Source organism: Oncorhynchus clarkii, unplaced genomic scaffold, assembly GCF_045791955.1.
Source record: "Oncorhynchus clarkii lewisi isolate Uvic-CL-2024 unplaced genomic scaffold, UVic_Ocla_1.0 unplaced_contig_3191_pilon_pilon, whole genome shotgun sequence".
In the NCBI taxonomy this organism is placed as follows: domain Eukaryota; kingdom Metazoa; phylum Chordata; class Actinopteri; order Salmoniformes; family Salmonidae; genus Oncorhynchus; species Oncorhynchus clarkii.
The window spans coordinates 72,498-144,586 of record NW_027260982.1 but is presented as its reverse complement, the minus strand read 5'-3'; the positions used below and the strand labels follow the sequence as shown (position 1 = coordinate 144,586).

At 42.9% G+C, this 72,089-nt stretch overlaps 1 protein-coding gene across 2 annotated transcripts; it reads left to right on the top strand.

Moving 5' to 3' along the window:
* Positions 1 to 38,872: 38,872 nt before the first annotated feature.
* On the top strand, positions 38,873 to 69,578 carry LOC139402789 (CXXC-type zinc finger protein 4). 2 transcript variants are annotated; one of them, XM_071146704.1, is made up of 4 exons: positions 38,873 to 39,393; positions 41,341 to 42,336; positions 44,980 to 45,057; positions 69,474 to 69,572. In XM_071146704.1, the coding sequence occupies exons 2-4, from the start codon at positions 41,473 to 41,475 to the stop codon at positions 69,516 to 69,518; spliced, it is 987 nt and encodes a 328-aa protein (XP_071002805.1). In that variant the 5' UTR covers positions 38,873 to 39,393; positions 41,341 to 41,472; the 3' UTR covers positions 69,519 to 69,572. The 2 variants fall into 2 exon arrangements, with proteins under 2 accessions (XP_071002805.1, XP_071002806.1); XM_071146705.1 differs by lacking the exon at positions 44,980 to 45,057 and having other exon boundaries at positions 69,474 to 69,578.
* Positions 69,579 to 72,089: the final 2,511 nt, after the last annotated feature.

Below are 72,089 nucleotides of genomic sequence, written 5' to 3'. Positions count from 1 at the left end.
TAATGTATTGTATTTTAGATATGTTATGGTAGAGTAGTATGTAATAATGTCTTGTATTGTAGATATGTTATGTTAGAGTAGTATGTAATAATGTCTTGTGTTATGTATTGTAGATATGTTATGGTAGAGTAGTATGTAATAATGTATTGTATTGTAGATATGTTATGGTAGAGTAGTATGTAATAATGTCTTGTATTGTAGATATGTTATGGTAGAGTAGTATGTAATAATGTCTTGTGTTATGTATTGTAGATATGTTATGGTAGAGTAGTATGTAATAATGTGTTGTATTGTAGATATGTTATGGTAGAGTAGTGTGTAATAATGTCTTGTATTATGTATTGTAGATATGTTATGGTAGAGTAGTATGTAATAATGTATTGTATTGTAGATATGTTATGGTAGAGTAGTATGTAATAATGTCTTGTGTTATGTATTGTAGATATGTTATGGTAGAGTAGTATGTAATAATGTCTTGTGTTATGTATTGTAGATATGTTATGGTAGAGTAGTATGTAATAATGTCTTGTGTTATGTATTGTAGATATGTTATGGTAGAGTAGTATGTAATAATGTCTTGTGTTATGTATTGTAGATATGTTATGGTAGAGTAGTATGTAATAATGTCTTGTATTGTAGATATGTTATGGTAGAGTAGTGTGTAATAATGTGTTGTATTGTAGATATGTTATGGTAGAGTAGTATGTAATAATGTCTTGTGTTATGTATTGTAGATATGTTATGGTAGAGTAGTGTGTAATAATGTATTGTATTATGTATTGTAGATATGTTATGGTAGAGTAGTGTGTAATAATGTATTGTATTGTAGATATGTTATGGTAGAGTAGTATGTAATAATGTCTTGTATTGTAGATATGTTATGTTAGAGTAGTATGTAATAATGTCTTGTGTTATGTATTGTAGATATGTTATGGTAGAGTAGTATGTAATAATGTCTTGTGTTATGTATTGTAGATATGTTATGGTAGAGTAGTGTGTAATAATGTGTTGTATTGTAGATATGTTATGGTAGAGTAGTATGTAATAATGTCTTGTATTGTAGATATGTTATGTTAGAGTAGTATGTAATAATGTCTTGTATTGTAGATATGTTATGGTAGAGTAGTATGTAATAATGTGTTGTATTGTAGATATGTTATGGTAGAGTAGTATGTAATAATGTGTTGTATTGTAGATATGTTATGGTAGAGTAGTGTGTTATAATGTGTTGTATTGTAGATATGTTATGGTAGAGTAGTGTGTAATAATGTGTTGTATTGTAGATATGTTATGGTAGAGTAGTATGTAATAATGTCTTGTATTGTAGATATGTTATGGTAGAGTAGTGTGTAATAATGTCTTGTGTTATGTATTGTAGATATGTTATGGTAGAGTAGTATGTAATAATGTCTTGTATTGTAGATATGTTATGGTAGAGTAGTATGTAATAATGTCTTGTGTTATGTATTGTAGATATGTTATGGTAGAGTAGTGTGTAATAATGTCTTGTATTGTAGATATGTTATGGTAGAGTAGTATGTAATAATGTGTTGTATTGTAGATATGTTATGGTAGAGTAGTGTGTAATAATGTGTTGTATTGTAGATATGTTATGGTAGAGTAGTATGTAATAATGTGTTGTATTGTAGATATGTTATGGTAGAGTAGTATGTAATAATGTGTTGTATTGTAGATATGTTATGGTAGAGTAGTATGTAATAATGTATTGTATTGTAGATATGTTATGGTAGAGTAGTATGTAATAATGTGTTGTATTGTAGATATGTTATGGTAGAGTAGTATGTAATAATGTCTTGTATTGTAGATATGTTATGGTAGAGTAGTATGTAATAATGTCTTGTGTTATGTATTGTAGATATGTTATGTTAGAGTAGTGTGTAATAATGTATTGTGTTATGTATTGTAGATATGTTATGGTAGAGTAGTATGTAATAATGTGTTGTATTGTAGATATGTTATGGTAGAGTAGTATGTAATAATGTATTGTATTGTAGATATGTTATGTTAGAGTAGTATGTAATAATGTGTTGTATTGTAGATATGTTATGGTAGAGTAGTGTGTAATAATGTATTGTAGATATGTTATGGTAGAGTAGTATGTAATAATGTATTGTATTTTAGATATGTTATGGTAGAGTAGTATGTAATAATGTCTTGTATTGTAGATATGTTATGTTAGAGTAGTATGTAATAATGTATTGTGTTATGTATTGTAGATATGTTATGGTAGAGTAGTATGTAATAATGTGTTGTATTGTAGATATGTTATGGTAGAGTAGTATGTAATAATGTCTTGTATTGTAGATATGTTATGTTAGAGTAGTATGTAATAATGTATTGTGTTATGTATTGTAGATATGTTATGGTAGAGTAGTATGTAATAATGTGTTGTATTGTAGATATGTTATGGTAGAGTAGTATGTAATAATGTCTTGTATTGTAGATATGTTATGGTAGAGTAGTATGTAATAATGTGTTGTGTTATGTATTGTAGATATGTTATGTTAGAGTAGTGTGTAATAATGTATTGTGTTATGTATTGTAGATATGTTATGGTAGAGTAGTATGTAATAATGTCTTGTATTATGTATTGTAGATATGTTATGTTAGAGTAGTATGTAATAATGTGTTGTATTGTAGATATGTTATGGTAGAGTAGTATGTAATAATGTCTTGTGTTATGTATTGTAGATATGTTATGGTAGAGTAGTGTGTAATAATGTCTTGTATTGTAGATATGTTATGGTAGAGTAGTGTGTAATAATGTGTTGTATTGTAGATATGTTATGGTAGAGTAGTATGTAATAATGTGTTGTATTGTAGATATGTTATGGTAGAGTAGTATGTAATAATGTCTTGTATTGTAGATATGTTATGGTAGAGTAGTATGTAATAATGTCTTGTGTTATGTATTGTAGATATGTTATGGTAGAGTAGTGTGTAATAATGTGTTGTGTTATGTATTGTAGATATGTTATGGTAGAGTAGTGTGTAATAATGTTATGTATTTTAGATATGTTATGGTAGAGTAGTATGTAATAATGTGTTGTATTGTAGATATGTTATGGTAGAGTAGTATGTAATAATGTGTTGTATTGTATATATGTTATGGTAGAGTAGTATGTAATAATGTGTTGTATTGTAGATATGTTATGGTAGAGTAGTATGTAATAATGTATTGTATTGTAGATATGTTATGGTAGAGTAGTATGTAATAATGTATTGTGTTATGTATTGTAGATATGTTATGGTAGAGTAGTATGTAATAATGTCTTGTATTGTAGATATGTTATGGTAGAGTAGTATGTAATAATGTCTTGTGTTATGTATTGTAGATATGTTATGGTAGAGTAGTATGTAATAATGTGTTGTATTGTAGATATGTTATGGTAGAGTAGTGTGTAATAATGTGTTGTATTGTAGATATGTTACGGTAGATTAGTATGTAATAATGTCTTGTATTGTAGATATGTTATGGTAGAGTAGTATGTAATAATGTCTTGTGTTATGTATTGTAGATATGTTATGGTAGAGTAGTGTGTAATAATGTGTTGTATTGTAGATATGTTATGGTAGAGTAGTGTGTAATAATGTGTTGTATTGTAGATATGTTATGGTAGAGTAGTGTGTAATAATGTCTTGTGTTATGTATTGTAGATATGTTATGGTAGAGTAGTATGTAATAATGTGTTGTATTGTAGATATGTTATGGTAGAGTAGTGTGTAATAATGTGTTGTATTGTAGATATGCTATGGTAGAGTAGTGTGTAATAATGTCTTGTGTTATGTATTGTAGATATGTTATGGTAGAGTAGTATGTAATAATGTGTTGTATTGTAGATATGCTATGGTAGAGTAGTATGTAATAATGTCTTGTGTTATGTATTGTAGATATGTTATGGTAGAGTAGTATGTAATAATGTCTTGTGTTATGTATTGTAGATATGTTATGGTAGAGTAGTGTGTAATAATGTCTTGTATTGTAGATATGCTATGGTAGAGTAGTATGTAATAATGTCTTGTGTTATGTATTGTAGATATGTTATGGTAGAGTAGTATGTAATAATGTCTTGTGTTATGTATTGTAGATATGTTATGGTAGAGTAGTATGTAATAATGTCTTGTATTGTAGATATGCTATGGTAGAGTAGTATGTAATAATGTCTTGTGTTATGTATTGTAGATATGCTATGGTAGAGTAGTATGTAATAATGTCTTGTGTTATGTATTGTAGATATGTTATGGTAGAGTAGTGTGTAATAATGTCTTGTGTTATGTATTGTAGATATGTTATGGTAGAGTAGTATGTAATAATGTCTTGTATTGTAGATATGCTATGGTAGAGTAGTATGTAATAATGTCTTGTGTTATGTATTGTAGATATGCTATGGTAGAGTAGTATGTAATAATGTCTTGTGTTATGTATTGTAGATATGTTATGGTAGAGTAGTATGTAATAATGTGTTGTATTGTAGATATGTTATGGTAGAGTAGTGTGTAATAATGTGTTGTATTGTAGATATGTTACGGTAGATTAGTATGTAATAATGTCTTGTATTGTAGATATGTTATGGTAGAGTAGTATGTAATAATGTGTTGTATTGTAGATATGTTATGGTAGAGTAATGTGTAATAATGTCTTGTATTGTAGATATGTTATGGTAGAGTAGTGTGTAATAATGTCTTGTATTGTAGATATGTTATGGTAGAGTAGTATGTAATAATGTCTTGTATTATGTATTGTAGATATGTTATGGTAGAGTAGTATGTAATAATGTCTTGTGTTATGTATTGTAGATATGTTATGGTACAGTAGTGTGTAATAATGTTATGTATTGTAGATATGTTATGGTAGAGTAGTGTGTAATAATGTCTTGTGTTATGTATTGTAGATATGTTATGGTAGAGTAGTATGTAATAATGTCTTGTATTGTAGATATGTTATGGTAGAGTAGTGTGTAATAATGTCTTGTATTATGTATTGTAGATATGTTATGGTAGAGTAGTATGTAATAATGTCTTGTATTGTAGATATGTTATGGTAGAGTAGTGTGTAATAATGTTATGTATTGTAGATATGTTATGGTAGAGTAGTATGTAATAATGTCTTGTGTTATGTATTGTAGATATGTTATGGTAGAGTAGTATGTAATAATGTGTTGTATTATGTATTGTAGATATTTTATGGTAGAGTAGTATGTAATAATGTATTGTATTGTAGATATGTTATGTTAGAGTAGTATGTAATAATGTGTTGTATTATGTATTGTAGATATGTTATGGTAGAGTAGTATGTAATAATGTATTGTATTGTAGATATGCTATGGTAGAGTAGTATGTAATAATGTCTTGTGTTATGTATTGTAGATATGTTATGGTAGAGTAGTATGTAATAATGTGTTGTATTGTAGATATGTTATGGTAGAGTAGTATGTAATAATGTCTTGTGTTATGTATTGTAGATATGTTATGGTAGAGTAGTGTGTAATAATGTCTTGTATTGTAGATATGTTATGGTAGAGTAGTATGTAATAATGTCTTGTGTTATGTATTGTAGATATGCTATGGTAGAGTAGTATGTAATAATGTCTTGTGTTATGTATTGTAGATATGTTATGGTAGAGTAGTGTGTAATAATGTGTTGTATTGTAGATATGTTATGGTAGAGTAGTATGTAATAATGTCTTGTATTGTAGATATGTTATGGTAGAGTAGTGTGTAATAATGTGTTGTATTGTAGATATGTTATGGTAGAGTAGTGTGTAATAATGTCTTGTATTGTAGATATGTTATGGTAGAGTAGTATGTAATAATGTCTTGTATTGTAGATATGTTATGGTAGAGTAGTGTGTAATAATGTGTTGTATTGTAGATATGTTATGGTAGAGTAGTGTGTAATAATGTCTTGTATTGTAGATATGCTATGGTAGAGTAGTATGTAATAATGTGTTGTATTGTAGATATGTTGTGGTAGAGTAGTATGTAATAATGTATTGTATTGTAGATATGTTATGGTAGAGTAGTATGTAATAATGTCTTGTATTGTAGATATGTTATGTTAGAGTAGTATGTAATAATGTCTTGTGTTATGTATTGTAGATATGTTATGGTAGAGTAGTATGTAATAATGTCTTGTGTTATGTATTGTAGATATGTTATGGTAGAGTAGTGTGTAATAATGTGTTGTATTGTAGATATGTTATGGTAGAGTAGTATGTAATAATGTATTGTATTGTAGATATGTTATGGTAGAGTAGTATGTAATAATGTGTTGTATTGTAGATATGTTATGGTAGAGTAGTATGTAATAATGTATTGTATTGTAGATATGTTATGGTAGAGTAGTATGTAATAATGTGTTGTATTGTAGATATGTTATGGTAGAGTAGTGTGTAATAATGTATTGTATTGTAGATATGCTATGGTAGAGTAGTATGTAATAATGTCTTGTGTTATGTATTGTAGATATGTTATGGTAGAGTAGTATGTAATAATGTCTTGTGTTATGTATTGTAGATATGTTATGGTAGAGTAGTATGTAATAATGTATTGTATTGTAGATATGTTATGGTAGAGTAGTATGTAATAATGTATTGTATTGTAGATATGTTATGGTAGAGTAGTATGTAATAATGTCTTGTGTTATGTATTGTAGATATGTTATGGTAGAGTAGTATGTAATAATGTTATGTATTGTAGATATGTTATGGTAGAGTAGTATGTAATAATGTTATGTATTGTAGATATGTTATGGTAGAGTAGTGTGTAATAATGTCTTGTGTTATGTATTGTAGATATGTTATGGTAGAGTAGTATGTAATAATGTCTTGTATTGTAGATATGTTATGGTAGAGTAGTATGTAATAATGTCTTGTGTTATGTATTGTAGATATGTTATGGTAGAGTAGTATGTAATAATGTCTTGTGTTATGTATTGTAGATATGTTGTGGTAGAGTAGTGTGTAATAATGTTATGTATTGTAGATATGTTATGGTAGAGTAGTGTGTAATAATGTCTTGTGTTATGTATTGTTTTATTGTATGTAAGAAGAGTAGCTGGTGCAGCTAATGGGGACCCTTAATAAATACAAATACAAAATTCAAAGTACAATAGAAAACTGAATCGGAACCAAATTTGGCGCCTTGATTACATTTCTCCGGAATAGTACACCATGGAAAAAATACTAGAAATCCACACAATTGAATTCCCATATGAGTGCCTTGAAGTCATTCCAAATACCTTCCAGGGGCCACTCTTTAGCCAACCACATGTTAGAGAGCCATCGGTCCCTCCTTCTATAGCTCTCTCTCTGTTAAATTCTTCCCTTTTTTGTCCCTGTGCTGATTTTAACAGGTGGTTATTGTCTGAAAATAATCTGCCTTTGGCTCTAATCCAGGTTTATTAAAGAGAGAGACTCCACCCCTTCTTCCATCGGCCCTGACGGCTTGCCTGCCTGTCTGCCTTGCAGTCTCTAGTTGGCATTTGTTGACTCAATAGTTTCAGGGCTTGGAGCAGGAAAGGAGATTTGTTTTTACACAGCGTGGGGGAGGGGCATGGGGCAGGGGCAAGGGTCGGGGGGGGGGGGGGGTCAGCATAGCTGCGGCTCAGATATGTTAGGGCTAGGAGTGAGACTGGGACTGGGGCTTTGCTTGCAGCCTGAGCTGCCTTGCTGAAGGAGGATTCCACATACCTCAACTGGTTCAGTGTGGAGGTGGTGCTGGAATGTGTATCTAGACAACCTGCTTGTCCTCTGGTGTTGTCATGATAGGATCCAGTTGCTTCACATGATTTCAATTAAGAGGAGGCCTATCCACTATGCACCTTTCCGCTTTTCCCCCCCAGAGAGAGCAACTGTTGATCAAATATTTATGACATTGTAATAAAATAAATTGTAAGTAGTTATTCCTTTTAATCTTACCAGGAATCCAGCATTGACGTGGGCTTTAATTTGGTAGTAAGTGAATATTGAATAGATGGTGTATATTGAGGAGTGTGATGGATTCTGCAGTGGGAGGGAGAGAAGGAGAGGGAATGTTTTGTGCCTGTCTTTGTAGCTTGTCTTTCTTTTCAGAGACTGAGGTCATCTTACTGAGACAATCCTATTATCCTGTGTCAAGCATTAAATGTCTTTGATATTGGTCACAGATTTCCATATTTATGTAGGCTGTTGTATTTAAAAAAAAAAGATTTTGGGTTATAAACTTGATGCTTTTCCAAACCTGCCTAATAGATGGGTGGGTTGACAACGTAACAAAAAATGAAGCTTGCGTGCATCGTAGAGGCAAAAGGCTGTGTGGTGTTACCATTCTGAACGGTCAGATAGCTAGCAACAATGACAAGAAGCTACCATGTGGGGAATTGTGGTGGCTTGTTTCAGCTCGTTGTATCTTCTTCTTGGTACCATGTCTTGTTTTGTGGTGTTTTGACATTACATATACAGTGCAATTGGAAAGTATTCAGATATTTTTTTCACATTTTGCTACAATACAGCCTTATTCTAAAATGGATTCAATTGTTTTCCCCCCTTTTTCCCCCTGACAAAGCAAAAACAGGTTTTCAGAAATGTTTTCAAATGTATTAAAAATAAAAAAACAGAAATACCTTATTTCCGTAAGTATTCAGACCCTTTGCTGTGAGACTCAAAATTGAGCTCAGGTGCATCCTGTTTCCGTTGGTCATCCTTGAGATATTTCGACAACTTGATTAGCGGAAACCTGGCACCATCCCTACGGTTAAGGATGGTGGTGGCAGGATCAAGGGAAATATAAACAGAGCCAAGTACAGAGAGATCCTTGATGAAAACCTGCTCCAGAGTGCTCAGACTGAGGCGAAGGTTCACCTTCCAACAGGACAACGACCTTAAGCACACAGCCAAGCCAACACAGAAGTGGCTTTGGGACAAGTCTCAAAATGTCCTTTAGTGGCCCAGCCAGAGCCCGGACTTGAATCAGATCAAACATCTCTGGAGTGACCTGAAAATAGCTGTGCAGCAACTCTCCCCATCCAACCTGACAGAGCTTGAGAGGATCTGCAGAGAAGAATGGGGGAAACTCCCCAAATCCAGGTGTACCAAGCTTGTAAGGTCATACCCAAGAAGACTTGAGGCTGTATTCGCTGCTTCAACAAAGTACAGAGTAAAGGGTCTGAATACTTATGTAAATGTGATATTACCATTTTTTATTTCTAAAAACTAATTTCTGCTTTGTCATTATGGGATATTGTGTGTAGATTGATGAGATTATACTTGAAAAAAAATCCATTTTAGAATAAGGCTGTAACAAAATGTGGAAAAAGTCAAGGGGTCTGAAACTTTCCGAATGCAATGTGTATATATTGTGTATATGGACACCCCTTCAAATTAGTGAATTTGGCTATTTCAGCCACACCCGTTGCTGACAGGTGTATAAAATCGAGCACACAGTCCCGCGATCCCAATAGACAGACATTGACAGTAGAATGTCCTTAATGAAGAGCTCAGTCACTTTCAACGTGGCACTGTCATATGATGCCACCTTTCCAACATGTCCGTTCGTCAAATTTCTGCCCTTTTGGAGCTGCCCCGGTCAACTGTAAGTGAAGTGGAAACGTCCAGGAGCAACGGCTCAGCCGCAAACTGGTAGGCCACACAAGCTCACAGAACGGGACCACCGAGTGCTGAAGCACGTAACAAGTAAAAAATCACCTGTCCTCGGTTGCAACACTCACTACCGAATTCCAAACTGCCTCTGGAAGCAAAGTCAGCACAATAACTGTTCGTCAGGGAACTTCCTGAAATGGTTCTTGCCGCCATTGGACTCTGGAGCAGTGGAAACGCATTAATAATATGCCCCTGTGAACAAAGCGAGATCCATACAGAAATGGTTTGTCGAGGTCGGTGTGGAAGAACTTAACTGACATGCACAGAGCCCTGACCTCAACCCCATCGGACACCTTTGGGATGAATTGGAACGCCGACTGCGAGCCAGGCCTAATTGCCCAACATCAGTGACCGACCTCACCCATGCTCTTATGGTTGAATGGAAGCAAATCCCAGCAGCAATGTTCCAACATCTAGTGGAAAGCCTTCCCAGAAGAGTGGAGGCTGATATAGCAGCAGAGGACGGACCAGCTCCATATTAATGCCCATGATTTTGGAATGAGGTGTTCGACGAGCAGGCGTCCACATACTTTTTGTCATGTAGTGTACGTCCTACGCAAATATGGCAAATATTCACTAGCCAGCGAACCAACAACTGTAACTGAAGGTATCAACTCTCCATTTGGGCTGATCTGTGATCTGCTAGCACCTCCCCCGGTCAGAGGGGAATGTGGCAATCTCGCAGAGTTTATAAAGTGAAAAATCGGAGTTGCAGCATTATTCTGTCACCGTGGAATTTCCCCATATACACGCACAACAGACAGGGAATAAACGTGGGAAGGATTTGGTTCTGTAATACAGGAGATAAACTGTCATGAATAGGCTGTACACAACTAGCATTACATGAGCAAGCATCCAATGCAGTAGCAATGTAAGAGCAATGATACCATTTGTAAGGACTGTAGAAATATAAATGGCTGCATTAAGACTGTATAGATCAAGGCTAGATAAGATAACAATTATCAGTAACTGCTACCAACAGTAAATTGTAAACGGACACAAGTTACAAAAGCAATATTAACTCACTTATGCACGCACTCCATCTCAGAAGTCCACTCAGAGGAGGCGTGAGGAGACAGAGGCCTGCACAGTCAGAGGGGCTGCCCTGCCCCCTAACAACGTGACTAGCAACCAATGAGGGGCAGGTCACACGGGTCAGAGAAAGTTTGAGTGACCAGTTCATGGTACTTCGTTCGACCCCTCAAATTCTGGACCTCAAAACCAGTTTCACTGCTTTTTTTTGTTAATTCGTGCATTATCACGCTGAAAAAATAGGTGATGGTGTCGGATGAATGGCACGTCAATGTGCCTCAGGGTCTCGTCACAGTATTTCTTTGCATTCAAATTGCCATCACTAAAATGCAACTTTGTTTTTTGTCCGTAGATTATGCCTGCTCATACCATAACCCCACCACTTCCATGGGGCACTCTGTTCACAACGTTGACATCAGCAAAACAACACCATACACGTGGTCTGCAGTTGTGAGGCCGGTTGGACGTACTGCCGAATTCTCTAAAACGACTTTGAGGCGGCTTATGGTAGAGACATAAACATTCAATTATTTGGCAACAGCTCTGGTGGACATTCCTGCAGTCAGCATGCCAATTGCACACTCCCTCAAAACTTGAGACATCTGTGGTGTTGTGTTGTGGGACAAAACTGCACATTCTAGAGTGGCCTTAAATTGTCCCCAGCACAAGGTGCACCTATGTAACGATCATGCTGTTTAATCAGCTTCCTGATATGCCACACCTGTCAGGTGGATGGATTATCTTGTCAAAGGATAAATGCTCACTAACAGGTATGTAAACAAATTTGTGGACAATATTTGAGAGAAATAAGCTTTTGTGCATGTGTAACATTTCTGGGATCTTTTATTTCAGCTCATGAAACATGGGACCAACACTTTACATGTTGTGTTTATATTTTTGTTAAGTGTATGTTTTTAAGAAACATTTGGAGAGGAAATATATTAAACCAAAGCTGTCTGTTTTGCCCCAAGTTGCGCACGCCTTGCATCGGTTTGCTGCAACAACAAAAAACACCCGTCTATATAGCCAATTATCTATTGTCTATGTAGGCCTACTGTTTATGGCTTGTTGTGAGTTGTCATCGCTGAGGCCAGAAAGAGCTAGCTGCATGTTGTGCTCATTCCCTCAACTACTACAGTAAACATTAGAACACCCTACTGCTACAGTAAATGCATCATAAACATCAGATTACCCTACTGCCATTCCCCTTTACCTCCCTCTTTCCTCCTTTTTGGAAGTGGGGAAACCTCTCACCTCATCCGTAAACAGGGAGGAGTGAAGTGAACGACCCCGTGCCGCCGGGGGGCAATCGGGATATGGACACACTTGTCAGAGAGAATTCACACCTCAACTTCACTGTGTGGGTATTAGGTTGGAGATGGGCGAGTGGGATTAGAACTAACATTTTTCTAAAGTGGAAAGGGTGGAGGGGATGGAAGAGATTGGACAGGGTGGAGGGGTGGAAGAGGTTGGACAGGGTGGAGGGGTGGAGGGGATGGAAGAGGTTGGACAGGGTGGAGGGGATGGAAGGGGTTGGACAGGGTGGAGGGGATGGAAGGGGTTGGACAGGGTGGAGTGGGGTGGAGGGGGTGGAGGGGATGGAAGGGGTTGGACAGGGTGGAGGGGATGGAAGGGGTTGGACAGGGTGGAGGGGTGGAAGGGGATGGAAGGGGTTGGACAGGGTGGAGGGGGGTGGAGGGGATGGAAGGGTTTGGACAGGGTGGAGGGGTGGAAGGGGATGGAAGGGGTTGGAAGGGGTTGGACAGGGGGGAAGGGATGAAGGGGTCAGCACTCAGAGCTCAGTGGTCCTGCTGATTTTTATACCGCCGCTTAGCAAAATAAAGGCACACACACACAGACACACACACACATACAGGCCCTCTACAGAGGGGACTGGAGCTACTGGATACTGGGGTTAAAGGGAGTTGACATAACACCCCGAATGGAGTTTTTGTGGCTTTTATGTTGTTGAATTGGGTTAGGGTTTATTATTATGTTGCTAATTTGATTGTTGTGAGTAAAGAAAAGCTCAAGTTTGTTATATACTCACACTTAACCAAACCTCATCCGTTGATGTTGGTTAGTATGAAGTTATTCTCACAGTCTACCTCTACGTTGTGTGTGGATCATGTGAATAGAACCATGTTTGTTGGTGGCTGGAATCGGCCTGTACCACAATGACTTAAATACGTCCTCCACTGATTTTTGAACTTTTCCTGTTGAAAAGCAATACTTAAATATCTCACGTATAAATACATTAAAGATCATGCACCTACGGGTAAGACAACTGCAGTCTCCAAGGAGGCCATTACAAGGAGTTGATCTGTGAGGGACAATTCCTTCAGCCAGCGAGGCAGGGGGTTAGGGTGTCTCTAGAAGTGCTACTTGGCCTCAGAGGTGCTGTCATTGCCTCCGAAGCTGACAGCTCTCAGAGGCCGTCAGTGGAAGTTCACACAATCACCTAGAGTGTTTAGACACACACACACACACACACACACACACACACACACACACTTCCCCAACGTCAGGCTCCCCCTGAGCCAATACACAACTGACCGATTGCTGCATCCCCTCTGACAACATGTCACCTACTGCCCCCTCCTCCCTCCCTCTCTTCCATCCCTCCCTCCAGTTATCTTAAAAGACCAGGGAGAGTCGTTAGTGTGTATCTCGCATGGCCTAATTGCTTAAGTCACAGTAAGGGGTGTAAGGAGCTGGGGGGGGGGGGGGGGGGGGGGGGGTTAGGTTAAGATTAAACTAGGAGGAGGAAAGAGGGCGGGGACTTCCTGAACTGCAGTTCCTTTGGTTATCTAGCATTCTGAGCCAAGTAGAGTTTTAATTGTAATTTCTATTTTTTATTTAACTTTTATTTAACTAGGCAAGTCAGTTAAGAACAAATTCTTATTTACAATGACGGCCTACCCAGAGTTTAATCTTATTGAGCTATTTTGCAGCTATATTTCCGATCTGTCCCTAGCAATGTTGATCAATGTTGATCAAATGAACCTAGGGCCACTTTTCCATTTTGAGTATGTTTTCATCAAGAAATTGGCTAGTGGCCATTCTCGTTTTGTTGTTGTTTTTCCACCTTTTGTCCTCGTCTATCTATACCACCTTGCTGTCATATGTAACTGGCTGTAGATTACTGAAGTTAGTGGTTCTCATACCTGGGTCTTGGGGGGAGGGTTGGGTTGGTTGTAGGCTGGTTGCCTGGCTGTGTGGACCTCTTCTGGGATTCCTTGCAGATGGGCACGGGCGGATCCATTCCTTAGCTTCTAGCCCCGATCCCATCCAAATGCACCTGCAAGCTGGGTAGAGTGAGAGGGGTTTAGTCAGTCAATACTGGGTATAAGTGGGTCCCTAGTGGGCACCTGCAGTCAGTTAGCTCATTAGTCCAGCCGCACTGTTTCTACTCCTTATATGGCTGAAATTACAGCGTGAGGGGCGCTTCCTGGTCCCACCGCCCAGATGCCACACTACTGGTATGCTGATTATAATTTAATGTTATTTGTCTTTGTTTGGCCAGTCACTGTATTAGTTAATCAAAGCGCATTCCACTTTTGTTGGTCAACTCTAGTCTAGATTATCAGGGAAGCTAGCTAGGTATACAAGTAGCCAATCAATTTAGGTCAATTTAGGTTTGGACAGTTCTGCCCTGAAGAGAAACCTGATGCTGTCTTTCTTTTTTCAGAATACTGCAGATAATTCCCAGAATGCTCTTCAGCATAGCTTGTTACCATGGGAATTTCCAAGGGTCCCAGGAGTTAATGAGGACCATATGTTGACATGTCATGTCAAACAGCACTATGGGAACGGTATCCATGCCAATCACTGGGGACAAGATGGTCATGTGAAATGGAGGGATGGACGCCCCCTACTGGCCGAACAAGTTAATGAAAGCCTTCAGTCCATCAAAGTGAAATGCCTGAGCTGTGTTTTATAATCTACGAAATGGTGAAACAATCGTGAAACCGTTTAGATTCCCAGGCTGTGGTTTCTGCATGGTTTCCTAGCGTAATATTCATTATATCAAGCAATCCACTATCCAAGATGTTCCTTCCCACTATGCATGTCAACATAGTGGACTTGTGATTCCATTAAACAGTTATATTCACCAATAATTTCAACTCAGACCTACTGTTTCCAGATGACCATAAATAACAATAACAATGACCTGACAAATGTTTGTGTGTTCGAGGTCGATTGAGGTAATAGAGTCATGTTATGTTTTTGTTTTTGAGAGATTTTCCTGGAAAAAACGTTTCTTTTGAAAAAGTTCATTCCAAAAAGCCATATTTATAGTTATGCATCCAATTTCACACAGGAAATGTAAAAATAGACATTTCCCCACGGCTGTCGGACAAATTTCCCATTTAGATCCTTGAAATTCAAGGATCTGTACCTCAAATACAACATTATTGTTTGATGTGAATGGAAAATATTTCGTTTTATTGTCTGATGGTATTCCCAACCCTCCTGACATGCACATGAGAGAGACTACGGGTTCAACCAAATAGACTGAAAACAGAGACAGATTTAGTCACGGTCAGGGTATTGCTCCAATGTTGGCTATGTTCTGTATATAATAGTCATAATAATATGAATAATAATTAGGGTTGCTTATATAGTCCTGTTTCACTATATGTACAAGTGGGTAACCTGTACAGGTGTGAAGTGTGAAATGGAAATGTGTTTTTGCATATCTCACTCCCCCTGAGATACCTTCGGAGAGTGGGATCACGGCCAGGGGATCAGCCACTAATGACGATGACCCTGGAGAAAGTAGGGTTAAGTGGCTTGCTCAAGAACAAAACGCCAGATCTTTTGAGTCTCTCTACAGCAGGGATCATCAACTACATTCAGCCGCTGGCTGATTTTTTTCTTGAGCGGATGGTCAGGGCGCCGGGAACATAATTACAAGAAATGTGTAGACTGCAAATTGACCTCTAGGCCCAAACAGATATAATATTTGACAAAAAAAAATTCAGACCTACCTCACATTTGCATACGATCACATATATTTGGTATTGTATTAGGATCCCCATTAGCTGTTGCAGCAGCTACTCTTCCTGGGGTCCACACATCATGAATCATGAAATACTACAGAACATTCATTGACAAGAACAGCTCAATGACAGAACTACATACATGTAAAACTTCACACGTACACACAAAATCTCTAGGTCAAATATCTCTTTAATACAGGTGGGAATACTTTGGAACACATTTACAAAATTAAAATCACTTAGAGCTGATTTGCTGGTGTTTTTACAGTTTTTTATGTTCAACAATTAAATAATAAAAAAGATACATTTTAGAGGGCCAAATAAAATCCTCTGCAGGCCAAATTCAGCCCGCGGGCCGGCAGGTGGGGATTCCTGCTCTACAGTATCTGTGAGTGTAAATCTCAACCGACTAGAGAGAGGGAAACAGTGTGTCCCTGTGCTGCAGTAGTCAGACAGCTGGCCCTGGACATCTGTCTGTGCCCCAACACTAATTCAACATCTCCTCACGGCAGCCCTGTGTAGCGTACATGGTCCCCATACCGACCAAGCAACAACCAAACAACAACCTAATTCAACATTACCATCCAGGTTACCACACACACACACACACACACACACGCACACACACACACACACACACACACACACACACACACACACACACACACACACACACACACACACACACACACACACACACACACACACACACACACACACACACACACACACACACACACACACACACACACACACACACACACACGCACACACACACACACACACACACACACTCCAACAACTGTCCCTACAGCAGGCAGTCCTAAACCCACCACTATCACACCCATCACCACAGTTGTTTTTCAATTGCTAACATACATTAGTCAAAACTGAAGTCACATTGTCAAAACTCTTCACACAGTCAGCAAAACAGAAGTGTATGTGGACCAAACTGGGAATAATTTTTCATTGCTTTCACACAAAATGCATCAATGACCACATTCTCCGAAATCCATCAACTCTTTTCTCATTCATACTCCAGTTTCCACAACTGTTAAAAACACATTCTAAACAGAACGATGGCAAATGTCGTGCATTTCTGCAGTAAGCAGATTGAAACATATGGAAAATCTCAGCAGAATATTTAATAATTCTAAACACACCTGATTGCAGTTTCAGCTGAAAGCCGACCCAAATGTCCTGTTTTTATTCTCGTTACCAAACAGACAAAAGAGGACGGCATCGGAATGATTTATTTTGGAAACATGGATCAAGGAAGACAGGTTGGTGGGGAGAGAAGAGTGGCAGGGAGAGGGAGACAGGTTGGTGGGGAGAGAAGAGTGGCAGGGAGAGGGAGACAGGTTGGTGGGGATAGAAGAGTGGCAGGGAGAGGGAGACAGGTTGGTGGGGAGAGAAGAGTGGCAGGGAGAGGGAGACAGGTTGGTGGGGATAGAAGAGTGACAGGGAGAGGGAGAATGCATAGATGACAAAGGAGAGGAAGACCAAGAGCGGTGGTCTCTGATGAGACAAGGGCCACAATTATTGACCATGTTGTAAACCATGGCCTCTCTTTAAGAGTGGCCGGCTTAAGGGTGCTACCAAATCTGCAGCGTTCAACAGTTTCATCAATAGTATGAATTTCCCAGTGAGATGTGCATCCTTCAATGATAAGTGAACTACATATTACAGTACAATACAGTATGTTCACATTTTTACATGTACTGACATTTTGAAATATATTGATTGGTTTGTGTTTTTCAGTATGATCCCAATGTTTCCTCCCACAGGAGGGAGAGGCAGAATATTATCAGATGTGCAGGAAATTGCCATTGTTGACATGGTAATTGGCAACAATGCAATAAAACTGCAGGAAATTCGGGACAGAGTGCTGGCAGACAATATCACTGTTGGGAATGTGAATATGGTCAGCACAACAACAGTTGCCAGAGTCCTAGAGAAACATAAAATAAGGAGGGAGGAGTTGTACACTGTACCCTTTGAGAGAAACGGTGAATGTGTGAAAGAAGTCCGGTATCAATATGTCCAGGTAAGATGTCTGTTCAACAACCCAACAGGGTACATACACAGCTATGCATAATTAAAAGTACTGTAAAACTATGGATTTACTGTATTTTAGAGAGTAATGGAGACGGAAGCCAGGCAAACTGAACATACATTCATCTTTGTGGATGAAGCTGGATTCAACCTGGCAAAAACACGCCGCAGGGGAAGAAATGTGATTGGACAGAGAGTGGATGTCCCAGGCCAGAGAGGAGTTAACATCATAATGTGTGCAGCACTGTCCAAGGATGGTTTGCTGTTACACAAACCACTCATTGGCCTCTACAATACAGAGAGGCTCAGTTACTGCCAGGGTGTGTAGACACTTCTCCTGAAGACTGGCAGGGTGTGGAGACACTTCTCCTGAAGACTGACAGGGTGTGGAGACACTGCTCCCGAAGACTGCCAGGGTGTGGAGACACTTCTCCTGAAGACTGCCAGGGTGTGGAGACACTTCTCCTGAAGACTGCCAGGGTGTGGAGACACCTCTCCTGAAGACTGCCAGGGGGTGGAGACACTTCTCCTGAAGACTGCCAGGTGGTGGAGACACTACTCCTGAAGACTGCCAGGGTGTGGAGACACTTCTCCTGAAGACTGCCAGGGTGTGGAGACACTTCTCCTGAAGACTGCCAGGGTATGGAGACACTTCTCCTGAAGACTGCCAGGGGGTGGAGACACTTCTCCTGAAGACTGCCAGGGGGTGGAGACACTTCTCCTGAAGACTGCCAGGGGGTGGAGACACTTCTCCTGAAGACTGCCAGGGTGTGGATACACTTTAGACATTCCAGAAGATACTTTCCAAGATGCATCACCAGAGAAGAAATAAGATGTGATGTTGATGAGAACTTGTGGTCAAATGCAGGAGAGAGTGACAACTAGAACCCTCAGAGTACTGTACTGTGTTATATTATACATGTTGATGAGAACTAGAACCCTCACAGTACTGTACAGTAGGAGTGTTAAACTATACATGTTGATGAGAACTAGAACCATCACAGTACTGTACAGTAGGAGTGTTATACTATACATGTTGATGAGAACTAGAACCCTCACAGTACTGTACAGTAGGAGTGTTATACTATACATGTTGATGAGAACTAGAACCCTCACAGTACTGTACAGTATGAGTGTTATACTATACATGTTGATGAGAACTAGAACCCTCACAGTACTGTACAGTAGGAGTGTTATATTATACATGTTGATGAGAACTAGAACCCTCACAGTACTGTACAGTAGGAGTGTTATATTATACATGTTGATGAGAACTAGAACCCTCACAGTACTGTACAGTATGAGTGTTATACTATACATGTTGATGAGAACTAGAACCCTCACAGTACTGTACAGTAGGAGTGTTATATTATACATGTTGATGAGAACTAGAACCCTCACAGTACTGTGCAGTATGAGTGTTATATTATACATGTTGATGAGAACTAGAACCCTCACAGTACTGTACAGTATGAGTGTTATATTATACATGTTGATGAGAACTAGAACCCTCACAGTACTGTGCAGTATGAGTGTTATATTATACATGTTGATGAGAACTAGAACCCTCACAGTACTGTACAGTAGGAGTGTTATATTATACATGTTGATGAGAACTAGAACCCTCACAGTACTGTGCAGTATGAGTGTTATATTATACATGTTGATGAGAACTAGAACCCTCACAGTACTGTACAGTATGAGTGTTATATTATACATGTTGATGAGAACTAGAACCCTCACAGTACTGTGCAGTATGAGTGTTATATTATACATGTTGATGAGAACTAGAACCCTCACAGTACTGTACAGTAGGAGTGTTATACTATACATGTTGATGAGAACTAGAACCCTCACAGTACTGTACAGTATGAGTGTTATACTATACATGTTGATGAGAACTAGAACCCTCACAGTACTGTACAGTAGGAGTGATTATACTTTACATGTTGATGAGAACTAGAACCCTCACAGTACTGTACAGTAGGAGTGTTATACTATACATGTTGATGAGAACTAGAACCCTCACAGTACTGTACAGTATGAGTGTTATATTATACATGTTGATGAGAACTAGAACCCTCACAGTACTGTACAGTATGAGTGTTATATTATACATGTTGATGAGAACTAGAACCCTCACAGTACTGTGCAGTATGAGTGTTATATTATACATGTTGATGAGAACTAGAACCCTCACAGTACTGTACAGTAGGAGTGTTATACTATACATGTTGATGAGAACTAGAACCCTCACAGTACTGTGCAGTATGAGTGTTATATTATACATGTTGATGAGAACTAGAACCCTCACAGTACTGTACAGTAGGAGTGTTATATTATACATGTTGATGAGAACTAGAACCCTCACAGTACTGTACAGTATGAGTGTTATACTATACATGTTGATGAGAACTAGAACCCTCACAGTACTGTACAGTAGGAGTGTTATACTATACATGTTGATGAGAACTAGAACCCTCACAGTACTGTACAGTAGGAGTGTTATATTATACATGTTGTTGATGTTTTTCTTGTCATTATTATTGCAGCCTTGGAATTTCAGGAATTTGCTTTTGTTTGAACTTTTAATTTTTCACAAGTAAATTACTATATGCAAAGATATCGAAAAAATAACGACTATTGAAGCAAATTGCTACATTTCTGATTCATTCCTGTTTAGTACAGTCAATAAAGTGAAAGGGTGTTATTCTTATTCTGTAATTGTCACGACTTCTACCGAAGGTAACTCCTCTCCCTGTTCGGGCGGCGCTCGGCGGTTGGCGTCGCCGGTCTACTAGCCGCCACCGATCCCTTTTTCCTTGTCTGTGTGTTTTGTTGTTGGTTCTTTTTCACACCTGGTTTCATTTGGGTTCATTTCTGTGTGTATAATGGTAACCTGTTGCCTGCCTAAGTTTGGGATTAGTCTTTTATTGTGAGGTGCTCGGTTCGGTATTCCTGTTATTTGTTTTCATGGGTTCTGAAGTATGTGAGTGTCGGAACTGTGTTTGTTCCTCCGTGCGTTTGCACGGGTTCTCTGTTGTCGAGGGCGTTGTACCTTTTGATTGTGCCATTCCTGTGTTGGTGGACTTTCTTATTAAAAACACGCTTCCCAGACATCCCTGCTCTCCTGCGCCTGACTCCTACACCTACCACCGAGACGCACATTGGCACAATAATGAAATACTGATCTATGTGAAAAGTCATTCTAACTTCAAAGAGAAAAGTTAATAATTAATGTAAGGCTCCCTGTTGTGTTTTTTAGGTCAGTGTGTTGTGAGTGACAATGTCTGCTTTCTGAGTGAGAATTGTGGCCCGTGTTCTGGTCGAACAAGCTTATTTTGAGACATGTATGAAGTGTTTTGGTGGTTTGAGTGAGTTTTGGAGGTGAGATCATCTGTTCGGCCAGGATGCATGTTGGTAATGCAGACTGTGTGAAGAGTTTTGAAAAAGTGGCTTCAGTATTGACCGATGCTTGTTAGCAATTTAAAAAAACTGTAAGTCCCTTCATAGGTAGGCTAGACCATAGAAATATAAGTCCTAGAAAATACATTCCTATTAATTTAATTGTATTTCTATGGACCTAGAAAAAATAAATTATATTTTATTGCATTTTATTCTGAAAGATTTACTGTTCGATACCTAGTGATGATAACTCCGATAAGGGGACCTCTGCTCTTTTGAGGAACCCTCAAATGTTGAGAAACCTTTCCAATGTTCCCAGCTCAGACAGAGACACAATAGAGACCCTCTCTGTGTGAGCGAGAACAATGACTGGGCTAGTGTTGCTCATCACGTTGGTCCGTCTGGAATGCTTGCCGCAACAGCCTGCAACAGAGCTGTTGGTCGGTTACAGCAGATGTCTTATAGCTGGTGTAGCCTGGTGTGTGTGTATGTGTGTCTGTGTCAATATTGGTGTGTGTGTATGTATGTGTGTGTGTGTGTGTGTGTGTGTGTGTTTGTCCGTGTTGGTGTGTGTGTGTCAGTGTCTGTGTGCGAGCATTAGCGGTGTAACAGACCGTAGTTGATCTGCGATCCCCACGGTTCGGCACGCATGTGAACCGCGGATCAATTGCAAAGTTTAATCATAGTGTGAAATGCAGTTCTACTGCCACATTTACTTTTTAAAGTAACAATTCCCTAAATCTGGATGCAGAGTTGCAGTGAAAAGATAAAGACAAACAAATGTCAGCAGGTGTGTGCACTGTTCACGTGAACGGGGCCTGTTGAATCCCAACGAATCAATCCTGGATGCTCGTGTAGCAAAAAGCAAAGAAGACTAAAGAGCAGTGACAGACATGGAGCTAGCGGAGGAGCTGAACAACTGGAAAAGCCTCCCTCTTCATTTAAGTCTCTCGTATGGGAGCATGTTGGCTTCCCTGTCAAATATGATGATGGGAGAAGGGTGGTGGACAACAGTATTATGGTGTTTAGGTATGATCATGGAAATACATAGAGCATGGCCACACATTTAAAGCGTCATCACCCTGGTGTGTCAGTGACGGGAGCCAACTCAGCCAAGAGACAACTTCTCACCGCGACATTTAAGCAGCCCTTTGCTGCAGAATCAGACCGGGCTAAAGCCATCACCAAATCTATTGGAATGTTTATCTCTGCAGACATGAGGCCATACTCTGTTGTGGAAAACAAAGGGTTAAAAATATGGTGAAAGTGCTTTAGCCACGCTATGAAATCCCCTCGCGCACCCACTTCAGTATGGGGTGAAAACAAGGATTCAAGGATTCTACAATCCATGGCCCCAAGTGAGGAAGACAGCACCATCACTAGAGATGTCAAGGCTGCCGTTAGAGAGGACCTGAACCCCCAGATACCACCCTAATGTACAGGACTACCTTCATAGATCTACTGCACTGGATCCAAGGTTCAAGTCCCTGTCTCACCTAGACCTTTGCGGGCAAGGACACAGGCAAGACGTTTGCCAACACCATCAAAGAGGAGGGGGCATCCTACAAGGCAGCAAGCGGCGTTCCACTGGAGGGTGATCCACTAACATGGTGGAAAAGCAATGAGTGTAAATACCCTCACATTGCCATGATGACAAGACGCTACCTGGCTGTGCCTAACACTTCAGTTCCTAGTGAGAGGGTGTCCTCCACGGCAGGAGACATAGTGACTGCAAAGAGGTCGATCCTCTCCCCAGACAATGTAGACATCGTCATCTTTTTGAAAAATCATTTGAAGTTTCAAGCTCAGGTCTGCTTTCTTTTCTTTACTTTTGTTTGATGACGTTGGACACAGGCTATTTGTTCAGAGGAAGAAGGTATCACACCGCATATTGCACTTTAATTGAACAATTGAGTATTGAATATTTTATTTAAAGATGTTATTTAAACATTGAAAGTTCCTTGCTTTAAGTGTTCTTTAAGTAATAAATGGAAGGCAAAGTTATATTTGTCTCTCTTTTGTCTTGCTGATCCGAAAAAGGATCCCTGACTTGAATCCGTGATCCGAGTTTTGTGATTTGTTGCACCACTAGCGAGTGTGTGTGTGACAGCTGAGGCAGTCTTACCAGATAGCACTGACATGAAATCATCCCGTCACCTGATACAGGCCTGGCCCAGCATGACACACACGACACACGCTCCAAGGCATGTTGTTTTCACCAGTCAACACATCCCCCCCCTCCTCCCCCCTCCGAACGGACTGCTGAACCAACATGGGCCACGGCACTTAACCCTGTCAGGCAGAAGCAAGCAGGGCACAACTGGAAGGTTTCACCCGACCCCCTATTGGAATCATCTTGGAGACTAGAGGATAGATATGAGCTATCAGAGCAGCCTTCTGCTAGCCTTGTTAAACCAGGTGATCTAGTTTAAGGCTAGGATTAATCAGGACAGGAGATAGACGTGTACAGCGTTACAGGTACAATCTGGGATTCTGATCATGTCCCGGATTGAAGCTTTAAGTAATTAAGGTCACAGGCCACTTTAGGAGGTGAAGAAGTCTGTTGGTTGGTGATTCAGTGTGTGTCGCTACAGGATGCTGAATGTTGATGTCAAAAGCCCTCTCCAAATCCCAACGCTGATGGCGGTGTGACCTTGGATGTGACCTTGCTCCTGCTTCCCATGTTGGCTACATGTTGTGAGAAAAGTAGTTGATGATCAAGTTCAGGTGTGTGTGCACTGCAGGGGAGAATGGTACATGGTTAGGCATGATTTAGGCACATACACACACTCACTCATGCAACCTCCCCCTCCCCTCATTTATCCTCAAACACACAACTTATAATTTACATACACTACCGGTCAAACGTTTTAAAACACCTACTCATTCAAGGGTTTTTCTTCATTTTAACTATTTTCTACATTGTAGAATAACAGTGAAGACATCAAAACTATGAAATAACACATATGGAATCCTGTAGTAATGTCTTATTGTGTGGGGGTGCTTTGCTGGTGACACTGTCTGTGATTTATTTAGAATTCAAGGCACACTTAACCAGCATGGCTACTACAGCATTCTGCAGTGATACGCTATTCCATCTGGTTTAGGCTTAGTGGGACTATCATTTGTTTTTCAACAGGACAATGACCCAACACACCTCCAGACTGTGTAAGGGCTATTTTACCAAGGGGCGTGATGGAGTGCTGCATCAGATGACCTGGCCTCCACAATCCCCCGGCCTCAACCAAATTGAGATTGTTTGGGGTGAGTCTGGCCACAGAGTGAAGGAAAAGCAGCCACCAAGAGCTCAGCATATGTGGGAACTCCTTCAAGACTGTTGGTATATCATTTCAGGTGAAGCTGCTTGAGAGAATGCAAAGGGTGGCTATTGGAAGAATCTCAATTATAAAATATATTTTGATTTATTTAACACTTTTTTGGTTACTACATGATTCCATATATGTTATTTCATAGTTTGATGTCTTCACTATTATTCTACAATGTAGAAATTAGTAAAAATTTATAAAAACCCTTGAATGAGTAGGTGTTCTAAAACTTTTGACTGGTAGTGTAAATTATGATGATTTGTGTTCGCAGACATTCACGATATGGCAATGCCTAATACACTGACTTTAACCACACAACATGAATATGTGACATGAGAAGTCTCAAAATGAACATACATGTTGATTGTTTACTTCCTGACTCAGTGAATGCATCTGAGAGCTCAAAACACAGAACGAGATTGTGGGCAAAGAGGGAACGTTTTAGCCTAATGTCTTTATGCCGAGGGAGGCAAGGGCATGTGATGTGAACGCTGTCACTGCCTGGCTTAACGAACAAATCACCCATCTAATGTTGGGCTTTTTTATGAGAGAGAGAGAGAGAGAGAGAGAGAGAGAGAGAGAGAGAGAGAGAGAGAGAGAGACAGGGGGAGACAGGGGGAGAAAGAGAGACAGGGGGAGAAAGAGAGATCGACCGGGAAGAGAGAGCGAGACCAGCCGAGAGAGAGACAGATCTCCAACATAAGGATATTTTATTCAGTGAGACATGGCCTAAGTGATTTCATGTGCAAATGTGATGGGCCTGGACCTGCCACCCTCCCCTGGGGTCTAGCAGCACCCGTCTCATTAGAAGCTCTAATTGGCAGAGTCCTGAGAAAGGCAAAGCACTGAATGGGGCCATTAAACCCACCATCAAAGAGGTGTGGCTCTCATCCATCACTGTTTTCTCTCCTTCTTTTGTTTTCTTTTGTGGTTTGTTTAATGCTCAACAAAATGCACCTGGGCTTCGTATTAACAAGGGGGAAATTCTAGGAAATACGGTGTAACGCTCAAATATGACATGTGTTGTAAAGTGTTGACAGTTATTATTTTAGGAATTACATTTCAGTAGCCATATGTCTGAGTTCGGTCTTTGCTGAGTCATGTGTTACTGGGTTTGTGGTAACAGAGAGGTCCCAATTAAAATTTTAATTGCATTTGTTGCTAATAACAGCAGGTGCGTTGGATTGACTTGGAACAAACTTTCCATTTCTAATGGCAACATTTCTACTTTTGCCAAATGTCCACCTGAAGTGAGTTTGTGTTTATACTGTGTGAAACAATATGTCCTCTGTATGAAATGAATTACTGTGGGAAGTTCATTACAATGAATTTGAATGCTTCAGCTCAGTGTTTGAGATCAACATTCTGTATGTAGTAACACTGGTAGTACACTAGTAACAACATGCTGTATGTAGTAACACTGGTATTACACTAGTAACAACATGCTGTATGTATTAACACTGGTAGTACACTAGTAACAACATGCTATATGTAGTAACACTGGTATTACACTAGTAACAACATGCTGTATATAGTAACACTGGTAGTACACTAGTAACAACATGCTGTATGTAGTAACACTGGTATTACACTAGTAACAACATGCTGTATGTAGTAACACTGGTAGTACACTAGTAACAACATGCTGTATGTATTAACACTGGTAGTACACTAGTAACAACATGCTATATGTAGTAACACTGGTATTACACTAGTAACAACATGCTGTATGTAGTAACACTGGTATTACACTCGTAACAACATGCTGTATATAGTAACACTGGTAGTACACTAGTAACAACATGCTGTATGTAGTAACACTGGTATTACACTAGTAACAACATGCTGTATGTAGTAACACTGGTATTACACTCGTAACAACATGCTGTATATAGTAACACTGGTAGTACACTAGTAACAACATGCTGTATATAGTAACACTGGTATTACACTAGTAACAACATGCTGTATATAGTAACACTGGTATTACACTCGTAACAACATGCTGTATGTAGTAACACTGGTATTACACTAGTAACAACATGCTGTATGTAGTAACACTGGTATTACACTCGTAACAACATGCTGTATATAGTAACACTGGTAGTACACTAGTAACAACATGCTGTATGTAGTAACACTGGTATTACACTCGTAACAACATGCTGTATGTAGTAACACTGGTATTACACTAGTAACAACATGCTGTATGTAGTAACACTGGTATTACACTAGTAACAACATGCTGTATGTAGTAACACTGGTATTACACTAGTAACAACATGCTGTATATAGTAACACTGGTATTACACTAGTAACAACATGCTGTATGTAGTAACACTGGTATTACACTAGTAACAACATGCTGTATGTAGTCTGTATGTAGTAACACTGGTATTACACTAGTAACAACATGCTGTATGTAGTAACACTGGTAGTACACTAGTAACAACATGCTGTATATAGTAACACTGGTATTACACTAGTAACAGCATGCTGTATGTAGTAACACTGGTATTACACTCGTAACAACATGCTGTATATAGTAACACTGGTAGTACACTAGTAACAACATGCTGTATGTAGTAACACTGGTATTACACTAGTAACAACATGCTGTATGTAGTAACACTGGTATTACACTAGTAACAACATGCTGTATGTAGTAACACTGGTATTACACTAGTAACAACATGCTGTATATAGTAACACTGGTATTACACTAGTAACAACATGCTGTATGTAGTAACACTGGTATTACACTAGTAACAACATGCTGTATGTACTAACACTGGTATTACACTAGTAACAACATGCTGCATTGTATGAGTCAATTGCATTTCCATTGCTTGGGAATAGAGTTGAGTGCTTTTTGCAGTTACACAAGGAATAGGAACTGCTCCCGAATCCTGTTGTGTAGGAATTAGTAATGTGTCAACACGCCACCAGAGGGCAATGTGTCCAATGTATTCAACCTGATGTCACGTACCGAGAGGTTTTTTAAGGGTCGTCCATGAAACTCAACCACGCAGGAAAAATGTGTGCGTGTGTGTTCCTTAATAGCGTATTACATCTCCATTACAGTTTTCAAATCCAATATCCAGCCTCATATCCACCGTCATCTAATAGTCTGTTCCTGTAGTTTCATAAGCAGCCCAGAACCACTAATACACAACCACCAGGACCTTCTCTCCGTGTCCAAAGGAGAGTATAATGACAGGGTGTCCTAATGTCTTACTGTATCTCTAGGACCTTCTCTCCGTGTCCAAAGGAGAGTATAATGACAGGGTGTCCTAATGTCTTACTGTATCTCTAGGACCTTCTCTCCGTGTCCAAAGGAGAGTATAATGACAGGGTGTCCTAATGTCTTATACTGTATCTCTAGGACCTTCTCTCCGTGTCCAAAGGAGAGTATAATGACAGGGTGTCCTAATGTCTTATACTGTATCTCTAGGACCTTCTCTCCGTGTCCATAGGAGAGTATAATGACAGGGTGTCCTAATGTCTTATACTGTATCTCTAGGACCTTCTCTCCATGTCCAAAGGAGAGTATAATGACAGGGTGTCCTAATGTCTTATACTGTATCTCTAGGACCTTCTCTCCGTGTCCAAAGGAGAGTATAATGACAGGGTGTCCTAATGTCTTATACTGTATCTCTAGGACCTTCTCTCCGTGTCCAAAGGAGAATATAATGACAGGGTGTCCTAATGTCTTATACTGTATCTCTAGGACCTTCTCTCCGTGTCCAAAGGAGAGTATAATGACAGGGTGTCCTAATGTCTTATACTGTATCTCTAGGACCTTCTCTCCGTGTCCAAAGGAGAGTATAATGACAGGGTGTCCTAATGTCTTATACTGTATCTCTAGGACCTTCTCTCCGTGTCCAAAGGAGAGTATAATGACAGGGTGTCCTAATGTCTTATACTGTATCTCTAGGACCTTCTCTCCATGTCCAAAGGAGAGTATAATGACAGGGTGTCCTAATGTCTTATACTGTATCTCTAGGACCTTCTCTCCGTGTCCAAAGGAGAGTATAATGACAGGGTGTCCTAATGTCTTATACTGTATCTCTAGGACCTTCTCTCTGTGTCCAAAGGAGAGTATAATGACAGGGTGTCCTAATGTCTTATATTGTATCTCTAGGACCTTCTCTCCGTGTCCAAAGGAGAGTATAATGACAGGGTGTCGTAATGTCTTATACTGTATCTCTAGGACCTTCTCTCCGTGTCCAAAGGAGAGTATAATGACAGGGTGTCCTAATTTCTTATACTGTATCTCTAGGACCTTCTCTCCGTGTCCAAAGGAGAGTATAATGACAGGGTGTCCTAATGTCTTATACTGTATCTCTAGGACCTTCTCTCCGTGTCCAAAGGAGAGTATAATGACAGGGTGTCCTAATGTCTTATACTGTATCTCTAGGACCTTCTCTCCGTGTCCAAAGGAGAGTATAATGGTTTAACTATTCACTTCTTCATTGCAACATTGAAGAAGTTTAGCATCCATTTACCCTCACATAGAGGAGAGAGCTTACCTCCTCGTCTCGCTCTCTCTATCTACACTGAACAAAAATATAAAACGCAACATGTAAAGTGTTGGTCCCATGTTTCATGAGATTATATAAAATATCGCAGAAATGTTCCATATGCACAAAAAAAGCGTATTTATCTCAAGTGATGTGCATATATATGTTTAAATCCCTGTTAGTGAGCATGACTCCCTTGCCAAGACAACTCATCCACCTGACATGTGTGGTATATCAAGAAGCTGACTAAACAGCATGATCATGACAAAGGTGCACCTTGTGCTGGGAAAAATACAATAAAAGGCGATTCTAAAATGTGCAGTTTTGTCCCACAACACAATGCCACAGATGTCTCAAGTTTTGAGGGAGTGTGCAATTGGCATGCTGACTGCATGAATGTCCATGAGAGCTATTGCCAGAGAATTGAATTTCAATTTCTCTACCATAAGCTGTTTTAGAGAATTTGTCAGTACGTCCAACCGGCCTCACAACCACAGACCACATGTAACCACACCCCCAGGACCTCCACATCCGGCTTCTTCACCTGCGGGATCATCTGAGACCAGCCACTCGGACAGCTGATGAAACTGTGGGTTTGCACAACCAAATCATTTCTGCACAAAACAAACTGTCAGAAACGTCTCAGGGAAGCTCATCTGCGTTTCTGTCATCCTCACCAGGGTCTTCACCTGACTGCAGTTCGGCGTTGTAACCGACTTCAGTTGGCAAATGCTCACCTTCGTTGGCCACTGGCACGCTGTGTGCTCTTCACGGATGAATCCCGGTTTCAACTGTACCTGACAGATGTCAGACAGCGTGTATGGTATCGTGTGGGCAAGCGGTTTTCTGATGTCAACGTTGTGAACAGTGCCCAATGGTTGCAGTGGGGTTATGGTATGGACAAGCTTAAGCTATGGACAATGAACATAATTGCATCTCATTGATGGTCATTTGAAAGCACAGAGATACTGTGACGAGATCCAGAGGCCCATTGTAGTGCCATACATCCACTGCCATCACCTCATGTTTCAGCATGATAATGCATGGCCCCATGTCGCAAGGATCTGTACACAAAACTGAAAATGGCCCTGTTCTTCCATGGCTTGCATACTCACCCATTGAGCATGTTTGGGATGCTCTTGATCGACGTGTACGACAGTGTATTCCAGTTCCCTCCAAAATATCCAGCAACTTCGCACAGCCGCTGAAGAGGAGTGGGATAACATTCCACGGGCCACAATCAACAGCCTGATCAACTCTATGTGAAGGAGATGTGTCGTGCTGCATGAGATAAATGGTGGTTACACCTGATACTGAATGGTTTGCTGATCCACGCCCCTACCTTTTCTTAAAGGTATCTGTGACCAACAAACGCATATCTGTATTCCCAGTCATCTGAAATCCGTAGATTAGGGCCTAATTTTTTTATTTCAATTGACTGATTTCCTTACATGAATTGTAACTCAGAAAAACCTTTCAAATTGTTGTGTGTTGCTTTTATATTCTTGTTCAGTATATTTCTCTCTCTGTTTCCCTTCCCCCCTTCTCCCCCCCCCCTCCCTCTCTCTCCCCCTATCCTATCCCTCCTGTAGAATCATGGGAATTGTGTGCTCTGCCCGCGGCGCTCCGGTAGGAGGCGTGTGGTAATGATCTGCTCCTCGCTTGCCAGCATCGCCCCTCACAATTAATTCCCGCTTCTCCTCGCACATCTCTCGGCGCTCTCCAAAGAGGGGAAAGGGAGGCCCTCTCATTAGAGAACTGTGACATGTGGCAGTGTGCGTGAGCAGCAAGCAAGTCTCTCCTCCATTTTGCCCATGTTTGTTTTATGGGCTGCCGACATGTCTGCTTCAGAGATGCTTCATCCATCCATGATTTTTAGGGGAGAACTGTGTGTGCATATGTGTATGTACTATGACAGGGTGGTGTGTGTGTGTGTGTGTGTGTGTGTGTGTTTGTGTGTGTGTGTATCATCAACTCTCCCCAATGCAGATGGACTGACTGACACCTCAGAGCCAGAGGTGCAGTTTCCACCCAGCTGGCCTAGTTGAGATGTTTCTACTTAGCTTGTGTTTTTGAACTTTTTGATGCGTGGAGATGATTACTTATTCACTGTTGATAGCTAGCTACCTGTTTGATGTTGTTCTTTACTGCTAGCCCCAGGCCAAAACCCCCAATACACACACCCACACACACACACTGGTGTTTTTACAATTAGACTAGGCTTCTACACTTTTGCTACAAACTCCATCCAACAATTAGTGCAAAAACAAAATGATAAGAAATTGTTCTCTTTTAAATAATTTTGACGCTGTCCTCTCTAGTTCTACATGGGATTCTCCATCAACCACAAACCACGAGGAAATGATGTTTGGCTGTGCTCTGGTGTGTAGGCCTACCTGCATTCACTTCCTAAGTAAAAAATGGGACAATATCACAAAGTCTCCAACCTCAAACTCCCAGATGCATCTGAATCCAAATAAAACGGAAGCTGACAACGTGCAGAGATACACTGCATCTCAGAGAACACTGCTGCTCAGACATGCTATGGAGGTTACAGCGGTGGCAGTAAACTGCGTCTCACGAAGTCCACTCGTTGTAGGAGCGGTGCTTTTAGACTGTTTTCCTCTATTACATCGATTTTCTTTTCTCTCACCATTGTGCTCGGTACCGTTTTATACTGAGTCTGCCATTGTCGACTTTGTCTGTCCGAGTCTTCAATGCCGGGATCCAGTCAGATAAATAGAAGCTAGTTATGGTTGAACGTTCTGACGGAGAGGAATCAAAAGTTGTGTTCATGTTGCTTGATGTTGATGTAAGATGATGATTCATTGTATTTGTGTGTGTGTGTGTGTGTGTGTGTGTGTGTGTGTGTGTGTGTGTGTGTGTCTATGTGTGTGTGTGTGTGTGTGTGTGTGTGTGCGTGTGTGTTTGGGCGTGCAGGTATGCACGTGTCTGTGAAAGTGTGTGTGTTCGTGTGCTACATTTTTCAACTGATCCAGAATGTTTGTGGCTCAGCTCCTGCAGCCCGTAGAGCACTCATGACGTTTTATGTGTACATTTCCAACCTTCTCTTTGAACCTCTTCCTGATCTAGCTGGCAGGCTTTTTATGATGATCTGTTTTCTCCATTTTATGGAGGACACCGTTGACCCTCCGTCTAGTGGGGGACAGCATGATGGAATATTGCTAGCCTGTCTATGACATAAAAGGAGGCACAGACACAGATGTACGTCAAATGTGTTGACAGTACTGTCTTTTTACCTAAGATCAGGTTCAAAACATTGCCAGGTTTTGGACAGAATGAGATGACCTGCTCTTTTCAATGAACATTTATTTCCCTTTACAGATAGGCCAGTGTTTAGGTAGTGCCTTTCCTGTCTTAAACTACCTATAGCAGAACTTCAGGTTAAATCATCAGATATTACACTACACCACAGCCTCTCCATCACTCCACATCTCTGACAGAGCACAGAAAGACGGTTCTGTACGGATGTGAAACATAACATAGTGGTGGATAGACAGAAAATACCTTCTAAGAGCAAAAGCACTGTGTGTAAAGACTTCCTGCGAGCAGAAGGTGTGTAAAATATACACGTTTGAAGCTTTGTCCTCCTGAGCAACATTCTGAGTGTGACTGGTTGGCTTAGCGTCGCGTCTCCAATGTCTTTGTATTTGCCAAGGCTGCTTTCTCACCTGCTTCCTCAGATGAGCACGACACCTCAGTGTTTGCTGATATTGGCACGGAGGCAAAGCGAGAGCACTCTCCCATTCTCCTGTGGTGTGTTCACTAGGAACCAAACAGAACCAAATGGAACGAAACGGGGAGGGACCTAGAAGAATTTGTCAAATAGAAACTCTCATTTCCATTGTAAAATGTTTCTGACTAATGATTGCGCCCCTGTTCTATTGCAAACGGGAACACTTTGGCCGTTACACGTGGCAGTCACTTATTTAATGGTGCGTGCTAGCCGGGATCCTTGGGAGGTCCCTACCCCATTGAAGTTGAAATGTAAAATGGTACGGTTATGTTTAGGGTAAGGGTTTAGGGTAAGGAGGTCCCAAGGAACCCAGATAGCACTGATCCTTGTTTAATGAAGTCAGACGTTGTTGTTTGAGAGAGCGTCTTGGTTTGAGGTGGATGTCTATACAACGCCAAATGCCAACAGCTGGCACATGTAAGAAAATGATTAGGTAAAATGATAACTCAACTCCAAGAATGATGACATTTTAATACACTGATGTTAGTAAAGGAGACAGGTAAACTGTTGCGTAATACTAGTTTAGTGATAATTACGACATCTCTTGTGAATGTTAAATCATGGTCAGGTTGTATACTGGTTGTAAAAGGATGTTTTTAGATTCATATTTCACTGATTGTATGACCAGATAACAACTAAAATATGACTTTCAACGCTGGCTTTATGACATCATCAAGAAATAGGAAGTCTTCACCTGGTTGTAATATGGTTCACGTCTTTACAATCCCAAACCAGTTTTGAACCCGATGATGACGTCATTATGACGTCTCATGCCAAATTCTGCCCGCTGTGTAATGTGCCGTGTAGTTTCCAAACCTGGCATTGGTCTGGACTCTCTCACCCTTCTTCATACAAACACATCCAACCCTTTCTACCACAATAAGCTTCCTGTTTGTTATCTTTGGTCAGGTTAATCACCTTCTGGCGTCTAAGGAAGCTCTTCGTTGTTGCATTGTCCTATTGTTTACATCTGTGTGGCGGGTCCTGTTTTGTTCTTTGTTTACACACTAGCCCTCCAACAACGTACTTTCCAACCACTGGCTGCCTTGAGGTTAGATGGAGTCATCGTTTCCATGCAGACTACAGCTGTGTCTCAATACACAAGGATGTTGTCTTTTGAGGCTGTTAACATAGCCCTTTTAAAGTGCCATTTCCAAGGTAACTTAACATGCTGCTTATGGATTGAGACACAGCCTACGTGCCAGGAGTCATAGTTGGTCAGGTCACGGTGTCACTGTCAGCAAAGCTGCATGTTAGATAATTAAGGGTGCTGTACACACTCCAATTAAGCTGGGAAATGGTAGAGCGGTGTGTGTGTGTGTGTGTGTGTGTGCACTCACTTGTGCTTGTGTGCCCCAGTATATCAGAGAAAGATAGCCAGGGTGAATACAGGTGATCTGCATCATGTTGCCACAGATGTAGGGATAATGTGCGTGAGGTGAGACAGCACCATATATTACCTCAGAGGGGAGGGGGAAATGAGGCAGGTTTCTAAATAAACACCAGCCAAGGTCGCTGGCGTGCTGAGGAAGCGCATCACTGTCGACGCCACTGCCGTGCAGTAATCTCCTCACACTGTTTGTTCCCTTCCCTGCCTGCAGTCAATCACTCTCTCTCTCTCTCTCACATTCTCTCTTTCTCTCTCACATTCTCTCTTTCTCTCTCACATTCTCTTTCTCTCTCTCTCTATCACACTCTCTCTTTTTACTCTATACTTTCTCTGTCTCATCCCTCTTTCTCTCTCTCCCATCTCTTTCTTTTTCCCTTTTCTATCTCTCCCCCTTTCTCTCTCGCTCTACCTCTCTCTCCTCATGCTCTAGGGGGCTCAGGGGGATGCTAGTCTCCATAACAGGCAAACTGGATGAGCTCATCAGATGCACCTCCTGGATGAATAGCACTATAACGTTACTCCTCCTCCCCCTTTCCATCTCTTTTTTTCATCATTCCATTGAGAAACAGCTCCAATGATAAGACTGTGCCATTCTATTTTTATAGAATTCATTAACCAATATTAGGAATAATTTCACATGTATTGTTTAACCTGGAGTGTAATTTATGCCCATACTTTGATGATTTTGTTGAATTGCCATTTATATACTCAGTAATTTAATTCATTTAAAGGGGCTCTGACAACAGATATGAGGACTTGGAGAACAAGAAAGATTATGCTCTTTCTCTCTCTCTCACAGACACACACACACACACTTCCAGCCCGCATTGCCAATCCTCCCATGTCCAACCTCCACACGCCCAGGCCGCCTGGCCCAGCCGCCCGTGTCTCACATACCATGACCTTACTCCTCCTGGATCTCATTTCCATCGACTAAACGCTGGCTACACTTAAATCTGGCATCGTCATTATTAATTACTCCTTGGAGTTCACTTAAAATCCAGAGGAGGAGGAGGGTGTGTGTGGTGGTGGTGGTGGGGGGGATTCTGGGGCACACAGCCAGGAACAAAGGCCTGCCACGTGGAGCCCATTCCTCCCACAACTATCCTAGAGACACAGCCGCCCCAGTCGAGACCCTGCTTCCTAATGCCCTGTGTGGCTTAGCGAGACAGAGGTTAGGACCACCTAGGCAGATTTCCCCAGGGGGGTGTGGACGCTGGTAAGATGAAATGATTTTCAGTCGGTGATGGTTAGGCTACGTAGACACAGATGTGATGTGTAAATGTGCAGCGGCTGATACTGATGGTTTACATGTAATAGAAGGGTTAACCAAGAAACACTCCCAAAGGACTAAGGGCTCTATTCAACCCGTAGCACTGAAGATCCGCTTTATAGTGCGATTGACAGTTAAATGGCAGCGTTCCCGCGGTCGCGGAGACTCAATTCGCTCACGGTAAACGCTGCATATGTCGGCTCAATCGGAAATGACCTTTTAATTTGACCTCTTATCTTCCGCGATACTTCGGCAATATGGATTGAATCCAGCCCTAATTAGAGGCAGAAATAAGAGCATACGAGTAATGTTGAGTTATAGCTAACCACCACATGGTTCCCTGTATCCAACGACAAGGACTGCTGTTGTTTCTAGTTGTAATTGTTCATGAGAGGGATCTCTGCGTAATGTAAGCTCATAGTAGGATGCATGACTTGGCAATATTAATGTATGTATCATCTAAAGATTATTGTGAGAATAGGTTGCATGGTTATCTGTATAGGCTAAAGGCAACGGCTACACTGCCATCAATACAATGTTGTCGGTATACTGTAGTTACAGCATTAGCCTACTACACAAATATAATCAACTCTCTACATAGACCTACAGAGGTAGGCCGTGTTGAATGAAATGCCAATTTGGCTTGTTCCTTACACTGGCGAGTGCCAACACTATAAATTAAAATGATGGCAAACCATTAGAACCCGTCTCCTTTTATAGAATAGGCCCCACTGGCATCCCACTGGCTCAGGCAGACAACTTATTCAGGAGAGCGGATCTAGGATCAGATCCACCCTGTGCATACAATCGTATTCATTATGATCTAAAAGGGAAAACTGATCTTAGATCAGCACTCCTCCTCTGAGACATTTCATTAATATGTGCCAATGTATTTGACCGTTTTTAGGTGCACTACTTGACCAAAAGTATATATATTTGTATTTGTTTTAACCTTTATTTAACTAGGCAAGTCAGTTAAGAACAAATTCAGATTTACAAGGACGGCCTACACCGGACAAACCAGGAGGACGCTGGGACAATTGTGCGCCGCTCTATGGGACTCCCAATCATAGCTGGTAGTGATACAGCCTGGAATCAAACCAGGGTGTCTGTAGTGACGTCTCAAGCACTGAGATGCAGTGCCTTAGACCGCTGCGCCACTCGGGAGCCCCAATATGGACACCTGCTCATTGAACATCTCATTCCAAAATCATGGGCATTTATATGGAGTTGGTTGCCCCTTTGCTATAACAGCCTCCACTCTTCTGGGAAGGCTTTCTGGATGTTGGAACATTGCTGCAGCAACTTGCTTCCATTCAGCCACAAGATCATTAGCGAGGTCAGGCACTGATGATGGGCAATTAGGCTTGGCTCGCAGTCAGCATTACAATTCATCCCAAAGGTGTTTGATGGTATTTGAGGTCAGGGCTCTGCAGGCTAGTCAAGTTCTTCCACACCAATCTCAACAAACCATTGTCATGCTGAAACAGGAAAGGGCCTTCCCCAAACTCTTGCCACAAAGTTGGAAGCACATAATCGTCTAGAATGCCATTGTATGCTTTGGCGTTAAGATTTTCCTTCACTGGAACCAAGGGGCCTTAGCCAAACCATGAAAAACAGCCGAGACCATTATTCCTCCTCCACCAAACTTTACAGTTGGCACTATGCATTAGGGCAGGTGGCGTTCAACTGGCATCCGCCAAACCCAGATCCAATGGTGGCGAGCTTTACACCACTCCAGCTGACGCTTGGCATGGCACATGGTGATCTTAGGCTTGCGTGTGGCTCCTCAGCCATGGAAACCCACCTCATGGAGCTCCCGATGAACAGTTATTGTGCTGATGTTGCTTCCAGAGGCCTAATGGAACTCGGGGTGTTGATTGTTGCAACCGAGGACAGATGATATTTATGAGCTATGCACTTCAGCACTTGGCGGTCCCGTTCTCTGAGCTTGTGTGGCCTACCACTTTGCGGCTGAGCAGTTGACACGCTTAGATGTTTTCACTTCACAATAATAGCACTTACAGTTGACCGGGCAGCTCCAGCAGGGCCGAAATGTGAAGAACTGGTGTGGCTGAAATAGCTGAATCCACTAATTTGAAGGGGTGTCCACAAACATTTGTATATATAGTGTATAAATGTGAAGGGTAGTCCTTCACAATGGAATAAATTTACATTTTTAGAGTATTTAAACTTGGTTTTACTTTTTAAACTATAGAATTATGAAGCATATGTGTATACAATTATGTAATTTACCCATTCAATCATTCTCCATAATCAGTGCTTACTATTGCCACAATCTCTGGGAACTCCGGAGAAAAAAATTGCTCTGACTGGGGAAAATCGATTTGAATGGTCATCCAACTCGGAATTCCAGCACCGGAACTCGAGCCTCTTTTTAGAGCTCCGACTTTCCTACCTGAAGATCACTGACGTCATTATTTGACCTCGTATTTTTCGAGTTCCCAGTTGTTGTGAATGTGGCAGATAGCTCCAGACGTTCTGTTAATTGCTCCGCTCATTGTCTTGGCTGATTTGTGGGAGTGGCTAATTGCCGCACAGGTGCCTGTCATTTGTAATCAGGGGTGTGTGTTGCTGTCTGTTTGGGAGAGCCATTGTTTTAGCCGCAAGCAATTTTTACTTTAAAGTTTACCGTTTTAAAATAGCTACTTATTGAAGTTTATTTTCAAGACATTTTAAAGTTGACAAGTGATCTGACAGCTTTGTCACTAATTATAACTAAAGGTAGATTTCGGTCAAATTGGGATCAACTTATATTTGGGCAAATAGCCCAGATCTATTGAAATCGCATTGTGTTGGCACTTTTCATGCATAGTCTATTCATGAAATTAATTATCTTGAGTTTGAGGGATGTTTAATAATTTCAGGCTAGCCTACACCACCAACTGCACATCTATAGGCCTAATTTGTGTTGGTTGAATGATTGGCTCGGTAATTGATTGGCGCCATAATTTCATTATTCATTACATTACCATATTTCACGTGCATTAGCGAGAAATTATATTCCATAATATTGTGAATGGAGTGCATCTCACATGGGCACATAGAATAAATGTGCCGTGCACCCATGTGTTTCTACGCGGGAGCCATGCATTTGTGGCTATCGGGAAGGATTTATAGCCTAATCGTGATGAATCCCCGTGGTGGCACGCGCAGGTCTTCGTAATTATGGCAGTCGTTCTAACCGAGAGGGGAGAGAGAAAAAAACCCACCCTGATAGGAGGCATTTTATCTTCATCACTGGACCGCTCAATTCCAATTAATTTGACAAGATTTCCCTCACGCGAAGCGCAAATCCCTATTAAAAGACGCATACTGTAAATGACAACCCTCTAAACGCTTCGCGTGTCCGAATGAAATGGAAGAGGAGAGAAAGGGAACGACAAAAGGTTAAGACGCAGCTTCCCGGAGTTATTTCCCGGCAGAGCGCCCTAAGCCACAGTCATTGGCCCTAAGCCAGCCCCCTCCCGAGTGCTCCTAGTGTTTCTATAGTAATTTCTAACCAATGATCAGTAGGTGTCCACATCCTAGCTTCCTCACCTCAGCACCAATCAGCCACACACAGCGACAGGAGACAGCACGGAGCTAACACTAGGCAGCCACACACAATACACCTCGGACCAAGCAGAGGAAACACCTACAACGCACCGTTATTTCCCCCCTACAGCGCCGTGGTTTTATAATAATAAACTGTTTTTTTTCTTCTAAAAAGCTTGATAAGCTATCGCTTTAAGTTTGCTATTTTTTGTACTTTTTTTCTCAAGCCAGGAAAATAAGTCTGTAAACATGCTCCTTTTGTTTTGAGCGCTCTTTTTCAGTGTGGCTGTGCTCTTCCCACATCCTCGCGTTATTTTTTATCTCCATCGCGCCTTGCGGTAATGTGCCGCTCTGTGTTGGCAGCAGACTGCTAGGCGTCTGGAATCTCTTCTCGCCAGGAACCTGGTAGGTGATGCTCTTCCATTTTACCCAGTACAGGCAGCGTCATATGATATTTTGCATGCTTTTCTGAGACTGCTGCCCCCCCTCCCCCGATTTACGTCGGCTAAAGCTGGCGGTAAAGTGATCCAGGCGCTGTCGGATTGATTGTAACGGTTTATTTGTACTGTCCAGAGCCTTCTATGGATTGTTTCTGCATGACCTTTGGTCTCCGAGTGTCTCCGACAGACCAGACTAGCGATAATTAATGGAAGCCACAGCAGTCACACAAGGGCTCGTCAGTCGTCATCGGACGTACACTACTGTGGTCCTCTCTCTGTCTCCCTCTCTCGCCCTCCCTCTCTTTCTCTAAGTATCGAACATTTCTGTCTTTCCAAAGTTTGTTTACAGGCGGAGAATCGATAGCCGTGACTTGATTGCCTTTGGGCTGCCTATTTTGCTCCTGGGGTGAATTGATTAAGTAATAATGACTGCGAGCAGGGCCGATCATTGAGGCATGGACGGTTTTGTTTACTGGTGGCGGTGGGGTGCTTTTGGGATGGCACACCATGGCATGTTTTTTGTTTCCACCTACTATCTATCTTATCTATCTATCTATATCTATATTATGCATTTGTATGGATATTTGCTTCATATGATCAGGTAGGCTGTCATTGTGTTCAAACCGTTACTATAACATTTGTTTAATATTGTGATTTTAGAAAAACTATCTATTTTAGCTTTGTCCTCAAGTTGAATATTAATAAAACAAAAACGGTTAATCCATTATTTGGCATGGATTTCATAATTCAGGAATTTCATTTTGTGGTAGAGGAGATGTATGCACAATTACTGCTTGCTGGGCAGTTGTTCTCTCTCTGTGCTTCCACTGTTCCTGTGTGGATATTTATCATTCATTTTGAGAGCTAGCTGTTGGGTTGTACCATGGAAGAGACTCAAAATGCTTCAGTGTTTACCCGCAATGGATTGGCTTTGGCAATTAAACAAAGAATGAAAGAGCCTGCAAAAGTTAATGGTGGGAGGGAGATAGAGAGAAGTGTCTAATGGGGCTTTTATCAGTGGAAACCAATTCCAGACAGACTGGGGGGGAGAGAGAGAGGGAGGGAGGGAAGAGAGGAAATGGACTCTCCCCCCTAAGGCACTTGACACTACGGTTGTCTGTGGAGGTCTGTCTGTGGCTTCACGGGTTGGATTGAAATTCACCAGTGGTGGTCTCTCTCCGCTGTCATTGTAATAGAACCCGGGACCCATGAATGAATAGCAGGTGCTATTAAGAGGCCGAACGGGAGTGGGTTTACATGGAAGAGACCTTATGGCTTTAGAAGAGCATCAGTGATGGTGAAGATAATGTAAAATGTTGTCCCTCGTGAGGTGTTCAATGTGCACAGTGTTTTGGAGACTGTAGAGCATCAGGATAATGTCAGGGATTTTGTGTTGACGTTCCAGAGTAGTTAGTTTCAGTGAGCATGGATGATACTTTTTGGTTGAATATTGTGCTTATATTGTTAAAGTGACTGGTGTCGTTTATATCCCATCCATATGTATTTGTTTATCCTCTGCCAGAATATACCATAAATACATAATTGATAAGACTTATTTCAATATATCCAGGAATCCTTTGACAACCATATTAAGAAAAATCTCTTGATATTCTCTCTGACACGAAGCTAGTGCTGTCTTCTCCAGCAAGCTAATTCCTGTATCCCGTTATGACATGTTGGTGTGTCACAGCTATTATATTATTGTCACCAGATAAGGATCTGCTCCAATAGCTTGAGATGCGTTTCATTATAAAATAGTCCCAAAGAAGAAAATGAATGACATGCCAGCTGATTCGTCAAACGCCTTTTATCAGCTTTTTATCTCATGGAAAAACTTGGAGAGAAAATGGAAATTGATTAGGCTGAGGATGTTGTTTTCCTGTTGTGTCTGTAATTGTTTGTTCTTTGTGTTCTAGTGCTGGAGGAGACAGAAGCAGGATGGTAACATATTGTTGGTGGTAACCAGCAGCTTCTAGTTTGACGAAGGCCACCGTTGACGGCGACCCCGGACTCTTCCCCAGTGAACCCTGCTCAACCGCCCCCCAGCCATGTCTAATATAAACAATGCTCTCTGCATTGAGAACGGACAGAACGCAGACGTGTCTCTCTTACAAAAGGATAACCTTCAGAACCTGCAGAACCTGCAGAACTTGCAGAACCTCCAGGATGGTGGATTAAGCCAACTTTTGGATTATAACGCCGAGATGGAACGGTACCGCTCTTTCGCAAACTTTTACAAAACCAACGGCGCGTTCGGCCAGACGGCCAAGATCGCCCGCATCACGACCCCCATTTTCCCCAGTGCCCGGATAGGCATGTCCCCGTGGAACTGCGATAACGCCATGCTCTGGGGGAGGAAATCGGCCACAATAAACCCTAATAGGACCAGCATGCACAGGAATGACTCCCAGAGGCCGGGGAAGCATGGCGTGCCGCCAGAAACGCTACAGCAAATGGCAAATAATAATTTCCTCTCTACCTTATCCCCCGAACACTGCAGACCTTTAGCGGGAGAATGCATGAACAAGCTGAAATGCGGCGCCGGCGAAGCAGAGATAATGAATCTCCAGGAACGTGTCGGAACTTTTTCCGCCATTCCGGCTTTAGGGGGCATCTCATTACCTCCCGGGGTCATCGTCATGACAGCCCTTCACTCCCCCGCAGCCTCGGCAGCCGTTACAGACAGTGCGTTTCAAATTGCCAATCTGGCAGACTGCCCACAGAATAATTCCTCGGCGTCCGGCGGGAACCCGGCGAAGAAGAAAAGGAAGCGGTGCGGGGTGTGCGCGCCCTGCCGGCGGCTAATCAACTGCGGCGTGTGCAGCAGTTGTCGGAACCGTAAGACGGGCCACCAGATCTGCAAGTTCAGGAAATGTGAGGAGCTGAAAAAGAAACCCGGCTCGTCGCTGGAGGTGAGAAAATAGAACCAGGAAACCAGGGGGGGGGGGGGGGGCATTCACTCCCTCCCCCTTTTCCTTTCTTTTGTTATTATCCTTCTCTCCCCTCCTTCATCGTCCTCTCTCCCTCCCCGCACTCCAAAGTATTAACCTTTTCATCCAGTCACGTTTTCTAAGCCCTTGAAAATAGTTTCCATGCCCACCCATGCCTGAACATCCCCCCGGCTTCTCCAATCTGCCTACCCGCCTAGCCTAATTGGCAGTAATTAGGGGTGTTTGTGCGGAGCGCAAGCTGAGCTTGGCTCAGACACCCCGTAATTGCTGCCAGTCAGGCTGGGGCTGGAACGCATCCGAACAACCCCGGGCTTGGCTCGACTCCAAGCCAGAGCTGGGAAATGGTTTTCAGCAGAGAGAGCGAGAGAGGGGGTGAGAGAGTCATCCCTCTCTGCACCCCGGTCATTTTAACCAATTATGGAGACCGTCTCTGGACGGTGAAGATCGATTACCCACAAAGCACCAGGGCCGACCACCGTGAGAGTGATGGCAGGGCCCGCTGATGGCGTCCGTCTCATAACACTCCCCTAGTTTAATACGGAGGGAGGGGTGTAATGAAATAAAATCCCCCCCAGACACATTCTGTTCGCCTGATCCTATAGGAATTGATTGAGGATAGCGGGTTTTTGAGGTGAAATCATTTTCTATTGTATTTGAGGCCATTATGACCGAATGTGGATCAATATTTTAGGGGTGATACTTTGCACATACTTGAATACAGTAATGATGGGCCCTAGAAAACAATTGTGATGCAAAGACGTCTGGAAGGTTTTTGGGTGATGCACTTACAGTAATGGGATAGTGCTGGAAAAACTAGTATGGGTGTGTTTTTGGTTTTTAGACCAAGGAAGGAAAGAGAGAAAATGGATAAACAGAATTGACAGCTAGCGAGAGCATTTAGTTTCAGTGCCCTCTACATTCAGAGGGCAGGGCTGTTTTTTTTAAATGGCTGATTTTAATTGATTTATTTGGCGCCTGACATTTTGTTTATAAAGGACTGTGGTGGAATACAGATAGTTGTAAGATTGTGTTCATGGTAATGACTTCCTCTGACACAACACAGGTTTGTATTGTGGTACACCACCACAACACACTATGGCGCGGTAGGCCAGCACGGGCCAGCGATTGGTTCAATAGTTAAGTGGCAGGTAGAGCCGAGTTTTTAAAAAGGGGTCCTAATATAATATCACTTGGTCTAATGTTGAATAACTTACTGTACAGTACGTCTCTTTTCAGCGTTTAATAGTCCTCGTCTACTTTTTTTCCCTCGTACATTTTTCAGAACTTGGTTATGAATGTGTTGAACGCTCGTTGTTCCTTTGGAGATACAGACATACACTGAGTGTACGAAACATTAGGAACACCTGCTCTTTCCATGACGTAGGCTGACCTGGTGAGTCCAGGTGACAAGCTATGATCCCTTATTGATGTCACTTGTTAAATCCACTTCAATCAGTGTAGATGAAAGGGAGGAGACAGGTTTAAGAAAGCATGTTGTTCCTTGTTAGGCTGTTTTCTTATTGCTTCCCTTGATATTTCTTGCCTACCTTATAGAAAACAATGGAAACATTGATTCATAACTCCTAAATAATGCACAGGATCTGAGTGAATATGCAGATGGATGCATGTTGTTTACCTTTATTTAACTAGGCAAGTCAGTTAAGAACAAATTCTTATTTTCACTGACGGCCTAGGAACAGTGGGTTAACTGCCTGTTCAGGGGCAGAATGGCATTTTGAACCTTGTCAGCTCGGTGATTTGCAACCTTTCGGTTACTAGTCCAACACTCTAACCACTAGGCTACCCTGCCGCCCCACTAGGCTACCCTGCCGCCCCACTAGGCTACCCTGCCGCCCCACTAGGCTACCCTGCCGCCCCACTAGGCTACCCTGCCGCCCCACTAGGCTACCCTGCCGCCCCTTGTTGTGGAACTAGTGAAGTAATGACCCAGGACATCTTTTTATTATTTATTCATCATACCGCCAATTTGTTCCGGATTTTGTTTGGTTCCAACAGACTGTGTATAAGAAAGTGAGATTGTTGGCTGGTTCCATGCTTCAGACTGAATGTTATGATGGAATTAGTAATGATACTGTCCTGAACTGTCTTCTAGGTCCGTCTGAAGGGTTGTGAGTTAATGGTTTCTGTGGTAACGGTACACTATGCAGGTTTAGTTCGTTTACCTCAAATTTTGGATTCAGTTTAGACTGTATGGTACACGCATATACTACCCTGTGTATTTATTTGGACAGAGAAGCTAAACATTTGCCTCTACACTCCAGTATTTTGGATTTGAGATCAAATATTTTATGAAGGGATAGTACAAAATGTCACCTTTTATTTGCGGGTATTTTCATGCACGTCTGTTTAACCATTTAGAAATGAAAGCACTTTATGTATCTCGTCCCTCATTTGAAGGTGTCACGTTTGGAAGAATTTATAGTGCATTCACTTTAGTCAAGTTAATGATTTGGTCCCATATTTCTAGCGTGCGATGACTACATCAGGTTTGCCTTCAGTGTTGACTGTATGGTGTATGTGGTAAAATATTGATCACTTTGCTGCCTCCATTAAACCACACAATCCTTGTTACCCGTGTTACAGGTAGGTCCGTGTTTTCCTAGACTGGTCCCTGATCTGTTGACAAAGACCTTAGGCGTTGGCTATACAGCCTGGGACCAGGTTAGTGTTATTGATACTTGGCTTGTTTACCAGTACATCAACATCAGCTTTATGCCATATAACTCCTTTAATCACAAGAGACAAATTCCCTCTGCACCTCCCTCTGAAACCTGCTTGTTGTGGGTTTTAAAGTCCTACTCCAGTCTCCTTTTCACCTCATTTAACACCCAGTTCACTTAACAAAAGGCAGATCTCAGTAGGTGGTCCTGGGGGGGGGGGGCTTTCCTTTTTTGTTCTCTATTGTTCCTCAAGCAAGGGGGGTCTGATGACATCACAGTCACTATCAGACCAACTCTTTGAATGCCCTACTCCTTGGAAGTTTGAAGTTGTCTAAAATACACTATTTTGTGCAGCAATTTCTTTTGGTATCCTTTAGCATGTGTGTTTACAGGATGTCGTTAAATGCTGGAGGTTGCAGGTGTCTAATAGAGGCTCATTTGATGTTGACTCCACATCCCAGGTCCTAACAGGTGTTCTGAAACGAGGTGTTCAGGAAGACGCCCTTTCATGCCTGATGGATGGTTTGGCTGGGTTCGGGGAAAAACATCCATTTGCCAACTAAGACCGTTGGAATTACCATGGAAGGAAGTGAGGGTGTGAAAAACAAAAACAAATCCAAACTTGCTTTTAAAAGAGAGATAGGTACTTGAATTGTGAGTTCTGTCATTCAGATTATGGGGTTCCTCTTCTACCGGTAACGGTAATGATTATTTTTGTCTCGGTACCTGTAATTATAGAATCAGGTTGTGCCGAGGAGGCTGTGTGTGTGTGTGTGTGTGTTGGGGTTCAAAGGCATTGTAGAAGGTGTGAAGTTAGTTACATACCCACTTGGGCTGGATGTTTTTATTTATTTTTTTATTTAGTTATTTATTTTTTTGAATTTACCCCTTTTTCTCCCCAATTTCGTAGTATCCAATTGTTGTAGTAGCTACTATCTTGTCTCATCGCTACAACTCCCGTACGGGCTCGGGAGAGACGAAGGTTGAAAGTCATGCGTCCTCGGATACACAACCAACCAAGCCGCTGCTTCTTTAACACAGCGCATATCCAACCCGGAAGCCAGCCGCACCAATGCGCCGGAGGAAACACCGTGCACCTGGCCACCTTGGCTAGCGTACACTGCGCCTAGCCCGCCACAGGAGTCGCTGGTGCGCGATGAGACAAGGACACCCCTACCGACCAAGCCCTCCCTAACCCGGGCGACGCTAGGCCTGCAGTACAGCGCCCTTAACCACTGCGCCACCCGGGAGGCCCGGCTGGATGTATTTTTGATATGTTCAGATTCACTCCTTTTTCACCACATCTCAGTGCTGTAAACAATCCTGCATGGTTCCATGTTGAGACGCAAACGTGGTGAAAATAAGCACTCCAACGAGTTTGTATAGACTTCAGGACAGGTGCACGCAGGCACACACAGTCATGCTGTCGCACGCACGCGGTCGCACGCACGCAGTCACGGGGTTGCACGCCCGCATGCAGTCGCACACACACAGTCACACAGTCGCACACACGCAGTCGCACGCACACAGTCTCTCGCACGCAGGCACACTCACACAGTGTCACTCACACAGTCACACTCACAGTCCCCCACTCCACACACACACACACGTAAACATTAGCAGCTTGTACCTCTCACCTAGGAAGGGAGGAAGAGACTATAAGCTAGCGGCAGAAGCCAGTTAGATTTGGTTGTCAGTGTTTTCCACATGGGAATCACCCTGAACTAATTATATCTTAAGTAGCGCTGGATAAATGCAAATCAGAATTTTACTCACACCCCTGAAATCGGAGAGCCAATTTAATCTAATACCCCCTTTAATTTAGCGCACTAATGCAGGACCCTGGAGGATAGCCCTGTGTCACCGCTGTGCTGTTCTGTTCTGCAGCAGACTGTCTGCCTCTCTCGCTCTCTCAATCTGTCATTCCCTCATTCTCTCTTTGTCTCCATATCTCTTTCCCACTCTCTTACTCCCTCCCTCCCTCCCTCTCTCAATCAATCAATCAATCAATCAAATGTATCTATAAAGCCCTTTTTACATCAGCCGATGTCAAAGTGCTATACAGATACCCAGCAAGCAATGCAATCTCTCATTCTCTCTCACCCCTTCCATTTGTCTCTCTCTCTCTCTTTCTCTCTCTCCATCCCTTTCATCTCTGTCTCACTCTCCATGCTTTCCATCTCTCTCTCTCTCTCTCTCTGTGTCTCTCTCTGTCTGACCCCATAATGGATTAGTGTGGCGTAGAGGAGGCATCTCACCCAACCTAACATTTCCCCAGCAGCTAACTCTGCCTGGTGTGGCTCCAGGGTTCTAGGTGCAGTCGGTGTTCGTGTGTCTGAGAGAACCTATACTCCTCTTTATTTCAACAGGGAGTCCCATTGAGACCAAAGTCTCCTCCGCAAGGGGGCCCTGCGTCCTACAGTTAAACACAATGTCATTGTAGCCCTGGTACGGTAGGCCAGGTCTCACCAGGGCTGTGACTCAGACAGTTTCTGAGTATATCCCAAATGCTTATGTCCTGCTTCCGAAGGCACCTTCCAACTGAAGTGTTTACTGAACCCACATGTTATTTCTCATCTCTACTCTTCTTTTACTTCAGTCTTACCACTTAGTGTGTGGAGCGCTATCACACTGTTACACTGTAGTTGATTTTAGGGAAGGACTCAGTTTCCAGGACTAATGTGTATCCATTTCTCTACCAGCCCCATTCAGAGGTTGTGTTCATAAACAGTTTAAAAGTGTGAGAGAGATGCAGCTTAAATGCACCATGAATTATTGAAAGATCGCTAGGGGCTGTCAGAGGGAATGAGATACTCCGTTTCCCTCACGTGGTAAAGCTACTATTGCTCATTGAGCGATCTTCACAAATTCATACGAATAACGATGCGCGAGTTAAGACGACGACAACCTGTGATTGTGGATGGTTGGCTTGTTTGTTTTTAAAGATGGCTGCTGTGTTGTGCGCTGAGAAGTAAGGCATTGTGCAGGACTCTTTTCCCCCCTGAGTGTGTTGGTGTATCATAGTGCTTTGTGATGTCACAGACCAGAGAAATGTTCAGCAGCACCTTTTTCTATTCAATACAGGGGGAGGCCCTAAGACTCCCCATTCAGATTGTAGTACTTGGTACAGATCTATAGCGTATCCTTTTCAGTCAAACAAATTCGGGGGCTGACGGTCTGCTACATTTTCCTTTATTCCCAGTCTCTCTGCTAGTTCTTCACTTTACTTGACAAATGGGTGCTCTATTGTACAATCTAACCTCCTTACCATCTTGCCAATAAATAAATATTATCCCATTTAGAATGATTCAATACATCTGAGATTTGTACACAAGATGTTATAAGGCTCACGTTTACTGCAAGATGTCAACAGCAAGAGTATGTCTTCCTAGCCTGCTTGAGAGACAAGGGGACAATTCCTCAGACATTTCAAGTAATATTTTATTGATTGAGTTTCTGAGGCTTCCAATGTATCCTTGTATCTTGTAAACAGAACCACTGTTCACCGTGACACTATATACTAAAAGGAGATGATTAGCTAGCCTTGGAAAGGTGTTTACAGGCTATCTCTGATACCATTGGTTGTCTTAACATGCAGGAGAGAGAGAGAAATGGAGCACAATCCCATTGAACAGAAAACCGCTTCTCAATTAGCAAATCTGAAAGGCCACCGCCATGGCATCGGCCCCAGGAAAAACAGAGTGCCACGGAAAATGGCGTGCATGCAGCGCTCTCTCTCGTCCTCCTCTCTCTTTGTGGCGTGTTGTGAAATACATGAAATGGCCAGATGAAACGCGGCGGTTAGCAGCGGCACAACATCCTCTGGCATAAAAAAAACAACATTTTTTTATTGTGATAAGGCACCCTAAAATGGTGGGAGGCAGGACCTTGAAGAAAATCGAGCCAGGGATCCATCTCAAGCCCCTTAATGAGAGAGAGGCCGCGCCAAATAATCACCGGACGCGTCGGCGGGACTGCGCCCCGAGTCTAATTTGTTTTAGGTGTGCTCAGAATAGATAAGGACCAATCTGTGGCCTTTTCTTCCCTCTCCCTCTCCCCCAACCTTTGCCTCCCTGGAGATAACGCAGAGTCCCCCCCCTCCCAGCCAATCTCTTCAGGCAGAGAGTAGCGAGGTAGAGTGGAGGGTGGCGAGAATTAAATAAAATAACCCTGAGGGACAGACGGCCTTTTAGATCGGCGGATCTTCTGTCTTGTTGGATTTATTTGAGTTTTAAAACCACCGATTTAATTTGACGGAGGTCTGAGTGAGGGAATAAAAGAGGGGGGGGGGGGATGAGACCCTCACGCCTCCTCACACGCGCGTGGTCTCAACCTGAAGGGCAACCTTAAGCTTCTGTCAAGACAATAGGATTTTGCCAACCGTGCTGCCACGCAGACCGCTTAATTATACATACCTAGCCTCTCTTCTCCTTCCTGCTGCATTCCTGCATGCTACCCTCTACCCTGGGCTACTCATGAGAAGCCAGGGTCTCTCGGTCTTTGTTCCCTTCTTGTCTTTTTAACATTTTATTTATTATTTTATTAAGATTTGCCTTGCAGCAGCGTTGGCTCTGTCAGCTTTCATTTGCAACACCGCTAGGCTATACTCCCAGTCCTGCCAGCAGCTAGCACAAAAGCTCTTAAAGAATTTATAGTTTTGCCACTGCCACCAATTAAGTCTGGGGTGTAATCGGAGGTGCCCTTACAGCCCGCGGCCCGTCTCCTCCCTCTGCCCCCGTTTTGATTTAACATCCCACGGCTCGGTGGAGAGAGGGAACTCGTTGTCATTGGCCTGAATAATAGGAGAGGTGGGATGAGGGAGTGGGGGAAGAAGGTGGGATGAGGGAGCGCAACGGAGCGTGGCGGGGTGGACAGCGTGAAAGTGCAGGTGCTGAGGACGTTAATTTGTGGCACCTTTAAATTTTAAACAGATGGTAAATTATGGATGGTCGGCTCTGGCAGAGAACTTAAAGGTATCTCGTCATTACTGGGAACCCGTGTGAAGGGAGAAGAGCGGATGTTAGTAAGTGCAACGAGGCCACTGCGTCAACCATGGCAGTTTAGGTCTTAGCACATTTACAGAAGGATATTCATCTAATTGTAATATAGTGTTTCTCAGCTATCATTTAGAATATGGTAGGTGCAATGATGAGGTGTCTATTGTTTTCAGGAAGAATCAGGAGAAAACAACCTGTTTGTCTGGGTCTGAAATGGCTTCCTATTCTCAATGTAGTGCACTATAATTGACCCCTATTCCTTGTTTACCAGTAGGGCACTATATACTGTAGAGGATAGGGGTCATTTCAAACACAGCCATTGACAAAACCCTTTCCAATATCCCTCTGCCTCTCTTTCTCTCATCCAAGGGAATTGACAAGGAAGTGAGTTTCTGACATCTATTTGTGGTGGATATAGAGATCGGTCAGTGCAGTTAAAGCGTCTCAATTTCTGCAAGTCAGATCCACGCCTATCACCACCACCTCCCTTTACTCCGGGTCTGCTTTCAGATATGAATATTTCATGCCAAGCATCTGATACCGTGTGCAGCGAGACATTCTAAGGCTTTTTGTTGTTGTTGTTGTTGTGATCGAACCCCTCGGGGTTAGAGAATGTCACTAGAGGAGTGAAGTCAATCGCTGCCCCCCGAGCAAAGAGGATAGAATGGATGGTGCCTCTGTTGATGACATCAGGAAGCGTATTTTCCATTCACAAACCAGGAAGGACGTTGTCTATTGAAATATAGAGCCGTTGTCACTTTTGCTGTTTACGTTCAATGACAAATGTATTGTATAGCTATGGTTGTAGAACTAGAATCCACCATAGAACTATAGAATGTTGTTTATATTCTAAAAGGAAGTAGTTTTTGTCACCATAGAACTATATCATTCATTATTCTATGGTTGTCACACTGAGAGAGATAGTTGGAGTAGTTCCACTGTGAAGAGCAGTGGGAGGATCTGGAAAGGAGCTGGTTTATTTTGACGCGGTGTGACCACTTTCTGTGTCTGATCAGTGTGGAGCTGGATGACCGAGCAGGGGGTCGTCTGTTTAGATTAGTTCAGTTTTAAACGCTTTGCCTTCAGCGTATCACGTTGCACCGTTGGCTGGCTGTTTTCTGGCTACGATGTGACTGGGTGTCGGTTTTCTGTTTTAGTAGTTTGTCTATCTTGGTGTCAATCAAATCTGTGTCCGTTTGAACCTCTTCTCCTATAGCATGACGTTAGTGTGTCACCTTGTTTTGTTGGCTGGTTACACTGTGAATGTGTTGGCTAATTACACTGTGAATGTGTTGGCTGGTTACACTGTGAATGTGTTGGCTGGTTACACTGTGAATGTGTTGGTTGGTTACACTGTGAAAGTGTTGGTTGGTTACACTGTGAATGTGTTGGTTGGTTACACTGTGAATGTGTTGGTTGGTTACACTGTGAATGTGTTGGCTGGTTACACTGTGAATGTGTTGGCTGGTTACACTGTGAATGTGTTGGTTGGTTACACTGTGAATGTGTTGGTTGGTTACACTGTGAATGTGTTGGTTGGTTACACTGTGAATGTGTTGGCTGGTTACACTGTGAATGTGTTGGCTGGTTACACTGTGAATGTGTTGGCTGGTTACACTGTGAATGTGTTGGCTGGTTACACTGTGAATGTGTTGGTTGGTTACACTGTGAATGTGTTGGCTGGTTACACTGTGAATGTGTTGGCTGGTTACACTGTGAATGTGTTGGCTGGTTACACTGTGAATGTGTTGGCTGGTTACACTGTGAATGTGTTGGCTGGTTACACTGTGAATGTGTTGGCTGGTTACACTGTGAATGTGTTGGCTGGTTACACTGTGAATGTGTATCTATATTAGAGGTCGACCGATTATGATTTTTCAACGCCGATACCGATTATTAGAGGACCAAAAAAAAGCCAATGCCGATTGAATTAAAAAAAATCTTATTTTAATTTTATTTGTAATAATGACAATTACAACAATACTGAATGACCACTTATTTTACCTTAATATAATACATCAATAAAATAAATGTAGCCTCAAATAAATAATGAAACATGTTCAATTTGGTTTAAATAATGTGTTGGAGAAGTGTTGGAGAAGAAAGTAAAAGTGCAATATGTGCTATGTAAGAGAGCTAACGTTTAAGTTCCTTGCTCAGAACATGAGAACACATGAAAGCGGGTGGTTCCTTTTAACACGAGTCTTCAATATTCCCAGATAAGTTTTAGGTTGGAGTTATTATAGGAATTATAGGACTATTTCTCTCTATACCATTTGTATTTCATTAACCTTTGACTATTGGATGTTCTTATAGGCACTTTAGTATTGCCAGTGTAACAGTATAGCTTCCGTCCCTCTCCTCGCCCCTACCTGGGCTCGAACCAGGAACACATCGACAACAGCCACCCTCGAAGCATCGTTACCCATCGCTCCACAAAAGCCGCGGCCCTTGCAGAGCAAGGTGAACAACTACTCCAAGTCTCAGAGCAAGTGACGTCACCGATTGAAATGCTATTAGCGTGCACCCCGCTAACTAGCTAGCCATTTCACATCGGTTACACCAGCCTAATCTCAGGAGTTGATAGGCTTGAAGTCATAAACAGCTCAATGCTTGAAGCACAGCGAAGAGCTACTGTCAAACGCACTAAAGTGCTGTTTGAATGAATGGTTACAAGCCTGCTGCTGCCTACCATCGCTCAGTCAGACTGCTCTATCAAATATCAAATCATAGACTTAATTATAACATAATAACACACAGTAATACGAGCCTTTGGTCATTAATATGGTCGAATCCGGAAACTATAATTTAGAAAACAAAACATTTATTCTTTCAGTGAAATACGGAACCGTTCCCTATTTTATCTAACGGATGGCATCCCTAAGTCTAAATATTGCTGTTACATTGTACAGCCTTCAATGTTATGTCATAATTATGTACAATTCTGGCAAATTAATTACGGTCTTTGTTAGGAAGAAATGGACTTCACACAGTTCGCAACGAGCCAGGCAGCCCAAACTGCTGCATACACACTGACTGCTTGCACAGAATGCAAGAGAAGTGACACAATCTCCCTAATTATAAGAAATTAAATGTTAGCAGGCAATATTAACTAAATATGCAGGTTTAAAAATATATACTTGTGTATTGATTTTAAAGAAAGGCATTGATGTTTATGGTTAGGTTTGGTGCAACGACAGTGTTAAATCACCACCCGTTTGACGAAGTAGGCTGTGATTCGATAAGAAATTAACATGCAGCGCATCAACTATATGCAACGCAGGACACGCTAGATTAACTAGTAATATCATCAATCATGTGTAGTTAACTAGTGATTATGTTAAGATTGATTGTTTTTTGTAAGATAAGTTTAATGCTAGCTAGCAACTTACCTTGGGTTCTTGCTGCCCTCGCGTAACAGGTAGTCAGCCTGCCATGCAGTCTCCTCGTGGAGTGAAATGTAAGGCAGGTGGTTAGAGCGTTGGACTAGTAACCGGAAGGTTGCAAAAACATATCCCCGAGCTGACGAGGTAAAAATCTGTCATTCTGCCCCTGAACAAGGCAGTTAACCCACTGTTCCTAGGCCGTCATTGAAAATAAGAATGTTTTCTTAACTGACTTGCCTAGTTAAATAAAGATTAAATAAAGGTGTATTTTTTTTATTTTTTTTACAGATTTCCGATTGTTATGAAAACTTGAAAATCGGACTTAATTAATCGGCCATTCCGATTAAACCGGTCGACCTCTAATCTATATAGTTCAATGTTTTTTAATATTTTTAGTCTCTAGTCTCAACTCTGGACCTCGAAGCCAGTTCCACTAAGTTTTTGTTCATTGTTCCTCTCTAATCAGGGACTGATTTAGACCTGGGACGCCAGGTGGGTGCAATTAATTATCAGGTAGAACAGAGAACCTGCAGGTTCAGGATCTCGTAGGGTCAGAATTGAGTAACCCTGGTCTATACTGTAATCTACTGTCTAAATGTCTTCTGGTTTCAGTCTTAAATTTGATCATGTATCAATACTATTACTATACTATTAAATAATGAAACATACTGAATAATTGTGTGTTAATTAGCCATGGGCTATACTAATAGTGACTTAGCGTGGGAAAGAGGGATATCTAGTCGGTTGTCCAACTGCATGTATTCAACTAAAATATGTCTTCCGCATTTAACCCAACCCCTCTGAATCAGAGAGGTGCAGGGGGCTGCCATAATCAACATCCACGTCTTTGGCCCCCGGGAATGTGTTAATGCTTGTTAGGTCAAATGTTGTTGCCGCTTTTGAATGGTCATAGTGTCTGCTAACTAGTGGTAATAGTTCATTGACAGGTAATGGATATCAAATTTTTTGGCTTTTTTTAATTGTCTAATTTTAATTGGTTAATTTTCCCTGAATATTACTCATCTCTGTGTGGTGCTACAGTACCTGTACAGTATAATTCACATCTCAACTACAGTGAAGAGGCTATTCTGCAGTCCTTTATTGATGACTGTCTGCCCATAGCCTTCATCAGGGTTTTCACAACTAAAACTGTACTGTTTGTGATGCGGTATACTTTATAATATGTAGATTTCTCCATAAATATCCCTGCCTCCTAATTTAGCCCCCCCCCCCCCCCCCTAGTACAGACCTGTATGTTGGCGCCAGTCCTCCTCTTCTGGATGCTGTCGAGAATCTGTGGAGAGCTGCTCTCACTCAACACACACACACACACACACACACACTCGCTCAGCTCTCCTACTTTGCATTTTGATTTAACATTTCAGAGGAGCTGGCAATATGTTGCCTCCCTTAGGCCCTCTTTCCACCAGCCACACATGGCTTCTTCTGGTCGCCACGCCAACAGGCGCTCACTGACACCGCTTGTTCAAAGGGCTGGAAGTTTCCTATACTCCAGACCCCTCAGGTACCCTGCGCCTGCACGCCTTGACGTGTGTCCCGTAGTTTGGTTTTCGGTTTCCTTCCCATCTAACCTCCCCCTGTTTGCTTTCTCTCTCTCTGCCTGTCTGTTTTTCCCATTTTAGAACGCCACTGACCTCACCCTCTCTCTCTGTCTTCCTTTTGTTTTCTGGAAACCTCTGTCGCTCCAAAGTACCCCAGATAGGGTTTTCTCCCAGTGGAGTGTTGGCTAGCTCTCTGCGGAAAGGCTTGGCCGGACTGCTAGTTTCACAAGTGGAATTAGGTGAGGCTAATTTAAATGGAGTCCTGTAGGGTACAAAGTATTAGAAATGTTTTGGTCTGTGAAACAAACATATTGAGTTTCTTATTGGAGAATTCCAGACTAGCACCTCCCCACTTCCAAATGTTTTCTCCCTACTGAACACAGCCAGATCTTATCTGCTGTGGAGCTGCAGACGTAAAGATCTGACTGACCCAGGGGCCAACCCCCCCCCCCCCCCCCCCCCAGCCCCTCTGTAGTAGGTCAGCCCCCTCTGACTCTATGTGTTGGGATTTACCAGCCGTGATAAATGGGGGTGGTTGTCTGAGCAGCGTTCGAGAGCAACAAGGACTTTTTTAATTTGAACCTAAATATCTTTGTAATATATCACAGACGGTGAGAGCCTTTTTTAAACAGTGGGAGCAGTTTGATCCGTTCGTTCTTTGTCAGAGAGGCTGAATAGCGAGTACTTTTTATACTGAATTAGTTTCTTTACAGGGCTCAAAATAATACATTCTTCAGACTAAAAAAGGAATCAAATATGTACAAATCCTGCTTTCAAAGGTTTCTGTCCCTTCGTTGTACTGGATTTTGATGACGAGTTGTGTTTCTAGGTTGATACAGCTCAATACATTGGTCATCAATGTTGGACTGTGGATGTTTAATTTTACACTAGGCTATTTTCATTCGAAATAATACCTATTTTGATATTACGGACGTTAACACACATTATGGCAGTGAAGTGTGACTGACTATAGCATTGACAATAGAGCGATACTGTGAAATATATAGCACAAACAATAGGACTACCTTTCCATGTTTAGACCAGGTTTTACTCTTACTGGGTCACTTGATAGAAATAGAATCCCTAGAATGGTAAAAACCCCTTTAGACCTTGTCAATTTGACTGGGAATGTCTGTTCTTGTCATTCTAACGTAATGGTTCCACCTCCATCCCATTGCCAGCCCAATGCTAAACTGGATAAAACTGTACATTTCCACTCCACTCGTCCCCCAAGATGAAATTAGTCCCAATGGCTATCTCAGTGTAAATCTGCTACTATAGAGACGCCGTAAAGTACAGCTCCTATAGGAATACTGTAGTGTAATTACGTTCCCCCACATTAGCATACGGTGGCCCAGGAGAGTCAAACTGAGCAGGGCCTCCGGCGGCACTTTGCCATATGGTTGTCTGGGTCTCTCAGGGCGATATTTGGCAAGGCTCTCGCAGAAGGTCAAATATCAAGTCGGAGGACTGCGCCAGTATTGCATCTATGCTAATTGCCCTCCTCCTCTCTCTCTCTCTCTCTCTCTCTCTCTCCCCCCGCTCTGTCTCTCCCCTTCCATTTCCCATACTCTCTTCCTTCTCACAATCTCTTTTTATCTGTTCTCTCGCTCTCTCTCAATCCCTCTCCTGTGACCCCCCCCCCTCCCCCGAGCACCAGCTCTCTTAAGAATGCCAACATACACCCCCGCCCCTCCACTCCGTATCGAGCAGTCAGCAAAAACCTCCCAAATTCCTCATTACTCACGAAACATCCGCAACACACTTAGCTTGATTTGCTCCGAGGATGCATGATCAGTTGGAGCGTGGGACGTGCGCGCTCGCCCGGTGCACGCCAGGGCACATTTAACCCACTGTTACACTATTAGAGAAGTGACTTGGGTAACTTAGGTTCTCTGTCTGCTCGTATTAGTGCAGTGTTGCGGATTGAGACGAGGTTTGATTGGTTGGTTGATGTCTTTTTGAGGTGGTGTCTGTCGTGCGTTCTCATTGGAAGACAGATGGTGTGGAAGAAAGATCTGGCTCAGGTGAAAGTAACAGCTTTATTCCAACGTTTTGCTTCCTGTACATGCTGCTTTGGGAAAGGCCTATTCAAGGGCCAATGGAATAGTTTGACACTTTGCATTCCTGTCATTTATTATTATGTTATTTAATATGTCTCGCTTTGCATTGAAAAACCATGTAATCGTCTTTATCAGCTGCTTAATAAGAGGCTAAAGTCATTTCAATGACATTTATGAGACACTTCTCTCATAAAGCTTGTTAAAGGTGTCCTATAGCGGTTTGGTTATAGCACTTACAGGATCATTATAGAAGTACAACGTTACTTAACAGTGTGTGTGTTCACCACCTGTACTGTCTGCAGCCATTTTAAGACCTGGCTGGAGGATTTACATCTCAACTGCTTCAAGTTCAAGCGCTTTTAATTGTTTAAATATTCATGACCTGTTAATATTTATTTACCATTTTATGAGTTTTTTTTTTTTTGTTGAAATAAAGATCTTAAAAGGCTTTTGTTACTGGGGTGATATATCTATCTGACTGATCTTTACAGTTGTATTGCTACTCTTAGTCATCATGGGTGTTGAGGAAATGTGGGGGTTGATATCCTGATGGCTCTCTGTACTGATAGGCCTAGGACTCATGGCTACTGAAAAGAGAAGGGTTCATCTATAGGATTGGCCCGACTTTTTCATTCCCATAGCTGGGCTGCACTCGACAAGGCTTTTACTGCCCTTATGCCCTTACTAGTAGATGGGTTAGCAGAAACATGCAACTCTTAGAATTAAGACTGTTATTTAAGCAATAAGGCCCAAGGGGGTGTGGTATATGGCCAATTTACCACGGCTAAGGACTGTTCTTATGCACGACGCAACGCTGAGTGCCTGGATACAGACCTTAGCCGTGGTATATTGGTCATGCACCAACAAACCCCCAAGGTGACTTATTGCTATAATAAACTGGTCACTAACATAATTAGAGCAGTAAAAATAAATGTTTTGTCATACCCGTGATATACCATGGCTGTCAGCCAATCAGCAATCAGGGCTCGAACTGCCCAGTTTATAATATAGGATTAGTCATTGTGGTTTTGTTAAATTACATGTTAGAGCATTATTTTGGTATGATTCATAGATTTATGAGTAAAAGCCTAACTGTGTTTGATAAACATGCCAGAATGAATATTGCTGCTGCACTGTGACTATTGCTGCTGCACAGCCGTTCTGGCTAAAACTAGTTCATCTGTTGCACTGTGACTATTGCTGCTGCACAGCTGTTCTGGCTAAAACTAGTTCATCTGTTGCACTGTGAACGTGTGTATCTAGTGTAGTGGAGCAAACGAGCTCGGCCACAAACCATACTGCTAATCCACGAGGAAGAGTGATGCATCTGATACTGGAGAGGATTTCATCTCAGCGCAAATGGTTTATTCCCTTTGCTACGTCTCAGCTCCCAGCCCCCCCCCCCCCCCCCCCCTCCCCATTTAACTTATCTCCAGCAGTGCTAACAGACCACCCCCCCCCCTCCCCATTTAACTTATCTCCAGCAGTGCTAACAGACCCCCCCCCCCCTCCCCATTTAACTTATCTCCAGCAGTGCTAACAGACCACCCCCCCCCCTCCCCATTTAACTTATCTCCAGCAGTGCTAACAGACCACCCCCCCCCCTCCCCATTTAACTTATCTCCAGCAGTGCTAACAGACCCCCCCCCCTCCCCATTTAACTTATCTCCAGCAGTGCTAACAGACCACCCCCCCCCTCCCCATTTAACTTATCTCCAGCAGTGCTAACAGACCACCCCCCCCCTCCCCATTTAACTTATCTCCAGCAGTGCTAACAGACCACCCCCCCCCTCCCCATTTAACTTATCTCCAGCAGTGCTAACAGACCACCCCCCCCCTCCCCATTTAACTTATCTCCAGCAGTGCTAACAGACCACCCCCCCCCTCCCCATTTAACTTATCTCCAGCAGTGCTAACAGACCACCCCCCCCCCTCCCCATTTAACTTATCTCCAGCAGTGCTAACAGACCACCCCCCCCCCCTCCCCATTTAACTTATCTCCAGCAGTGCTAACAGACCACCCCCCCCCTCCCCATTTAACTTATCTCCAGCAGTGCTAACAGACAGACTTATCTCCAGCAGTGCTAACAGACCCCCCCCCCCTCCCCATTTAACTTATCTCCAGCAGTGCTAACAGACCACCCCCCCCCCTCCCCATTTAACTTATCTCCAGCAGTGCTAACAGACCACCCCCCCCCCTCCCCATTTAACTTATCTCCAGCAGTGCTAACAGACCACCCCCCCCCCCCCATCCCCATTTAACTTATCTCCAGCAGTGCTAACAGACCACCCCCCCCCCCTCCCCATTTAACTTATCTCCAGCAGTGCTAACAGACCACCCCCCCCCCTCCCCATTTAACTTATCTCCAGCAGTGCTAACAGACCACCCCCCCCCTTTAACTTATCTCCAGCAGTGCTAACAGACCACCCCCCCCCCCTCCCCATTTAACTTATCTCCAGCAGTGCTAACAGACCACCCCCCCCCTCCCCATCCCCATTTAACTTATCTCCAGCAGTGCTAACAGACCACCCCCCCCCTCCCCATTTAACTTATCTCCAGCAGTGCTAACAGACCCCCCCCCCCCTCCCCATTTAACTTATCTCCAGCAGTGCTAACAGACCACCCCCCCCCTCCCCATTTAACTTATCTCCAGCAGTGCTAACAGACCACCCCCCCCTCCCCATTTAACTTATCTCCAGCAGTGCTAACAGACCCCCCCCCCCTCCCCATTTAACTTATCTCCAGCAGTGCTAACAGACCACCCCCCCCCTCCCCATTTAACTTATCTCCAGCAGTGCTAACAGACCACCCAGCAGTGCTAACCCCCCCCCCCCCCCCATTTAACTTATCTCCAGCAGTGCTTCCCCATTTAACTTATCTCCAGCAGTGCTAACAGACCACCCCAACATTTTTTGATGGTTATCGTTGCGTAGGTAATATTCTCTCTGGTTGAAGATAGATGTAGAAGGGGGGTGTTTGCGTTATGGCTGACGTTTGATGCAGGGAAGGCGGCCGAGGTTGTGTGTGTGTGTGTGTGTGTGTTGGGAGTGGAGCAATGGCGTGTAGGTGAGTGGTCTGTCCGTGATGGCGGTCTTGGATGGATGAGGAGTAGGATTATAAGCAGGCGTTGGGTGGCTGGAATATTGGCTAGAAGCATCGATGAGATCTCAAGCACGCACGTAAACACACACACACACCTCTCAGAGTGCAGGTGGTGATGGATTGCCGTACCTTCCAGGTGTGAGTCTCTGCAACGCCCCAATATTCCCTCAGAAGGACGTGACAGGCAGTATATAACCCATCAGTTAAGGCTGACTGCATCGCTGCTGAAACTTCTTCCAGGCAGGGAGAACTGGGCTGTGTCCCAAATGCACCTTATTCCCTACTTGGTGCGTTACTTTTGACTGGAGGCCAATTGGCCCTGTTCAAAAGCGATGTACTGTATAGAGAATAGGTTGCCATTTGGAACACAGCCGTGGAGAGCGGCCCAGAATCTGTGACTGGCTCTCTCTCCTACCTAGGCTACACTTTGGTTGGTTCTGACAGCTTGAGTTTCTTTTCCCCCACATCCTTCCTCTTTACCTTTGTCTGCCTCCACTTAAGAGCGTAAAGAAATTCATCAAGGTGATTTTTTTCTTCTCCTCTTAACCGTTTAATTTCAAGATGTTCCGACATGATGAAGGGGCCTATCTAGACAGTAGCAGCCTGCTTTGCCTTGACGTGGCGTTGCTGGGCTTTGTGGCAGCGGGAACTTTGGGGCGGAAAAAAATAACCAAATTGTTTGACCTTCGCTTGTACTTGAGTTTCAGTTTGGGTTGCAGTTGTTACGGCGTGTGGAATGTGTTTTTAATTACAGTTGAGAGGCAGCGCGTTGGGAGAGACTGCTAGCCTAGTGTCAACGAGCGGGTGCGTGTGTGTTTGTGTCCTCACGTGTGTATCTATAGCTTTGTGTGTGTTGTATTTTATTAGCAGAACACCAGGGCTGTCAGGATTGACTCCTCCAAAGGATTGCAGCAGTTGTTGGAAGGTGGCCTGGTTCCCAGTCAGTCTAGCCGTTAATAAATAATGGCTGTGTCAGGGTAACGTATGGATGGGGGCGGTGTGTTATAATGAGGCGTTCTGGAGCAGAGCACATCAGGCAGTCGAGAAGAACACCACTCTCCCCAGACTGCTATTCACTTCAGTTCAGCCTCCCCTGGTGAGAGTGTGGAGGGGAAGGAGGTCTGCCCAGTGACAATGAACTATGTGTGTCTCCTGAGAAGCTTCTGTCTCTGTCTGTCTCTGTGTCTCTGTCTGTCTGTCTCTCTCTGTCTGTCTGTCTCTCTCCCTCTGCTCTGATTTTTCAGACGCTTCACACATTTTTCCCAGACTCTTTTTTTTCATCCCTAGCGCAGTTTCTTTTTCTTTGAGCGAGAGGGAGGGAGAGAAAGTAGTAAAGTTCCTTGAATATTCTGTTCAGTCAGAAGCATAAAGAGAGAGTGTGTGGCCGAGCAGGGAGTTAGTACTGCTCAGAAATGGTCTGGCGTAATTACGGCTGAATTAAGTTTCATGACCGTAGCGGTGGGGAAGAGTGTGTGTGTGTGTGTGTGTGTGTTTGGGGAAGGGAAGGGGAGATTGTAAGAGAAGGTTAGTGCCAGACATGTCTCAAGGGAACCAGGGCACATTTGCAATCACCCCAAGTTCAAAAGGGTAATTTATTCACAGTCTGTGGTTAAAGTAGGGCTGCTCTGAATGCCAGTGGGACTCTTCCTCCTGGAAGCAGCCGTCGCTGCTGAGCCGTGTAGAGAGAGCGGGAGGGCGGGAGAGACGGAAGAGACAGTATTTTCATTTTCTCTCTCCTTTTTTCCCCCTCTGTTCGTCTCTCCTAGATGTTGTTGTTTCAAGCCCGGCCCTGGGTGGCGTCTTTTAGCCCACGCCGGCGAGCATATTTCACTTTTACGCTCATTCACATTGACGTGCGGGCGTTGATTGAATTTGAGGTGCTGCGGCGTGGCCCATTATCGTCCTCATCGTCTTGAGTGGTTTATCTCTGGACCCTACCAATGCTACACTCTGCTCTGTGTGACGCCTGCCTGCCGGGGGTGTGTGTGTGTGTGTGTGTGTGTGTGTGTGCGCATTAGACTGTGAATGTGAGAAAGAGAAAGGGAGGAGGGATGTGTTTGGGTGCTATCTGGTGTGTGTTATCACAACAGCCCTGACAGACTATCAGATCAGGGGGGTTGATTATGAGTCAGCAGCCCTCTCCTCCTCATCCCACCTTTCTCCCCCCCCCTCTACCTCTCACCCCCCTCCTCCCCTTTTCAACTCTCATCCCTTTTTCAACCCTCCTCCTCTCACCCCTCCTCCCCTCCTCCTCCATCAGGACACGCCAGACTCCCACCATTAACTACACTGCCATGGTCAATCAGCATCAGCTGTCGTCAGGACCTCACTGTATCCTTCTAGGAGAGGAGGCCAGACTAGTGCACATCTATTTTTTTTGGTCACATACATATATTTAGCTAATTTTATTGCAGGTTTAGTGAAATGCTTGTGTTCCTAGCTCCAACAGTGCAATAATATCTAACAATACACATATTAAAAAGTAAAATAATGGAATTTAGAAATAAATAAATATTAGGAAGAGTCCGGAGTATACATATATTTATACCACAGCATTGCTGAATACTTGTTTCTGATTGTCTAGAAGGGTATTCTAGTATGGACATTAAAACCAGATAACAGGACACCTTGAAATCAAGATGCAATATGCGCTTACACATTCAGACCATACTCGCTACAAAGTCACAGAAAGCTAAACCAACAACTACACAAAACCACATTGTAAACGCAGGTCCAACGAGGAAAAAAGTTAGCTAGTATTGATTTGTTTTTAGAGACACATTTTTTTGGAGCATCTGATGTCCTAACGTGGTGAGTGATGAACATTAATTCACTTGTCCGGTCCTCTCCGCCACTAAAACTGTCAAATCCTCCCACATGTTTCTATTTTCACCAGCTGTTTTCAGCAACTGATCTTTTTGAATTTGATTGTCATATTGGCAAGTTTGCTACCAACAAATATTTAGCTAGCTTTTACCGTAGTCTTTGATATCCAATACGGTCTCCTCGTAATTAACAGAGTTGACGAGTGTTCTGACGAGAAGGCAAGCTTTTCTAGCTCTACCAGGCAAAATCAGGCATTATCAGCTTATTGTTATGGATGTATCCAAATGAATGTCAATAGAAAACAGCTACTTTGCTGTTATTCTGGCTGCAGATGTCGTGACTGTGTAGCTGGTTAGCAGCAAGCAGGAGATAAGAACGTTGCCACGGAGCATGGCAGCGGAACAAAGAAAGAACGACTTGGTCGCGGGTATTGTACAGGGTATTGTACAGGGTAATGTACTGGGCAGAGGCCGGCTAGTGTTGACAATTTAACAGTCTGATGGCCTTGAGATGAAAGCTGTTTTTTCCAGTCTCTTTGTCCCAGCTTTAATGAACCTGTATTGACCTTGCCTTCTGGATGGTAGCGGGGTAAACAGGCCGTGACTCGGGTGGCGGAGTTCCTTGATGATCATCTTGGCCTTCCTGTGACACACCGAGTGCTGTAGATGTCCTGGAGGGCAGGCAGTGTGCCCCCGGTGATGCGTTGGGCTGACAACGCCGCTCTCTGTAGAGCCCTGTGGTTGCGGACGGTGCAGTTGCTCTACCACGTGGTGATACAGCCCGACAGAGTGCTCTCAGTGGTGCATCTGTAAAAGTTTGAGGGTCTTAGGTGCCAAGCCAAATTTCTTTAGCCTCGTGAAGTCCATGATCAGCTCCTTCGCTTTGTTGAGGGGGAGGCCCTCACCTCCTCCCTGTAGGCTGTCTCTTTGTTGTTGTTAGTAGTCAGGCCTACCACTGTTGTATCCTCTGCAAACTTGATGATTGAGTTGGAGACATGCATGGCCACGCAGTCATGTGTAAACCAGGAGTACAGGAGGGGGCTGAGCACGCACCCTGGGGGTCCCCTGTGTTGAGGATCAGTGGAGTTGTTGTTTACCTTCACCACCTGGGGACGGCCTGTCAGGAAGTCCAGGACCCAGTTGCAGAGGGCGGGGTTCAGACCCAGGGCCCAAAATGCAATGATGAGCTTGGATGGTACTATGGTGTTGAAGGTTGAGCTGTAGTCAATGAACAGCATTCTTCCATAGGTATTCCTCTTGTCCAGATGGGATAGGGCAGTGTGCAGTGCGGTGGTGATTGCGTCATCCATGGATCTATTGGTGCGGTATGCAAATTGCAGTGGGTCTAGGGTGTCAGGTAAGGTCGAGGTGATATGATCCTTAACTAGTCTCTCAAAGCACTTCAGGATGACAGAAGTGAGTGCTACGGGGCAATAGTCATTTAGTTCAGTTACCTTTGCTTTCCTGGGTACAGGAACAATGGTGGACATCCTTGAAGCAAGTGGGAACAACCGACTGGGATAGGGAGATATTGAATATGTTCGTGAACACTCCAGCCAGCTGGTCTGCGCATGCTCTGAGGACGCGGCTAGGGATGCCGTTTGGGACGGCAGCCTTGCGAGGGTTAACACGCTTACACGTCTTACTCACATCAGCCATTGAGATGGAGAGCTCACAATCCTCAGGAGTGGCCGTGACCCGCGTCGGTGGCACTGTTTTCCTTGAAGCGGGTGAAGGTGTTTAGCTTGTCTGGGAGCAAGACGTCGGTGGCACTGTTTTCCTTGAAGCGGGTGAAGGTGTTTAGTCTGTCTGGGAGCAAGACATCGGTGGCACTGTTTTCCTTGAAGCGGGTGAAGGTGTTTAGCTTGTCTGGGAGCAAGACGTCGGTGGCACTGTTTTCCTTGAAGCGGGTGAAGGTGTTTAGTCTGTCTGGGAGCAAGACATCGGTGGCACTGTTTTCCTTGAAGCGGGTGAAGGTGTTTAGCTTGTCTGGGAGCAAGACGTCGGTGTCTGCGACGTGGCTGGTTTTCCCTTTCTAATCCGTGATTGTCTGGAGTCCCTGCCACATACGTCTTGTGTCTGTGCCGTTGAATTGCGACTTCACTTTGTCTCTTTGTCTCACTTCGACTTCACTTTTCCTGTCGTTTTGCTTGTCTGATTTGCCTTATGGAGGGCATAACTGGACTGTTTGTACTTGGCCATCGTCCCAGTCACCTTGACGTGGTTAAATGTGGTGGTTCACGCTTTCAGCTTTGCACGAATCTGTCCACGGTTTCTGGTTAGGGTAGGTTTTAATAGTCACAATGGGAACAACATCCCCTAGACACTTCCTTGTGAACTCAATGTTATTCTGGGGCAACCCGGAACACATCCCAGTCCGTGTGAACTCTGACTTCCTGTCTCCCCCATGTCCCTTTTTAAAGATATTTACCTGAACTCTGTGGCTCTGCTTTAAATGTCAGGGCCTTTCCAGTTTGGGGGTTTGGAGTCATTTGTATTTTTCAGGGGAGTTGTGAATCTCTTCACTCGGTTAAAGTCCAACCCAGTAGTGGCTCACGTTGTGTTCCTTACCTGTGTGTTATTGTAGCTGGGTAGTTATGCTCCTCTGGCGGCCTCAGAGTTCCAGTGGTGTTGACGTGAGGCTGAGCCGCTGCGTTACCCTGGCTTGATATGAGGTGAAACCTCAGTGTTACGCCGGGGACAGGGGAGCAACACTATCAGCCCTCCTCACCCTCCTTTTCCCTTTCTCTCTACTCTGCTCTCTCTCTGCTCTCACACGCTGTGTCATTCTGTTTCGTTTCTCCATCTCTTTCTCTCCCTCCCTCATCTTATTTTTCTTCTCCATTTATCTACTCCCCCCCCCCCCCCCCCCTCTCTCTCTGCCTCCTTTCTCTCTGGCGGTGGGTTGATGGAGTGATTTCGATGGGATGCTGCGGAGGCAGGCAGGGGAGCGAGGAGACGTGGAGCTGTGCTAATTGAGCTGCCTTTGTGCCTGGTCACTGCAGTGAGCCAAGGCAAGGGACCTGGGAGAACGAGGGAATCTGAGAACACACATACTCTGTCTCAGACACACAATGCAAGCAGCACTCAAGAGTCCCCACCGCCAAATAGATCGATAGCGCAGGACTTAACAAAACGGAGACATGGCGAGCGCCCACATCAGGGTCATTATTGTGGAGAGTGGAGCATCTCACTTCCATCCAGGGACTGATCAATGACCGAATGTATGGATCAACATAAACATCATCCCCTTACCCTCCTTTCTCTCACTGCCTCAGTCTTCTACCTAACAAACTGTCATGTTTCTGGACTAGCGAAGCTTATACCTTTTTGCACACTCAAAGCAAACTGTGTCGGCTCCATTATTTATTTTAGCAGTGTCCTTTAAAAAAAAAAAATGTAGCATGGTTCAAGCGACTTTGGTGGATGTGTAACCCGGCTAGCTCAGTACAGCATGGTTTGGCATGGCTCTGTCATGTCAAATGCCCTCTGGTAAAGTATCATGTTTTAGGAGTGTGGTGGTGGAGTGAGCTTCAGCACAGGGTTCCATGTTGCTTATTGTTTTTTCTTGCTCTTAGAATGTAGATCCTGGTTATTGGACTAACACATTGCGGCACTCCCATCTATTTCTTTCACATTCTTATTTTGGGGTTTAATTTCAAGGATCTGCTCCTGGTGGAGGTTCTTTCCCATGGCTGGGCCGCTTCTTAATTACGTGTGAACATGGAAATGCGTCTCGTACTGCGGATTACTTTTAGGCTCCTCTCCCACTTCTCTCTCTCTCTCTCTCTTCCTCTCTCTCTCTCTCTCTCTCTCTCTCTCTCTCTCTCACTCACACGCTAGCTGTCTGCTTCAGCTCTGTAGCTCTCTCTCTCTCTCTCTCTCTCTCTTCCTCTCTCTCTCTCTCACTCACACGCTAGCAGTCTGCTTCAGCTCTGTAGCTCTCTCTGTTGCCAAGAATCTCTGTCTCCCTTTCTCCACGTTTCACTCCAAATTTCACACACATTTTCACTCTTTCAGTTTGTATTAGCCGACATAATTCTGACACTCGCCTTCATTCATAGATAGTTTGAGACGTTTGTGGGAACCATGTGTTTGGAACCTTCACAGCCTTGCTATATTCTCTTTCAGTATGTTACTTCAGTATTTGTTAAGGCATGACACGTTATGATGTTGGCTAACTCTCTGTTACCTGCGTCTGGACCGGGTTCCATTCTCCTGGATTCTGCTGTGTCCCATCTTTCATTCCCACCTCTATTCCAACCAGAGGAGAAGCTTTGAGGACATTCAGTCATTTCCATGTTGTGATCTCCAGTATTTCATTTCGCCTTTTTGTATCGCCAACAGGCGACAGTAGCGTTAGCCTGCCAGTACAGGTGGGAAGTAGATGTGGGGGAATAGGTTCCTGTAAGTGTGGGGTTATCCTGCGTTTTAGCCCACTTGAAATAATGGTAAACAGAGCACTCAACCAAAGAGCAGAGGAAAAAACATCTAAAAAAAAGTGTGTTAATTGAATAAATGAATCCATGGTTGTGTTGAACCTTACTAATTGAATAATGTTGCCATAAGATGTACTTTAAATGCTTTCCTGGTTGGCTGACGGTTACACTGAGGGGGAGGTAGTCTGTAAACTCCATTAACTGGGCCTGTAAATTAACCTACATTACTAAAGTGGTAAAGTGGCATTTTTTCAATTAGCCAGCTAAATACTGTAGGAATTTGTAGGAATGAAACATGTCTTTTCTAATTGTACAACTGCTTACTTTCTCTGTATACTGTAGGAATTCATACTGTAGGAAAGTGGTGTCTCGCGATTTAATGTATGAATGCTTCCCGTCTAATTAGTTGAGACATTACTGTGCTTGTGTGGGTTTTGTGAAGTGGAAAGGGGCAGGTGACATAACGGACCAGAGAGGTTATGATGAAGCCATTGTGCGTCGTAACCCCCTCTGACTGCCTCGGTTGCTCTAGTATTAGTGTTTACACGACGTCAACCCTTCTGTTGCTGTGGACTAACGTACTGTATTCGTGAGCTTCTCTCAGAATATATTAGAAGCTGTTCTACGATGTAGGCGATCCGGGGGGGGGGGGGGGGGGTTGTAATTCCATATTTGGATGAGTAGGCCTGTATTCAGTGATGTTAGTGTTTGGCCGTATTGATAGAATTGTAGCCTCCCTCCCTCTGCGTCATTGGTTCACTGACTGACTCGCTGGTACATCAATTAGTTGGTTGTTGTTACACAAGTGCTTAGCAGTATGCTTGGCCGCTAACCCATCACCTGGTTCACTAACACAGTGCTGGATCTCTACCCATATTCCCTCTTGAGGTCCGATCTGTGTGACTTTCTAGTGAAACACCTGTTTTGTGGTGGGAAAATGTGCATTTGCATCCTTGTTTATTGTTGCAATATAATGTTGCAATATAATGTTGTAATATAAAGTTGTGTACCTGGTATATCTCACATGGCAGTTTTGTTGACAAAATACAGAAGGAAAGTTGAATAAATTGTATGTTGCTGGATCTTTTGTTATATGCATCAACGGGTGATTGAATGAATACATAATTTGCGTACCAATATTTAAGCTCATCCCACGTAGGATTATATGACATACTGTATCATAGCACCAGAATTGGCTAGCTACTTGTTGTTAATGCAGCCCACATCTTGGTTATATCAGAGTACCTAGCCCTAAGACACTCATCCACCTCCTCTGTGAAGAGTCAGTGATTATATTCATATTGAAATATCACATTTCCCCTCCTCTCTCTTCCACTCCTCTCTGCTCAGAGTAAAGTGATTTTTTGTTTCAATCAGACACCACCATTTCCATCGAGCTGGAGGGGAAAAAACACACAAAAAACAGCTAATTGGTTATGGGGATTTCCGGGGACTCTTTTTTTATGTTGTGAATTAAAAATGGTAGTTGGTTTCCAAAAAGGAAGTGGCTGTCACTCCAGTGTAGTGGGGCTGGCGCGGCCCCAAATTGAAATGACGCACTGGTTCCCCCTCACTGCGGCTGGAGCTTCCCGTAATTAAACGCCTCATTGTTGCATCATGGGAATTTTGTGGTGAATATTTCATCATGGTGTAGTGATTATTTGGGTGTGGGTGTTTTTTAGGGAGGTGGGTGGTAGGTACTGGAGGTGTCTTTAACCTTGGGACGCTCTTAGAGGAAATTAGACGTGGGGATAACTAAGGTATGTCTGGGTTGAAGAAGTGAGTGGTTTGACTGCTCAGCTGTTGTGGTCTTTCTACAAACAAAGTATTCTTTGTGAGAGAAAATAAAGATTCTAAGGTGAAATCCGGGCCACCTCAGACAACATACAGTAGGCCTCCTGGTGTCCCAGTGGCCTTGTATACTGTACTCACATTTTTTCCCCTTGGTTTTAAAATGCTCACAAGAAGAAAGATACACTTTTCCTTTCGCCTTGGTAACTGTTGCTAACCGTTTGCCTTTGCTCTTTTCGTTTCTCCTACAGAGGACACCAGTCAACAATGGCGAGGCATTCCGGTGGTTCTTTTAGAGCGCCCGACCTTAGTGACATCAACACGCGGTCAGAGGTCCAGTTAGAACTCTGATGACATCACTGCAGGAAGCACTGGGGGTTCAGAGAACCCAAACAACCTCCCAGTTTTTAAACAAGGAGGCAGAAACTCTAAAAAGATGAAACGATAAACATTATGGTGTTGGTTTAACTCTGTAATTTCCTTTCCTGTGTAATTATTGTACCTTTTGACAGTATCATAATGTCTATTTTCGGTGTATATGAATGTGTTTCCGTGTCGTTTGGCTGTAAAGTTTACAGTCAATCTTATGTAAAGGACTCAATGGACAATCATCACCAATACGTCAACAACAAAGATGGCCGCTGCTGGGATTGATCATGTGATCGTCACACACAACCGTGGAGCAATAATCTTTAAAGTTGATTATTCTGCTTGTGTTTTCCCTTTATTTCCATTTTCAAATTATTATATTGAAGCTGAATTATTTTTTATAAAATGTGTCATTTTTGTTTAATGCTTGCATTCCCTGTGCGTGTGTGTGCGCCTCTGACTGAGGGAAACTACAAGGTCCTCCTTGGTAAATGTCACGTATCATATAAGTGACGCACCATGCCAGAGAGAACGGCATTATTCTTTAGATGCTTTCATTTGGGGTTTCTTTCAGTTTTTGTCCAGCACGTTACCGAAACAGGGCACATTGTCTTGTGTAGCGAGTTGTACTTTATTGGAAAACAAAAAGGAGCATCGTTGTGTTAGTTACTGCACAAAGGGGTGGTTACGAGCCAGACTGTTTCTCTTCGGTTTTGATACGCTTCAAAGATGGTGTTATGATTGGCTATTTCATGTAACTGTCTTGCCACCTCCTGACCATCATCTGGTGTTTGTTTGAAATACAAAGGTCATCTTATAGGTAACACTATACTTAAATCCTGCAGGTATAATGCCTCATTACTTATATCCTGCAGGCATAATGCTTCATTACTTGTTTATAAGCAGGTATAATGCTTAATTGCTTGTTTATAAGCAGGTATAATGCTTAATTGCTTGTTTATAAGCAGGTATAATGCTTCATTACTTGTTATTAGCAGGTATAATGCTTCATTACTTGTTATTGGCAGGTATAATGCTTTATTGCTTGTTTATAAGCAGGTATAATGCTTCATTACTTGTTATTGGCAGGTATAATGCTTTATTGCTTGTTTATAAGCAGGTATAATGCTTCATTACTTGTTATTGGCAGGTATAATGCTTCATTACTTGTTATAAGCATGTAATGTCCGTTAGAATGTCTTATGAGGTTTATGATATATACTTGCAGACTAAGTAAAGTGTTACTGGTTATTACCCCCACGCTGTCTAAAAGGGACTTATTAATAATACTAGTAAAGGAATTCTGAGGTTAAATTAACATTATTCAAATGGGATATTAAGTCAACAGTACAGTTTACATATCTGACAACAGTTATATACATTGTTCACTGTGAGTATCTGTCTGACTACAGTTATTCTGGAAGTACGGGACTTTCCATACCTTTCTCCTGCAGAGACCACAATAACAACAAATGTCTGTTGAGCTGAAGCAAGAAGTGAACACATTCCAAAAACGACAACAAATTATTCAATAAATGACTCATCGTCTTCAAAACCCTATTGTTGCATGTGTAAATGTGTTTTGGTTTTAAAGATTAACAAGAATTTGTATATTGTTGTTGTGATGCTTTTATGTGTTAAAATAATAAAAAAAGGACTAAAAACAAATATTTTGAATGTCAACGAATAACGCAACATTTTTATCCTCACATTGTACAATTAAATATTGGATTATGATTCACCTGCAATGTTTTTCCTCTCTCATTTGCTGCTGCTGCGAAGCATCACTCAAACAACAACGAGGAGAGGATATATAAACGGCATTGGTTGCATCCCTAGTCACGTCTCCCCCGGAATACTAAAATGTCGCATGGTGGAAGAGAGTCATTCCCAGAGGCAGCAGGCTTTAAAGAACTAGTGAAATCCCATGTGGTTTGTCACACTGGTAGAAGGAGGAGGGGAGGGGGGCGCCTGAGATGGCTTGTGCAGCCCGAATGATTTCCAGGTCTGGGGGGGGGGTTGGCGAGAGTAGTGAGGGGGACAGTGGAGGAGGGGATAGAGGGGTGCATTCGAGTTTGCTGTGAATTACTGGGGTCGCTGAGGAGACGGTGGAAGATGAAATCATCCGGGACCGACTTTTTCCTCCTCGGTAACGAAACCCACGCAACCGTAACCTGCGTCTTGAGCTGCTGGCGGCAAAAGGCCTGAGAGAGGAGAGCTACATTGGAAATCGTTCTGCGTGCATTCCGCGGCAGATGCGTCTGTGTGGCAAATCCCCGCCACCGCCGGTGATGGGAAGGTGATAAATAACGTGCATCGGGAGCGCCGGCCGCTGAGATTAAACCATATCAGAGATTGGCTTCCTCTAATCCCCCTCTTCTCCTCCTCCTCCCTCTCCTCTCCTGGATCAGTCTGGAAACTGGGATTTAAAGTCCTCAGGCCCCTGTGGTACCGTTTTCCCCCTCCTGCACTGAGAGTGTGGGGGGAAGGGGAGGGGG

Excerpts from the sequence above, each read along its gene's own strand:
- LOC139402789 (XM_071146704.1), top strand. The coding sequence starts at position 41,473 with ATGTCTAATATAAACAATGCTCTCTGCATTGAGAACGGACAGAACGCA. Across the intron at positions 42,337-44,979 it reads AACCCGGCTCGTCGCTGGAG|GTAGGTCCGTGTTTTCCTAG; the intron begins GTGAGAAAATAG and ends CCCGTGTTACAG. Across the intron at positions 45,058-69,473 it reads GCTATACAGCCTGGGACCAG|AGGACACCAGTCAACAATGG; the intron begins GTTAGTGTTATT and ends TTTCTCCTACAG.